General features: G+C 41.2%; 3 protein-coding genes across 4 annotated transcripts in view; 2 read left to right on the top strand and 1 right to left on the bottom strand.

The window, feature by feature from the left end:
- LOC115010949 (uncharacterized) overlaps window positions 1–11,647 on the top strand; it is a 13,617-nt gene extending 1,970 nt beyond the window's left edge. Inside the window, exons 2-6 of the mRNA XM_029435879.1 lie at window positions 7,158–7,390; window positions 8,670–8,856; window positions 8,995–9,090; window positions 9,307–9,814; window positions 10,704–11,647. Of these exons, the coding sequence (XP_029291739.1) occupies window positions 7,158–7,390; window positions 8,670–8,856; window positions 8,995–9,090; window positions 9,307–9,814; window positions 10,704–11,647 (1,968 nt within the window). The remainder of the gene's footprint in view (window positions 1–7,157; window positions 7,391–8,669; window positions 8,857–8,994; window positions 9,091–9,306; window positions 9,815–10,703) is intronic.
- On the bottom strand, window positions 11,486–27,327 carry snx21 (sorting nexin family member 21). Of its 2 annotated transcripts, XM_029435201.1 has the most exons (7): window positions 27,176–27,308; window positions 24,688–25,014; window positions 23,609–23,805; window positions 22,706–22,847; window positions 22,398–22,563; window positions 21,452–21,985; window positions 11,486–14,607 (listed from the first exon to the last, which is right to left on the bottom strand). In XM_029435201.1, the coding sequence occupies exons 2-6, from the start codon at window positions 24,986–24,988 to the stop codon at window positions 21,511–21,513; spliced, it is 1,281 nt and encodes a 426-aa protein (XP_029291061.1). In that variant the 5' UTR covers window positions 24,989–25,014; window positions 27,176–27,308; the 3' UTR covers window positions 11,486–14,607; window positions 21,452–21,510. The 2 variants fall into 2 exon arrangements, with proteins under 2 accessions (XP_029291061.1, XP_029291062.1); XM_029435202.1 differs by lacking the exon at window positions 11,486–14,607 and having other exon boundaries at window positions 19,411–21,985; window positions 27,176–27,327.
- A 3,016-nt stretch (window positions 27,328–30,343) lies between these two features.
- LOC115010570 (deoxyribonuclease-1-like 1) lies at window positions 30,344–51,547 on the top strand. The gene is made up of 10 exons (XM_029435230.1): window positions 30,344–30,530; window positions 37,702–37,876; window positions 38,958–39,046; window positions 44,683–44,772; window positions 45,776–45,873; window positions 46,380–46,492; window positions 46,985–47,142; window positions 47,463–47,559; window positions 50,421–50,572; window positions 50,838–51,547. The coding sequence occupies exons 2-9, from the start codon at window positions 37,709–37,711 to the stop codon at window positions 50,550–50,552; spliced, it is 945 nt and encodes a 314-aa protein (XP_029291090.1). The 5' UTR covers window positions 30,344–30,530; window positions 37,702–37,708; the 3' UTR covers window positions 50,553–50,572; window positions 50,838–51,547.
- Window positions 51,548–61,064: the final 9,517 nt, after the last annotated feature.

Below are 61,064 nucleotides of genomic sequence, written 5' to 3'. Positions count from 1 at the left end.
ATGATTCTTTTCAAACAAAGGCAGCGCATACCAGATCCACTTCTTCCGTTCTTACCTTTCACAATAAAAGCCCTACGCTTTAAATATTTGCAGGCGAGTATTTGAACTTTTGTGTTATTGATTCCTAACGCTCCCGAAGTGTAAAGGCCTTCAGGCAAAACATTAAGTGAGTACATACTGTATCTTTGTTACAAGTCTTAAAGAATCTAATAATTAACCTAATATATATTTTGGAGTTTATTGTCATAATGTGGTTCCAATGAAAATCCTGTTCCTGTCTTTGTTCTGAACGCAGAGCTGGTGTTGATCTACTTATTTGATTCTTCTGAGGACAATTTTCAATTCTTTAAAGCGACAACTAGCAGATTATGACTTCCAGTGGTGACTAATCTGCAGCAGAGCAAACATCACTTTTTAAAAGCAAAGGCAGAGAACAACTCTGTTATTCTGACAGCACAGGGACACATTATGTAGAGTGCTCCCGCTTCGCTTCCACAAATTAGTCTGTCACTTGGAGTTTTTCTTTGAAAGTGTTTGTCGTGGTTACTGAGCACTTCTCCTCGTTTCTCTCCGCTTGTTACAGCGAGAGGCAATATCTCAGTAATTGACGTCTGTGGACCTTTTTCCCTCGCAATGATCAGTGACGAGAGCTCGTAGCTTAGCCTTGTTTTCATTTAGCGCCACAGTTCCTGGATGAACGATTCGATGATCAAAAGGCTGGACTGGCTGCGGTTCGACGCAGTCTTTAGACATGCAGAACTGAACAATCTGCAACGACAGCACGACGGATGAGTTCCGGCACATGTTCATCTCTGAACGCTGGAACACACGATTGTCCAGATACGCATGTCAGAGGTGGTTTGGATCCTGAATGCATTGATGCTGCGGTGCACGTAAACAAACAACTTATCAGATAACTTCCTGTACACACACACACACACACGCACACGCACACGCACACGCACACGCACACACACACACACACACACACACACACACACACACAGTTCAGGAGAGCAGTGGACCTCTCCGGCAGGCCGACAGAGGACAGAGAGAGGACGGAGATCATAACTGGATCTGATGGCTGCTGAGGTGACTCGGTCTGTGAGACAAAGGAAGACAAGAGTCACATAAACACACAACACGAGACATGAAATACAGTCACTATATACATCAGTCTATATATTTATAACACTTCACTTAATATAGAGATGAGAGAGGAAGATAAACAGACTGACTGAGAAACATATTTATAGGTTTACTGCTTCACCTTTACATAAATATTCTAAATAAGTTATAACCTGATAAGAGTGAAGTCGGCTGACCCAGACAAATCATTAGCTCGCTAACTAACCAAGAAGACAAACGACTAAGGGGCAACCTCCGCGTCTGAAAAGTGAAGCCTTATGCAGAAGAGCCTTAAACCTAAATGAGTTATTTTACCTAATCCATCGTTTGCAAAAAGAAGTTGTGTATAGAAGTCTATAAGAAAATGACCCGACAGTAAACGTTCAGCTGCTGGTTTCAAGTCTTCTTCTACACATGATGTTCATTTAGTAGCTTATGGTCCCTTTTAGAGTAAAATAGATATAAAGCAGTTTGTGTTTTCAGTTCATGTGTCACAGTCTGGTTGCATTTTGGTTTCCTGTTTTATTTTGAAATATTCACTCCCCTTTGTGTCATGTCTAGCTGTACTTCCTGTCTGTGTGTTTTCCCTCACTTCCTGATTGTTAATGTGTTCCTCCTGTGTTCCTTCCTCGTTTGGTGTCTGCCCCAGTGTACCTTGTCGGATCGTCTTTCATATTATGTGTCTGTTACCTTCCTGTTACCTTCCTGTTACCTTCCGTGCTTCCTGCCGTGCTTCCCCGTGTCTACCTCTGGTTTGGTTTTGTGTTTCTTCAGTTTTATTTGTTACTTTATATTTTCTGATTATTCAGCTTTGTATATTAAAGGCTCGCTTTTTGTTAAAACATGGTCTGTTTTGCGGCAATTGGGTCCTCTCCTGTACCATACCTGGACATAACTGTGACATCATGAAAGTAATTGTAACATTTTGGTCGCCTACAAATGTCTTGTTCAGTATTTGGTCATCTCTGTCGTGTCACTTCTGGTTCCAAAAAACAAGATGTTAACGGACAAAAAAGCCAAACTCCAGTCTATGCACTCGTACTTCTAGCTTCTGCATTTGGTGGATTAATAATGCAGTATGTGCTTTTGACCATTCTTCTCTCTAATATTATCTTTTCCTTGAAAAATGTGAAAGAGGATTCATAAGGATTTAGGAAAAGACAACCGCGGTGCTAAGAGAATCCGACTGCACTTGTTTGTTTTTCAAGGCACTGTAATTATAACAGAGGAAATGAGAACAGTGACAAAATCAATGCAAGTGAGGATTCCTGTCCAAAACACGATCACACCTCTAAAGAAGCATGTTTCAATGTATCCATAGTAGTTCAACAGTAACAGCGGATGTTATTGACGGCCGAATGGTCACTTCAAATGTTGCAAGGAATTGTGGGACGGCATTATCTCCTTTTCTTGGGTAAAGTGTGTTCCAGTGTATCCTATGCTAAAGGAGACAACAAAGGAAACACTGAAGCACCTTTCCTTAACATTTAGAGAATTCCACCAGCTCTTATTATGGCTGCCACGTCGACACTTACAGGTCATTTACACCAGTTAAAATCCGCAGCCCAACGTCCGACGTTCTGACTCCCGCTCTGTGGATCTCAACTCCGAGCCCTTTGGTTCATACTGAAGTTGTAAAAAACTCACAAATGCAAAGAGTTCATGAGCAATAACAGAAAAACCCCCATTCTGAAAAATGTATAAAGAAACAGCAGTTTGATTGATATTCCTCGGAGATCACACAAAAGAAAACATGATATAGGGAAAAAAACATCTCCAATATCTCTCTTTTTTCTTACCAACCTTTGTTATGAACTTTCCCTTTTAAATAGTGAAAGTGTGCAGCCGAGGTGAGAGCTGAGTTTTTGTGTCTGAGAGCATCAACAGGGATCTTCCATCATGGCTGCTGAAGCCGAATGTAAATGTTTGAGCCGGGAAGAGAGTGGAGGACCACACTTGGTTTATTCGTCTGTGATGTGAGGCTGGCAGGATATACAGCAGCAGAGCAGGAGGCTGTTTCATTAGATCGTAAAGAGAATGACAGCTTGACATACATAGGTGGTGGTGCGAGGCTTCGTATCGCCTGTGGATGTACAGTACCCTTCACATCCTTGTAGAGCTGCTGGAAAAACCTAGATAGTGGCAACATATTGTTTTGTTTCTCGTGCAGCCGATAGTTAAGGACTGAATGATTGTGCCATGCACACATGAGTTTCGAAGACATATTTTTACTTACTTTTTTTAAACAATACTCCAAAAGTAAAGAAAACTAATTCACATAATTTCCAAAATCTGATCTTTATTAGACATTCATGACAAAGGTCATACATCACTTTCAGAAGAGTCTGCGATAATCAAACCTTACGTAATAACACAAATTAACTAGTTAAATGATCCTTCTGTGAGAATTCAAAGTGAGATGCAACAAAACAATGCAACCATTCACATGTTCAATCATCTGTGCTCAGGAATATATCATTCTCCACTTCACCCAAATCACTTCACGCAATCTTTTCTCTCCTGAACACTTCTGAATCTGTCGGACTCAGGCAGATGAAGAATATGAGTTTGAAAAAAGACCTTTGGCTCATAGAGATGTTACAGAGCCAACAGACATTACACTAAGATATTAATGCAGATATACCAGCCGACCACATCAGCCTCTTCACAACGGCTGAAACAATATAAATGTATTTATATGTTGAGTGAATCATCAGAGTTACAGCACGAGTGATTCTGTTCATGTGAAGCACTTACAGTAAAGTACATTTCAACACATGCAGGCAACAATCCCCAAACATAAATATTGTACGATTGCACAACTCAAGGTTTAGATCCATGCAAAGCTAACTCTCGGCATGAGTAACGAATGTGTTTAAAGGATTATCAGACGCTAAAACTGTACAACGGTTCGTCATAGTTGCAAACAGGACTTTACAGCAACTATTTTGTCATGAACATGGCGAGATAAACGGCAGAAAGTTGAGGCAGGTTTAATGCTTTGCCGGGTGACCCTGTGCTGCACAAACACACTGGCTCCATTCAAATGAACGAGAGGGCTGTTTATTCACGAAAGGCTGAAGTCTATGTAAACGCAGCCCAAGCATGTGGAAGTCGAGGCGTGAGATGGGCGTGTACGGTGTAAACCTGTAACCACAATCTTTCCCTAAGCTTCCCTAGATGCTTAACCCTGACCACAACCAAAGCAGTTTATTTAACAACAACCACACTCTTTCCCTAACCCTGAACACACCGCCATCTGTAGATGTTGAAAGAATGACATTTAAAAACAGTCAACAAATGTTTAAAAGAAACTTTGCCACTGAACTAAATGTCTGGTGTGTGTAACGTCAAAGATCATGAGTGTGTGATAGAGATGTACAGAGAGGCAGATCACAGCTCACTGAACTGATTCATCACTGGATGTGTTTGATACCATTTTTCATAAATGTTAAGACACACTGTCACAACATCTGTCTTGTATTTTGAATGGCAGTGGATACATTGTAGAGTATGTGGTGTTTAAATGCAATATATCTTTAAATACTTAAAACAGAATTTAGGCTGAAAGTCTTTTTTCTTCGATTTGATGGGAATATTTTTTTATCCGATAGTTTATTTTAAACTGCAGTGACTCAAAGTCACAGGATCGAATCCAACGTTCTGATACATCTTTGTAAAGCTTGCAGCATCTGACACTTGTGTTTCATTTGTCATGCTGACCGTGACTTTGTGCTGAGAACGAGGAGTGTCGCATTTAGCAGAGTTTTGCACTTTGAGTGAAAATTGAGTCAAAGGCTTCGTAAAAAAAAAAAGAAAAACTAACTGAGAACGGCAAAGAGAGATACATGAAGGGAGATAGAGAGAGATCAGTCTGTGTTACTGTCAAAGTGCAGTGGAGCGCAACACACTTCTCCAGGGTACAGCACATCACTCTCTTCTATGTGTGTGGCTGTGTGTGTGTGTTTGTAAGCATGTTTGTGCACGTATGACTTTGTGTGAAGCAGCTTTCCACATGTATGAACTAGTGTGTTTATGTACATGGGCACATCTTCCTGTATCTGTGTGTGTGTGTGTGTGTGTGTGTGTGTGTGTGCGCGTGCGCGTGCGCGTGCGTGTGCGTGCCCCAGGCCGTGCACTGAGAGTGTAAAGACTCCAGTATTACTGGTCCAGGGGTTACAGTGGGCTGCTGCTGAATCCTGACCTACATCATGCTGCTGTGGAGGCCGAGTTTTATTAACTTCACTGCATCTTAACTTTCACATGTGATGTTATAACATATACCACCACTATTATAGTTCTGTGGTCACTTACACTGAGCAGACATAATGACAGAATGTCCTTTAGGGCGGGAGCTGACACAACAGTGACACACATGAGACCTTCTCTCTCTTTTTTTTCTGAGATGATAAGTTAAAGGAATGTTATAAAATCCTAGGATGCTATTGCAGCCTAGTGTACTGTGTTTTCTTTTCAACCATAATATCTTAAAAGGGATACTTTGCCATTGTTCAGTGTTTGCAGTGAGTGCAGGTGAACAGCACAACACAATTCTTATTTGGTCAATCCGAATGAGCAATATACAGAAAGTTAATGAGTAAGTAAATATTATGCTATTTTGAAATACTGCACAAGTCGTCTCACACTATCTGTGGCTCAGGAGGTTGTTGTTGGACAACCTGCATGTCGAAGTCGAAGTGTCCTTGGGCATTCAGTGTTTAAATGTTGACTTGTAGGCCCAATTTACAACAACTTGGACTCTTTCGAGGTCCTGTAATTGGAATGAGCATACTGCAGTTGAAATGCTCGTAGTTCAAGCATGACTATCGTCTGTCCAAGCCCCTGCCTGCTCCAAGCCCCTGCCTGCTCCAAGCCCCTGCCTGCTCTAAGATGAGTTTCCGGCGGGGTTTGAAGCATTTACTTTGAAAGAAATTCAAAGAGAAGAGGTTACAGAATTATAGAAATATGCCACCAAAGAAACTTCGGGGAGATGCTGATACGAAACCACAGTTATGAAAAGTTAGGACCAAACTCGTTCCTGCTGTTTTTAAACCTTACACCAGGGGTGTCAAAGTCATTTTAGTTCCGGGGCCACATGCAGCCCATTTTTAAACTCAAGTGGGCCGGACCAGTAGCATCACAGCATGATAACCTATAAATAACATGTTTCCCTTCGTTTTAGTGCAAAAACAAATTGTTCACATTTAATGAACCATCTTTTTACAAAACATTTATGTATGAACAACCTCCAAAAGAAAAATAACTGCAATTTCAATTATATTAAGCCTCAGTTTATCATTTACACACGTGCATTACAACTTACAGATCACAGTGTGTCTACAAGGGCGCAAAACATTTAGTGTAAACATTTGAAAAAGCAGTTAATGTCTTCTCTGTCATTTTTACACTTTGAAAAGTCATCCCGCGGGCCGGAGTGGACCCTCTGGCGGGCCAGTTCTGGCCTACGGGCCGTATGTTTGACACCCCTGCCCTACACCTTAAAGAAGGGAGCTTTATTCAACTGTGAGTGTGACTACAATCAGAGTTCTCTGTCACGGAGTGAGAGGATGTAGGGGCCGGATTGGAATTGGGCCATCGTGTAAAAGTACTTTGAGTGGTCGAAAGACAAGACAGGAGCTGTATGAATGAAAGTCCAATTACCATGTACCATGTGTCATGGAGGGTCAAAGGTCTGCAGAGTTTAGCACTATAGCAGATGTTTCCACTAATTAACACACCTTCAGCCAGAATGAGAGGAACTATTCATTTAAATCAGCTTCTGTTTAGCTGGAACCGAAACCTGCAGAGTGCTCTTTCCTGATCCAAAAAATTAGAAACCAAAAATCTGGCTGACCTTGTTTTGGAAACTCCCACTGTGATAAAAACGCGTTTATGCTGCCTTTATCCTTCATCAATACTACAGATAATACTTGAATGTTACACCGTAGCAGCAAGATAATACTTATATCTTATAGTGTCCACGCTCTTTAAACCAGCCTGCTAACCTATGTAGTTTTTCCTCTCGTCAGGCCAAGACTCATGAACCTTCTCATCACCGACACCGCGAGGAGCTGCACTTTGTGGATGAGTATGGCCAGCCAATCACGATGCAAGTGGAGGCAAGAAGGGAGCACGGTCACCAGAGGCGGCGGTCTCGCTGCGCAAACGAGTGCAACGTTCCGACAGAAAGACACTGGGAGGCCCTGAGAGCCATGGGACTTATGGAAGGAGAGGGAGGCCAGGGAGATGGCTACAGTGCAGGGTAGGTACTGTTGGAAGGCTGCGTGAAGAGGGACAAGGCCTGGGATAAAGAGTTAAAGTTTTGGATTAGTTTGGGTTGGAGACTGAAGAACGGACTGTGGTTAACAGATGGGGACTGTGGGTTTTGGGAAAATGCTTGCAACTGGGAGAAGTAAAGGTAATGCACTTGTTAAGGCTTTAAAATGGGCTATCACTTGGGAGAGGCATAACAGAGTGAAATGGGGTGACAAGTTGGATAATTATAACATTCTGTGAATGGGATAAAGACTTGTGAAGGAGGGTACTGTAGTATGGAGTGAGGTAAACAGATGACTTCAGGGTAAAATCTTGGCGTGAAAGGTTCAGATCAGACTAAAAGTTTGCGAATAGGGTAAAGTTTGAGGACTGGGACAAAACTCTTTTGGCCTGGTAATCCCTGGAAATGAGGTATATGATCACAAACAGAGAAACAAGTTGGAAAAGGATTAGAACTGTGGACTGGGTGAAGGCTTGTAACGAAATTGAAAATTGATAATGGGTAATGGGCTAATAACCCTAACCCATGAATGTAGGTAAGAAGATGGAAGTGGCATAAACAAATGTCATCAGTGTAATTAGAGTAAGAATGAACAGGGTCAAAAACAAGTGTAAAGACGGGGAAAGGGGAAGAATGTTGGTATCAGGGTATTAATAAAAATATGTGGTAAAAACAAAACAAAAAATAAACAAACATTGGGGACTGGGTAGACATTTTGTAGAATTTGGAGTTAAGGGACTTCTACCTGGGTAAAAGCCCAGAAAGTGAATATAATAGGGAATTGGACAAACAGCTGGAACAGAGGTCAGAGGTTTGGACTGGGCAAAGGGTTGTCTCTGCGGTAAATGGTTGGGAGTAAGGTACAACATTAGAAATTGTATAAAACTTTGGGACTATGGTCAAAGTTTGGACTGCAGTAAAAGTGCATAGACCGAAGGGATCTACTTATGTCTATTGATGGTTCAAATGAGGGGACATTATTTCTCACTTGAGGCTACAGTTTGCAAGGTCAGCATGATGTTGCTTGAGTCTCTTGGCGCTCTTATACATATTTATGAGTTGACGGTTGTTCTGCTGAGACAGCTGTCAGTGCAACACATGCTATGATTATACATGAGGATGAAGACTAAATATTCATAGAGAAAGTTACACATCATGGATTGCACAACATATAACAATAAATACACCTCTCACTCCCTGCTTTGTACATTCTCTTTGACATCACCTCCTTATAAAACATGACCTGATCGCTTCCTCTACACAGGCCATACTATGGTCACATGACTGTGTCACCTGACCTGTACTCCGCCAATAGTCACATGATGATGTCGCCTGATATCTATGCACCCAATGGCTACCTACCCAGATCATCTAATGACCAGCACCCGGGTAACAGCTACCTGCCCAGCGTCTCCTACAGTTTAGATCACCTGGACAGACTGGAGTACCAGGTGATTTGTTGTATTCTATTCTATTCCATTCTGAATTGATGTTGTGTGTTCTCATTCATTCTACGGATTACTATTAAATGCTACACAAGTAATGATTTTAGACTCATTTCTATCCTGATCTTTTTTTTTCTATTCCAGGGTCCAGAAATGTTGCCCTACCAACCTAACTCAGAGAGTTGTCTGATTGGCTGCTACAACACAGAAGAGATGGAGCCAAATCATTTCCCCAGACAGGTAGCTTATTTCAGTGATTACTTCTCTGCAACACCTTTGTGCCCCTCAGTCATACCCTTCTTTCTCTCTTATGATAGAAATTGTGTTATTTGTGTAGTTTTTATAGTTCATTCTGTTAAGTTAAGCATGTACGCTGATTAGATTTTTCCTTTGTACTTGTCTAATAATGGACTTTTAAATCATTTCAATTCAAATGCTCTCTTACTTTCTCTTTAGTCTGACTATCAGCCTCCTTGGCGGACTGATCGTCTTCTTGGGTACCTTCCCCTCAGTGAGCTTGACAGCGGGCTGGGATGTGGCCCTGACAGCCCACACCACCATATGGCACTCTCCGAGGCCGAGACAGATGCCATGTCATCACTACCAGGTCACACCCCTTCCTCCCAAGGCTCCTCCTCTTCCTCCGAGTCCTTGATTTCCTCTGAACCCAGCGACTCAGGTTTCCACAGCGTCAGCACCGGGGAGCACAGGCTACTACATAAGATTCATGGAAGCCACGCTCACCGACAAACTCACCATCTCCTCTCAGGCCACTCCCCTCGAGAGCAGAGAGGACGCTGGGATTTGGAGTCCATCCCTGAGACGACTCCGATGACTCACTCTGGAGCACCACAGGCGTCCCGCTGCACTGTTGGTAACAGCACGACCACAACAGTTCACTTCCACAGAGCTGAGAGAAGTCCCACCTTACCTCGCCACCGCTCGCCGCCTTCCCCTTCCATTGGTTAGTAAAGCTCTAAAACAAATGTCCTTAAACTATTCATCTAATGCCATAGTCTACAGATTCTGAAGACAAGAAAATCATATAATTCATTCGTATATACTATTTGTATATTTCTGAATATTATGTCCGAATACATTCAAGCGATCAAAAACAGCAAAACTTATTTGAAACTCTAAGTGCATCACAAATCTTTCCTTAAGCAATCTGTTGTTTAAAATACCTCCGCCTGGTCAGCAACAAGAGCAACTTGGCTTTATTCTTTCGTTTCACTTCCTCAGGTTCATCCCTTCACAATATCTGATTAAACAGCACAGAAAGGCTAAGGAGAAGTGGAGTAAAGTAGGATTGCTTTTCAAAAACGTGAGCTGTTTGGGTATAATACAACACAAGTACAGTATTCAACACATTTGTATCAGTACCATAGCATCTTACTAGACCAGGCTGATGCACTCATGGTCACAGTATTCCTTCAAGGGGATGAAGGAACACGGTCAAAATTAGTGCAACAACCATCAAGGAGATGAGAAAAATTCAGGTTAGATGACAAACTGGATGTGTTGATGACATAAAATTCACATTTGGGATTAACATGAATGCAGTATTTATTGGAGGGAGAACATTCCAATAAATACCTTCAATCTGGGCAGTTGTGTGAAGCATCAATGTCTTTGCGGTCTTGTTTAACACCAAGAAGCTACAGCTCCCTTGTTGAGACCCCTTTGAGGAAACTGTCAGGTGTTAGGGCCAAAGGTGGCCCAACTTGGCACTCTTTTTAAGGTATTGAGTGAAAAGTGTTCCCTGACAGCAAGGGCTTCTTGCTATAATGGCTAAATGGAGATTTATGTATTCAGACATGTAATGTAAGCTGATTATTTATTTCCGTCCGCAGGTTGCCATACTGAGCCCTGCCAACGGAGGGCGCTGTGGTTGGAACAGCAGCAGGGAGGAGGCGGGATGACAGAGGCTCCAGTGCGGAGTAGAACAATAACAGATTTGAGTGAAGGACAGCGGCAGCGCAGGGCCAGTCACCCCAACATGGCAGATCCAAACACTCAGACAAACAGCATCCAGAACAGTCAACCTCGAACAGCCAGCAACACACTGGGGCCGAGGAGCAGGGCCAGTTATCCCAGTAACTGTCGCCCCGCCAGTCACCTCAGCATAGACAGAACCACTCTGACCAATCATCAGAACGCACTGAGAAACAGCAAAGGCATGAGCCGGAGCAGAGAGGACTCCCTCTCTAAGAGTCCTGGATCTGGTTCCAGTGGTGCGTCGGACTGGCGTGGGTTTCAGACTCTTGGGAATCGCACTGGCATCCCTAAAGGTCCCTCTGTTCCTTTTTACAGCACACTGGGAACCCCACAACATAAACCTCGCTCTCCACCCTCACCCCGCTCTAGACTGTCCAATCAGAAGTCAGTCAGGAACCAGCTCTTGAGAGCCCGAGCTTACCGATTGGCCAGGGAACGCAGTGAGGTCACAACAGATGAGGAGGTGCGAGGAGAAGGGGAGAGAGAAGGTGAGGATGAAGGGGACGATGGACGATGGGCGGGGCGATACTGGAACCGGACCGAAAGGAGACGCCACGTGGCGTTATCACGGCAACACAGAGAAAGAAGGGGAGGAGGGGAGGAGCATGCCGGGGGACTTCAGGGGTCGCTGTCGTCACAAACGGTGCTGGAACTGAGCCACATGAAGCAGAACCGACTGAGGAACAGCAAGCTGCTTGATGATTGGACAACTGTGGAGGAGCTGCTGACTCATGGGACACGAGTGGAAAGCGATAGTCAGCTATGTCCCAGCCCTCTGTTATCAGTTACAACTGTCTGATTGGGAAAAACCTTTGCCACACAATCCCACTGTGGGTTACTGGTGATTGTCTCCAATGTAACGCTCATTAAATTGCGTAGTGAAAAGTGTAAATGTATGCACTAAAATTACCAAATCCAAAAGACTAATTGATGACAGAGGTCATCAATTACATATAAATCACATTATTCTGAACCCTGTTTCTATTTGAAGGCGCAGGTGTGTATGTAAACACACCAATCCACAAGCTCACTTAACACAACTATTGTACTGAATCTAGGACCTTTTCAAAGGAAGCATTTCCACAAAGAGATGGTTGTAGCCATTTACAGTTTTGGCGGAAACAACTCGACACTTGGCAGTTAATGGCAGATGTTCAAAAATACATTGTGTTTACTGTCAATCCTCCAAGTCTGTGCAAGAGTGCCACATTGTCACAAAACAATGCTTATTTGCTCGGAGGGTTATGTGTTGGCTAGCAAACTTGCTAACTAGTTAGCTCATGTATTACTTAATCTGATCAGGCAGACTCATTAATATATCTTTTTCAAGAACATGTGAGAAAACCAAAAGCATACAAGAAACAACATACAGTATAAGAGCTTGTTTGCTAGAAATGGCTGCTGTCATATGTGCAGGTTGGTGAAAGCCTGAGGAAACCATACTATAAACAATAAGCCTAAAGATGATAAAAGTTGCGGAGAGCTGCATAGTTGGTGTTAACCTTCAGTGGGTTTGGCAATACTAGTGTTTAGTGAGCTTTACACGTTGCATTGTAACTATGCAATGTAAAATGTAAAGTATATTATATAAATACTCTGAAATGGATGCTCGCAGACATGAGCTGATAAAGACACGTAAGAATGCAACTAAATTTGACTTGCACCGCAATCGTCTTGAATCTGGATCTCAGTCATGTTATTTACTGTCTGAAAGAGCCTGAAAGTGTCTCTTCAAATGGGCTGAGAATTATGAGAACGTGGCCAAAATAACCAAAAACCTTATCCCTAGAAAAGGTTCAAATGAACAGAAATGTAGGGCAATCTTACTAACCCTGGAGAATCTGAACTGAGTTCAAAGCAACACTACTGTCTGACAAGAACAAGAACCTCGGATCCAACGATCGCTATAGAAATTAGTTTCTGCAGGTTTGTACAAGTGAAAGGACACTAAAGAGCTGCGTGAGCTACAGACTCTGCAGCGCTAACATACTCAAAGGACGGACAAGTCAGACTCTTCACACACCAGACCGCCTGTGACTGGTCTGAAATAACACACGATCAGTTGTGTTGCCTCCTTTTCTGGTTCTGCCTTTGTTTCCATCTCTGTGCCATAAAATGTCAAAGTCGACTCTCTGAAATGACAAAACTGTAAGCTTACTAGAGGATTTCTGCACCTTTATGATCAAACAACCTCTAAGTCCTCTGTTTCACCACACTGTTGTTTTTTAGGCACCACTTTCACTGTTTTTTACTGGGTGGTTTACCATTTTAATCTCACACAGACTTGGAGTGTAAATAAAGGAGATGCTGTAGAGAGGGCTCATGAGTCTCCTTGCAGCACTGTGTGCAATTGGGTTTCTATTCCTATTTGGTTCCCAGTATTCTGCTAAATTAAATGAACATAGCTGTTTAAAGAGGATTTCTACATCTGTTTAGCAAATGAAGGTTGGTCTGTTGTGCCGTAGTTTAACATTTTGGGAAAGACGCTTATCTGTATTCTTGCAGAGTTAGATGAGACGATTGAGTCTAATGTCTGTTTGTTAAATATGAAGCTGCAGCCATGAGACGTTAGCTTACTAAGCATAAATACTGGAAGCTGATGGCCTAGCTAGAACAGGAATAAATCCTCCAGCAGGCAATCTCTGGACTCATCAGCAATCGGTTTGAAGTGAAAAGCCCCTGGGGGCCACACCCAATATTTATGGGGTCTCGGTGTAGCCAGCAGATATCCGGATACCCAACACTTCGTCTTCCGTGTGCTGATCATTGTATACAGTCCGATTAGCAACTCAAAATGCGAGAATGGAGTTGGAAGACCCAGGACTCGGTGGAGAGATTATATCTCCTCACTGGGAACGCCTCAGGATCCTCCAGTCAGAGCTGGAGGATGTGGCCCGGAGAAGCGAAGTTTGGGGTTCCTTACTGGAGCGGCTGCCCCCGCGACCCGACCCCGGATAAGCGGTGTACGACGGATGGATGGATGGAGTTAAGAGACGAAGTCTATGTCCGGATTGTTTCACAAGTAGCCAGTTTACACTCAGTTACCTGTTTATTTTTTAGCAAATAAAAACCTAAATCATCGTCAGACGTTAGCCGATGACTTCACAGATTGCATTTCGGACTATGTGCTTTGCCTCTTTTGTTCTCCACACAGTCTGCTGACCTGCGTACAACCAAAGCCTGCTCAAACATGATTGGGCAACAAAGGCACTACGAACTGAAAAGGCTCCGATACCTAAATCTTGTCTCGTTGACGACTGATTCTGCATTCATATGAAGATGTCTGTTTTTAGAGATCATCAAGCAGGTAACTTTCAGTCAAACTAAATATTTTTACATTTTGATTTTTGAATAAACAAACGAGATATAACTTGCATTGAGCTTTACAGGAGGCAGATTGTAGTGTATGTACCTTTGGACAGAGCCAGGCTCTTTGTTTCCCACCGTGTAGAACCTTTATGATAAACTAAGAAAACAACAAATATGGGTGGTTGCTAATCAGGGTTAAATGTTATGATGTGATATTGTGTTGTATAATGAAACTGTTCAATGCAATTTTGTTAAATATAAGAAAATGTCCATTTATTTTCATATTCTGTCGAGGTTTAGAGGAAATGAAATTGTGAAGGCCGTTTTCAGGTCACGAAGTTGGACTCGTCAAATGAATATATTTAAGGGTTTCTTTTTAAATGATGTGTGTGTGTGTGTGTGTGTGTGTGTGTGTGTGTGTGTGTGTGTGTGTGTGTGTGTGTGTGTGTGCGCGTGTGTGTGTGTGTATGTGTGTGTGTGTATGTGCGTGCGTGGGTATGCAAGAGATAATTTAAAGTTTGATACTAACTTGTTAGTCGTGTTTAGCCAAAGATATTGTATAACTTTGGTTTGTAGACAATCTAGAACAACTATCACTGTATATAAAAATGTAAAAGTATATTTTATAATTATATTCATTTTTGTTATACTTTATCCTTTATTTTGCCTTCAGTAGATTACTTCTGCTTTTCACCAACATCCTGCTATGCTTGTGTATGTACGTAGATGTTAGTGTAAAATCCACTATTAGCATAAGCAAGCGTTATTATTACAGTCTAAACCTAGCATGCTAACTCCTGTTTAGCACAGAACAAGTGTTTCAATGAGGCCTAAAGTGTCATAAGTGCTGAAGTCATTGACCTGTGTTTTTTCACAGATGGGCTTTTATTTTGAAAAACTATTTCAGAAGAAGTGCTCGAAAACCACATTTAATGTGATTTGTTAAATTGTGTGGACGGAGCCAAATAACTATGTTGTTGCTGGTTAAAGTGTGTGTTCATTAACGACTGAATTTAATTGACAAAAATTGGATTAAAAAATGTAAATAATTTTGTGAAGCATGCATCTAGCTAACCACCATCTGTCGACCTGAGGTCAAACCCAAGTCTTCTCCAAAATCCCTCCACACGGAAGAGAATTCTTAAAAGGAAAACACGTCTTGAGAAACATCATTGCTGTGATTCCTCAAATATTTCTTGAAATGTTGCCACGTGTTTTTTCTGTTATTTATTTTTGACATGAGGAAATGAGGGGAAATGTGTTCATTCTCTATCTTTTTGAAAGTCAGATGAAAATCAGTCCGATGTTTGCTTTCAGTACGGAGCTGGAGTGAGGACACGGTCAGCCTAGCTTAACATAAAGTCTGGAATCGAGGAAAAGGGCTGGCTCTGTCCCAAGTTGAATAATACTTGTAGTGTCCCTGTACAGCTCACTGATTAACACAATATATCTTGTATATTTAATATACACAAACACATTCAAATGTGAGGGTTTAAGGAGGAACTATCTCTTGAATAACAGCAGTGTATTCATCCGCCCAGTACAGTGTGCAGTGTCTCTGGCGTGGGTTGCCAGATTGGTTTTGGTCTCTGTACAGGCACGATGGTACCAAACCTGGCAACCTCACTGTGACGACAAATTCTGACAAAAATAGTTCCTGAATGATCCTCCTTAAAAATAGGCTTCAGTCTTTATGCTAAGCTAGGCTAACGGCGTCCTAACTCCAGCTTTGTATTGAACAGAGGCGTGAGAATAATATTCAGTTTTGTGCCTCACTCTTGGAGGAATGTTGAATAATTCCTGAAAAGAGTTCACGTTTGAGGCTTTGAAGTTAAATAAAAAATGTTTTGGCGTAGAGATAAATATCAGAAAGTAAGAATGAAAGCTATTTTCTTTATTAAGTAAATGTTAGGACCACTTTAAGGCACTTGAGAATATGTTCTTCAGGTGAATGTGGTCCTAAGGTTTCTGTCTCTTTCAGGGCTGTGTGCAATAATCGGAGGTGTAGTTTCCAAACGTCTGCAGTCTGTTGTCAGCTCTGAGTCTGTCTGCACGTCTCGTGCTCAGGTCTGTGTCTGTACGATGTCAGGGAGGGAAATAATGTGTGTGTGTGTGACGAGCTCATGATGGAAGGGTTGTGTGACTGTTGTCACGGCAACATGGGTTTTTGTATTTACTGTTTGTGTTTCCATGCACCCTGTGACCTCACAAATGTAATGAACTTTGAACCATGATGTCCATGAAACTGTCCGAGAGGTTTCTGATGGAGGTTTGATCTCATCACCCAGAAATCATGTAAGACAATGTCAGTAAACTGTGCAAATTATAACATCCTGGTTGTGAGTTTAACTTTTTGTGAAATGGAACTTAAAGGTGAAGTTATAGCCCTGATGTTGAAATAACAGTTATATAACAATTATAGTTTATATTTTGCCTCAACTATCAATTATATATAATAATTTATATATAATATATAATATATAATAATATAATATATATATATATATATATATATATATATATTATATATTATATATAATATATAATATATAATAATATAATATATATATATATATATATATATATATATATATATATATATATATATATATATATATATATATAATATATAATATATAATATAATAATAATATAATATAATAATAATAATATATATATAATATATATATATATAATTACTATCAAAAATAATCTAAGGAACTTTTAATTACATTTTATTTTAAAGTCATTCATTTCTTAATGATTTCCTTGGAAATATCCTGAATTCTTTTTATTTTGTACGATTTATTAAAGAATACCAGGTAAATATCCATTAATCATCCATAAATGATCGAATACTTTATTCTCCATAGAGGTAAATCTTTACAGACACAATTCATCAAATCAAAGTGTACCAATTCAACTATTTTTGTGCCGAATAACAATTTTTATTCACAGGAAATGATGAACCTCTAAATCATAACAATAATGAAGTGTTACTGAGATTCCTTTCTTTTTTGTTTTCGTTTGTACCAAAACACCAGAAGTACAAGTCAAGTAAAGTCATTATTATCAAATTAAATGAACAGCATATAAATACATGGACTGTTTCATTAAAGCAGGATTTCTTATCATCTCAACCCTGAAATGTGGAAACACAGCGAGCTAGTGGGGACGAGATTTAGAATAAGACGACAGCTGGGTCTGAAGATCTTTCCTAATGCAGACACACGTGCAGAATAAACATAAAGAGCACGACCCTCAACCACACGAGGTCCGTCAGATGGTCTCCCCTCACAGAGAGCGCAGTGGTTAAAGTCAAATATTTAGTATGTTTAGTGACAGGAAGTGGTGTAAGCTGCGGTGTAAATAATAAAAGCTGTGTCAGTTTCCGCGTCCTGTGATTGATCATGCTGGCTTCACTGTTTCCATCAAACTGCTTTTTATGGCTATTTTGAATTTGTGCATAAAAGAATCTGAGTTTAAAAGTTGTTGTGTGGATAAAAGCAGCAACAGACTTCGTGAATAAATGATGACGTACAAAGTGAAGCGCTGAAAACATCCAACTGTGACGACAGAGTTCCTGCAGCTGAACGAAATTTAAGATCAATTTTAAAAGATGTTACAAATTATCTTTGAGATTTTACAATGAAATCTTACTTTCCATGTTTTAGCATTGTGAAAGATTATTTAAGACATTTTAGAACCAATCAAGGGTTTATTATTTTATTATTCAGATGAATGAATTCAATGCCTTTAAGACCAGGGAGGAGGAGGATGAGGAGGCCGAAACCTTCCTCATATTTGACTGCAGCTCTTTTAATGGCCTCATCTCTTCTGCAAGAAAATGTGCACAACACTTGTGTGGAACAAGACAACTGTGCTTTTCCTACTGATCAAAAAGCCTCATAGCACACGGCCTACTTATGGATCACCTGAACGCACCATTAGAGGAGTTTTGGGATACGGAGGATGAAAATTATCTTCCTTATGGAACCGTTATCACATTTTCGGAAAAGGTTAATTCTACAGGACACAGAAATAAAAATAAAATTGTCTGTACTTTGGTGAGACAGCATAGAAGTTAAAATGTCAATTCCTTCAGGTTTGCAAAAAAAAAGAAGATTGAATGATGTGTAAAATCCTGAAGCTGTCGTGGTCGTTTCATCACAAACTCTCCACAAACACTGACGGCCATGTTGGCCCTTCAGTCCTGTTCCGTGACCGTTGCTATAGCAACAGGTGTCTCTACGGCAGCTGATCTCTCAGCCTCGTCACCATGGTGATGTTTTGTGAAGGATGATGGGACTTATTTACAGCTACACTCGTCAGCTGAGCAGAGAAAGCAGCAGCAGTGACATTTAAAGCACCTGGACTGCCTCTGCTCTCAGATCCCTCCGCACAGCCGTCGTGGTGGTGAACTCAACCAGTGGGGGGGGGGGGGGGACAGGATCTATTTTATAATCTATTTTCATGCTGCAATAAAACTCCACAGAGAATCTTGTTCTTCTACATCTGACCTGAGGAATCTGAATAAACTGCGTCATCGCTTCCACATGGGCTGAAGCAGCGCGCCCTCTGCTGGGGAACACGTGGAGCTGCAGCGCTCTCTTGCAAGTTCTGTAAAATAAAACTCTTTGAAATGTCTGTGAGAGCGATGCAGCAGTTTGTGGTCTGATGAGGGTTATTATAGTACGAGGGCACACTACTAGAATAATAACTTGGAATAAAAACGTCTCTTCTGTTTCTATAAGGTGACAAAGTTAAACAAAGTTAAACTCATCCTTGAGTCAGTTAAAGTGAAGAATGTGACTGTCCCCGAGTGTAGGAAAAGTAAATCCCACAATTGTGCGAGCACTTTAAAAAAAGGTAGTGAATGTAAATGACTTAATGTAGGATTGGCCAAAAACCTTTTTATTCTAAATCTTTGGCGCAATTGTTGCCACTGGATCCGCTTTAAAGGCCGTACTGTGATTTCTCGGGACAGTTTTGACCTTTGCACACCTCCATTTCATTCCACCAGGCAACTTCAATTGAGATTAGATCCAAGGGACCATGAGCGGAAGTCGAATCAACCTGGATAACTGGGGGGGTACTGAAAGATCTTCATCTCAATAAAAACTCATTGTAAAAAGTTAAAGAAACATCTAGCTGAGAACGTCCTGATCAAGAAGAAGAACTAATGTCTAACAGTTTCCACTGCTCCAATCTGCAAAACGACAAGATTTACAAGAAATAATGAAATAGAAATCCTGAATTTGTAACAAATTTATTCCATAAAAGATACTTGAGAATACACTTGTACATCGCTCTATGGAGCAGTTCCGCAAAATCCATACTGTAAAAATATCCCACACAGACGGACGGGCTGCATCTCTGCTGGAGGAAGACACACTTCAAGTGTTGCTTTCACAGACCAGAGCCGATTGTTCCAGCCGAACACACAAAACAGATCTTTACAAAGTCAAATATTCTTTCGACTGAACAGGTGAATGTGGAGTTTGCAGAACAACGCTTCAGTTTAGACACAGGGACCAGAAATGGTCCACGTAAAGCTGCTTTGACATGAAGGCTCATTTAACAGACATATATTCAGCAGGGTCCAAAGTGTCGGGAATATTCTTCTGGGGAAATATATATAAGAACAACTTTTAAAAACAGAGTCGTGGACCCTTCTTTTAATATAAATAAATATAAAGTTTAAATGCCAACTAGAAAATACAACTTGTATTTGTATTATTTATTTATTTTTAGATTTTATAATGGTTTCTCTCGGACATGTTTATCAGTGGAGCGCCGCAGGAAGCTTTGCACTGCAGTTAAACGTGAATCTGACAGTTGTGCACTTCGTCCGTGCAAAACATCTTGTAAAATGACGCTCACTACCAGACTGCTGGTCGGGAAAATGGAAATGTCATCTGGATGCGGAGAAGAAGCAGGACATGCGCTGCTGTGAAGAAGGCGCTGTAGTAATGCTGGATACGACATGATTAGGACTTGTAACCGTGCAGATGTTGTAACGTTATAGTGCTTGCAGCAGCTCCACAGTCCATTTAACAGATTCAACATGTGCATCTGTCATGCTCGCTCAATCTATCGCTTTATAATTGTCCCTCGTTAATGTGCTAATGCCTTCATCTCGTCCCTTATTAATCACTCCTTTCAGCTCATGTGAATCAAGTCTTCAGATCCGTTTCTATCCCCCGTGCAGTCGAGACCCCTGAACCCACAGGTCTCACATAAAAACATGTGTGTGTTGAAGTAATGAGGAACATGTGAGTGATGACTTAATGACTTAACATTTTAAATTGTCCACTTTCACCGTCCAAGATGCTGATTTATAGTTATGTTTTAAAGTGCAATAGAATAATTGTGCTCCTCAAATCTTAAATCACAAAGTAAGATATTCAGAAACATTCTGAGAACAGTTTTATAAAAGTCCTTTTCAGATTCACAGAAGAGCGCTGAAGAGGAGACCTTGTTCTGCTCGCGTCCAGGACGCACAGGAGCGTGACCTGCTACAGTCCTGCTCGTGGTTTCACATTATTCCACTGAGCTACAGCTGGCGGTAACACACAGGGAATAAAGCTGCTTTGCTTCTTATAGACTTATTGTTATACTATAGAATCCTAAAACAGATTGTAATCTGTGCTGAAAGGCTTTCAGATTACTTAGATTAAGAAATGCTCCCTTTTTGAATTGTTGCAGACAACACTGACTTAAAAGCATATTATTATTATTATTATTATTATTTTATGTGAATACGGCTCCATCAGTGAAATCAGATCTACGTGCACTTTGGAATGAGCAGGAACCCTCCTGATCCAGAGCGTCCGTGATAAACGAACTGGCTTCGAGAGTAGGATTGAACACACGAGTGTTACGATACACTACACAAAGTTGTTTTTCTGGTAATGTTCGGACTTTTCTCAAAACTGACTTCTTTCAAATAACATCGCAACTATTTTTTTGGCAAAATAGTTCGACTTTATTTTTTATTTATTTTGTCGTATTGTTAGTTCTTGCTCGTAAACTAATTTCTTATAACTTTGCAAAATATGAGAAATATTATTTCCTCATGATTTAATTTCACTTCTTTATTTATTTTAAATCACAACTTTTCTCACCACATTACGGCTTTAGTGCAAAAATCTGAGCAAAGTTTGATACAAGAAATAACTAAATACATAATAATGTATTTAAAAACATATTTCTTTGACTTTTCTCTAAATCTCAGATGTTTTTTCAGAGGCGGCTGCAGAACTCATGTTGTAGCGCAGTGATTGTACTGCAGTGTGTGTGTGTGTGTGTGTGTGTGTGTGTGTGTGTGTGTGTGTGTGTGTGTGTGTGGTTCTAGCCCTCCCCCTCGCTCTCCTGCAGGTTGTGTTTGACCAAGAACTCTTTGATGGTTGGCTGATTGTCGAGCCCCGCCCTCTGATCCTCCAGGTGCTGCAGAAGCTCTTCCCAATGCCGCTTGTCTCTTCCCGTCTGCCACGACAGCCGAACCACCACCCGTAACAACGGCAACAGGAGGGGGTGTGGCCTGTCGATGTGCTGCGGTGATGAGTCGGGAGTCAGTGGGAGAGGCCTGTCCTCTGCATCAGTCTCAGCGGGTGTCAGGACACGGAGGGCGGCGTCACAGTGATCCCGAGCCTCCTCCAGCTGGTCCACGTCCTGGAAACAGCTCGACAGCCCCACCAAGGTGAAGAACCAATGGAAGGAGGCCGGGGGCGTGGCCTGGTTGTCATAGTAACTTGCCCAGCCCAGTTTGTGTTGCAGTCTCTTGGCGTTGAGCAGCGGACCCAAGGCCTCCTGGTAACGTCCCACCCTCAACGAAACAACACAAACTTAAACCCGAGTTCATGATACTTCATAAAAACGTCTGCCTCATTTATTTATCTATTCTCAGTCACTCAGGAGGCGTTCAGGCTTCCTGCCCAATCGAGGGCCATCACAGCATCAAAAGACAAGTTCCACTTGTCTGCTTTCATTTCATTTATTGTATATTACTTCTACCGTTTATCTGTCCACTACATTATCAATAACAGCTTTCATCATACTGTGCAAGAAACTTAAAAGAGCAGAATGTGAAGGAACTGCCGAAGCATATCAGCCAGAAGCACATTTAAATACACGGCGCTTTCCTGCCACAGCCGTCGCGATAACAGCAGGCACATTTTGCGGTCTTGTGACTGCTCGAGTTTATATAAACATAAAAGGCATTTCATTGAGTCATTTACCTGATGAGCAGCTGTGCGGCCTGCAGGTCAGTCAGGTAGAAGAACTGTCGGACGCACAGCGCCCCCTGCAGGGCAGACAGGGAACACAGGTGAGACAGGTACTGTTCAAACGCTCGGCTCCGCTTGGCGATCGTCTCCGCCGTGAAGTTCCTGCGCAGCTTCTTCCCTGCAGAGATCAAAACAGGAAGGTGTCACGTGTTCGGTGTGTTATCGCTGATTTCTAACCGCTGCAGAAAACCTTTCCATCTATGTTGTCACTGACTCATCCGTGGCGTCACGCTAAGATAGATGACTCGACGCCTACTTACGTGGGAAGCAGACACGCTCCATCTGATCTCCATGGTTACGGCGCAGCGTGGCGTGGAGCCGCTGGAAGTCGGAGTATCGGCGGGTGATGATGGCCGGAGTCTTATCGCTGCCGCCAGACTGGATCACGTGGATGGTGTACAGCTGGAGGGAGACAGTGACAGACGAGCTGAATCTCCTCTCTGCATATTCAGGAAGTTTCTGGGCTGTAAGTTCATATTGCTGAATATGCTGCTTCTTGATCACTTAAACATTTCCCTTGCATGTATTTAGAGAGCCCGCCTTGAAAAGTGCAGATTGATAGAAGTCTGCTGAAGTGGTGCATTCATGTTCAATCGTAAAAAGTACCTCTTTAAATCAGTTCACAGCCGTTTGTATCTGTGACTTAATTGTCAGACGACACTCCGGCTCGTCTCACATCGATCATTGAGGACCAGGATTGAGTTGATATCAGTTTTTGTGGGACTTCAATCTGCTGTCAAGTATCCAACACAATATCATATCCTCCAATAAACACACAATCCTCGTCTTTATAGTGCAAATATAATTCAAAAACTATGCGGTTATGTGCATATTCAAAACTAAATACGCTAAATAAGTTTATCTCAAGCTGCTCCTCTAGAAGGAGCAGGAGAAGGAGAAGGTTTTGAGGGATTGACACCAGACCTGACATTTCCCACTATTATTTATGATGACTGAAATATTCTCAGCTGTTAAATACTTGAAGCTGCTGCAAATATCTGAAGGAGCATCACATGTGGCTGTATCCACTACTTATAATAACTACAATATACTACTTATAACATGATCATGAGCAGCTTTAATAGAGGTAAGGTGCTTCAGTGTACAGCAACACGACAGGACTGCACTCCTCCAGCTGACCCCACCCTGGTGTTTGAACTCACCACATATTTAGAGGAGGCCTCCTGCACCACGCTGGCGTCGGTCACCTCAAACAGCAAGTTGTCCGTCAGCTGCCTCCCAGCCGAGGAGGGGCTTCCTCCACCGAGTCCTCGCAGGGACCTCCAGCTGTCCTGAAGCTGTCGAGTCAACAGGAAGGACGCGGAGGGGCCCACCGGAGACACGGCCACAGGACTGGCGTCTACACGAGACAGGTGAGAGGAGGGTCAGGGGACCAGGTGGTATTTAATGCAATAATCTACGCAAGTCTAATGTGGCTCTAATCTACGATACACAAGACATCCAACACACACACACACACACACACACACACACTTTGTTATTTAACCGTCAGTGGTCTTCAGTGTGTTAATGTCACCTTTTAGTATCGGCTCAGATCATCTGGAACCTCAGCTGAGGTGCAACTAAACAAAGTACCAGGTACTATCCACAACTTCCCAATAGAAAACCAAAAGACATGTCAATGCTTGCATTAGAGTCTATGCATGACAGCTAACACAGTATAATGTGTCTGTATGCAGTTGTCTGACCAAGTGCACATCCCTCTTTGTAGAACAGCGTAACATGGAGAGTGCACTCTTGTCCATCTCCATTAGCGTCACATCCCCTTCATGGCCTCGCATCCGAATGCCGCAAACAGCTCCTTGTCTGTCAGCTGACCCCCATAACACACCGCACACGTCATGCAAACAGAAGTGCTCCTGGTAAAGTCGCTGGGATGTTGCTGCTTTATTGGAGAGTTGACTTGCGTTGAAGCTGGGACACATTAACACGCATCTAGACGCCGTCACTGTACAGGCTCAGAGAAAACAACCGGTAATGGCCTTAACCCATTCTTTAAATCCACTAATACAACTTCTGACACTGCTAAATGTCTGTGTACGTGTTCGGCTGCTGATGTGTGACAGCAGGACGTTGAGCTCCACGGTGCGCCACACAAGGCGAAGGTAGTTTTATATAGAAATGTGCGAGTGCCTGGAACAATCAGAAAAAAGTAACTGAAGTTGAAAAAGAGTCTGAAAACACTTTTGCATGTGTTAAAATAAGCAGAATACCTCCTCACCTGTGCTGCTAAGCCCCTCCTCCATTGACTCTCCCAGGAAGTCGGAGTCACTGTCCAGCCCCGACCCCTCGCCCTCGGCTCCATCCTCTGCTCCTTCTCCTCCTCCTCCTCCGTCGAAGCACAGCGTCCCCCCGAGCCGTTCAGTCACACACTCCTCCTCCTCCAGCTCCGCCTCCCAGCTGTCCTCTTTAAACTCCTCCTCCTCGTCTTCCTGTCCACCGGCTGCTTCCTGCTCGGGTCCGGCCCCCTGACCATCTTTAAACAACGAGCGCTTCAGACGGTCGAGCAGCCGGGACGCCATGAGGCCGCTTGGCCACCACAGGGGGGCTAAAGAAACAACAGTTATAGGCTCATTAATCATCAAATGCCATCACAGATAATGTTTACAGTAATATTTGCATGTCCCTGATATGAAATATTTGTTGTGTTTCTTGCTAGCTGTTTCTGTGGAAGCAAGACGCCGTCTCTGTATGTTGATATCTACAGACTACTGTGAAGCCAGCCAGCCGGAGACGCCTCGGCTTGACACGGCTCCAAGGTGGAACTGCTATTAAGTGAGATGACTGCTGGTGACGAGGAAGCAACAAGTTTGGACAGCAACACAGAAACTTTCTTCCAGAAATCCACAACCCCGTCGACACTCCTCAGACAAAGTATTCACTTTTTGTCACTTCTGTTTAGCTGTGAGAGGTGTGCCTTTCCAAATCATGTCCGATTAATAGAATTTACCAGAGGTGGCATCCAATCAGGTGCAGAAACATCAAGATGATCAGGAGTAATGGGAGGCGCCTGAGTTCAATATTAAGTGTTGTGGTAAAGTGTGGGGTGTGGTTACGGCACCTCAGCTGGAGGTCAGACAGCTGGACAGAATCAGGTAATCACACAATATAAGCGTGGTGGTAACCTGGTTCTTGTCTCTTGCAGTAGACCGAGTCCAAGGAGACAGGTGGAGCGGACCGTGTGCGAGAGAGACAGAGAGAGGGGAACGTGTGTCTGTGTGCAAGACCTGGAGCAGCTGTATGTCAATTAAACATGTTCTTTCCACACAGAACCTACTCTTCTTCCATCATTGTGACCTGACTGGGGCAGGAGTCCCTCACGGGCTGCAACGTAACAAAATGTGAAGGCGTTTTGAATACTTTCTGAATGCACTGTACACTATTACCAGAGTATAGTGAAAAATAGTTCCTTCATATGGCAAGGCAGGCAAAAGTGTTTATAGATGTGACGGCCGCACTCAAAGTTGGGATGAAAATCCTGCGGTCATGGGAAAAGGAAAAGTAATAATAATGGTTTGAATATGGGGATAATTGCGCACACACACACACACACACACACACACACACTGTAGCTTACTGAAACCGATAGAGTTTAGTATAAGTGCATGTCGCTGATGTCTTGGAATAATCAGAGGTCGAGCTTGCAAGTGTCAGAGAGACTATGCCTCCATTATTATGTCCGAATGTTGACAGTAAAGCTCAATCACATATTTCCTGGCACAATCCAGGTCACTTAAAATCTACTGGGTCACATTTCAGCTCTACAGACGCACTGATGGCAGCAGGCTGAGTGGACTCCAGTTACAGAGCTGGTAACCTCTCTGAATGGAAATCATGTCACACATTAATAATGCAGCGGCTTGCTAAGTCAGCCTGCAGCCGGGAAAACAAAACACACAGCCAAGCTTCAGCCTGCAGAGCTTCAGCAGGATCCTTCAGTCACAGATTCAGCATAGTCAACACAGCAGGTGACTCGCTTCGGGAAGACCAAAACCTGGAGGTCATCAACAAAGTGCATCTTCCCTCCAGCTCTGAGACACAACAGTTCACAGTTAGGTTGGTTCTGTCATGTTTATTCTAGCCCCTGATACTTATGTATATCTGTTTAGGGTTTACCTCCTTGTTTTTAGCTGGTGGAAGAAGTAAAATAAAAGTAGCAGTACCCCAGTGTAGAAATACTCTGTTACAAGTAAAATAACATTGATTCTGCAAACACATGAGAAAATAAACTAACATTGTTTAACCCTTGGGTCTATTTTATATTTTACTTGGATGGAAACAAAGAGAAGTGAGAGTTACGAGACGTCCATGAAGGTAAACACCCAAATAATAAAAGCAATAACTTTAACTACACTGGTATTCATTATAAATATGAATGAATGTGCTGTGGACACAGCAGTGTAAAGTTAGCCAACAAGCTAACAACTTGTCTTAAATATTAAACGTTACCGACGTTAGCTAAAGTTAGCACCCCGGTGTTTGGACAACTCAGCCGGCTCCTGTTAAACCATGTCACCACGGTAAATGTAAAGTTCAAGTCTCACTATAAGCTCCCAGTTTAAAGTTAGACAGCCCTGCTTCTGGGACCGTGTCACAGCCGTTAGTTAGCTCACATCTCTGTCAGTAGCAAACAAGCTAACAAGTTTGTTTACAGTCGTGGTGCTGTTGGGGATTTATTTATTCAGCACGCTGAGGTTTGGATAACTCACCCCGGGCTTGAAGCTGGCTGTCTCCGCTCCTGTTAGTCCATGTCAGCGGGTAAATGTAACGTTTGAAGCTCCGGTTGAGGACCTCCGGGGCTGCTCCTGTGGGTGTTAGTGGGGTCCACACACAGCTGACTGTATCCTGATTACTGAAACTATCCCCGGCTCCCGCAGGAGGAGGCGGGACCCGGTGGATGTCGGACAGTAACCATATATGGTCATGCAATGTTCCAGAATGGACGATAGGGGGCAGTGAGGACCTGCCTCCACTGGAGCAGAGGTTCCCCCTTAAAAGATATTAAATATAAATGTTTCAGAATGAACCTTAAAGGCCCTGTAGTATGAAGTGTTTAATTGTATTGTATTTAGTTTTATCTTATTCTATTTTATATGTATATATTTTATTTGTTCCTTTATTTTACTTGCACCATTATGTTTCTTGGACTATTGTATTGCACTATCTTTATTTATTTTTTATGTATATATACTGTAAATGCATTGTTGGAGGAGTTTGAGATTTAAGATTTTCATTGCCAACAACGACGCTGTAGCTTTGGTGCATATCACAATAAAGCAGGGACAGGGACAACAGGGTAAAAGGTAAACATAAACATTGGACTCCTGCAGTATGTACAGTTGTGTTCAGGGTCTGAGGGGTCTGCTCGTTTCCGGTGATCCCAACCACAGAGTGATGGACGTGCAGAGAGCAGACTGATAATTGCAGTATCAGCAGCACCTGAGGCAAGTAGGCTATACATCATATTATTAGATTATTATTTTTTAACGCCTTAATATGAAGTAGCATTTTACTGGTGCAGTTGTTGGATTCTGATTGTATATACAGTTAGGTCCATAATATTTGGACCTTGACACAATTCTCATCATTTTGTCTCTGTACACGACCACAATGGACTTGAAATTAAACAATCAATATGTGCTTTAAGTGCAGACTTCCAGCTTTAATTTAATACATCCAGATCAGATGAACGGTGGAGGAACTACAACACATTGTATACGTGGTGTCCCCTTTTTAAGGGACCAAAAGTAATTGGACAATTGGCTGCTCAGCTGTTCCATGGCCAGGTGTGTGTTGTTTCCTCGTTAGTTCATGTACAAGGTGCAGATAAAAGGTCTAGAGTTCATTTCAAGTGTGGTATTTGCTTTTGGAATGTGTTGAGGTCAACTCTCAATATGAAGTCTAAAGAGCTGTCACTATCAGTGAAGCAAGACATCGTTAGGCTGAACCATCAAAACAAACCCAACAGAGAAATAACAAAAACATTAGGTGTGGCCAAATCAGCTGTTTGGGACATTCTTAAAAAGAAAGAACGCACTGGTGAGCTCAGCAACACCAAAACATCTTGAAGACCACGGAAGACGACTGTGGTGGATGAAGAATTCTTCTCCTGGTGAAGAAACAGCCCTTCACAACAGTTCAGATCATAAACTCTCTCCAGGAGGTCCAGTGGGTGTATCTGTGTCAAAGTGAACAATGAAGAGAAGACTTCACCAGAGTAAATACAGAGGGTTCCCCACACCATGTCAACCATTGGTGAGCCTCAACAACAGCAAGACCAGATTAGAGTTTGCTAAAACGCATCTAAAAAAGCCTGTAAAGTTCTGGAACAACATCCTGTGGACAGATGAGACAAAGATCAACTTGTACCAGAATGATGGGAAGAGAAGAGTATGGAGAAGGAACTGCTCATGATCCAGAGCACACCACCTCATCAGTGAAGCGTGGTGGTGGTCGTGTTATGGCGTGGGCATGTATGGCTGCCAATGGAACTGGTTCTTGTATTTATGGATGATGTGACTGCTGACAGAAGCAGAAGGATGAACTCTGAAGTGTTTCGGGCGATATTATCTGCTCATATTCAGCCAAATGCTTCAGAACTCATTGGACGGCGCTTCACAGTGCAGATGGACAATGACCCAAAGCGTACTGCGAAAGCAACCAAAGAGTTCTTTAAGGCAAAGAAGTGGAATGTTCTGCAATGGACAAGTCAGTCACCTGACCTGAATCCAAGTGAGCATTTCACCTGCTGAAGACAGAACTGAAGGGAAACTGCCCAAAGAGCAAGCAGGAAGTGAAGACAGCTGCAGTGGAGGCCCGGCAGAGCATCACCAGGGACCGAACCAGCAGTCTGGCTGATGTCTCTGGGTTCCAGACTTCAGGCTGTCGTTGACTGCAAAGGATTCTCAACCAAATATTAAAAGTGACAATTTGATTTATGATTATGTTACTTTGTCCAATTACTTTTGGTCCTTTAAAAGGGGACACCACGTATACAATGTGTTGTAGTTCCTCCACCGTTCATCTGATCTGGATGTAAATACCCTCAAACTAAAGCTGGAAGTCTGCACTTAAAGCACATATTGAGTGTTTAATGTCAAGTCCATCGTGGTCGTGTACAGAGCCAACATGATGAACATTGCGTCAATGTCCAAATATTTATGGCTATATTTATAACTGTACTTTCAATATATGAAACATTTGCATATTTAAACCATCACATAATAAAGTGATTTTGGATCAATAGCAGTTAATGGTTTGCCCTGTTTGAAGCTAATGTTCTTGCTGTTGGGAGTTTGTTTCCTCATCACTGTTTGCACTTAAACAAAAGCGTCAGCTAAATGAAATGTAAATATTAAACTCAAACACTCTGATGTTGTTGTAACGCAACCTAATTTCACTGGAGGTTGATGCTTATTTTTTCACAAATGCATCTATAATCTGATGTGAAAGGAGTGAACCATGTTGATTTAACCAATGTATTTAAATTGTTATTGTCTATCATATGTACAGTAAAATATAACCCCTGAAATGAACACAAAAATACTTTACTTAACTTCAATATTAAATTGGTTTAGTGAATTTTTGTGCCAATAACACCAAATATAACTTACTGCAATGTTATGGAAAAGACGGCTTAGCTTCATGATCAGGAAATCTGGTGTTTTTTTGTTGGACAAGTTCAAACTTGATTTCAACGGCTGTGGGGAAAATATTGAGCAACAAGTGTCATCCTGTTCTTCCACCTACACAAAAGCGTCATTATGTGATATTACATGATGGGAAACATTTATAATTTCCTTTGTATTGAAGTCTGTTTCCTACTTGATGTCTCCAAATCCTGACTTCTCTCCTGACTTCTCTCCATGCCACCGTTATGAGGAGCAAACATCCTGTCTTTCCCACAGGTCCTGAATGCAGCAGGAGGGCGTGGTCCACCTGAGAACCAGGAAGGTGTTGCAGAAGAGTGTGAGGTGACACAGCAGCAGGTTTAGAGCCTCCACCCTGCAGCAGCAGCAGAACACTTACACACACACACAGTCGACCTTCCGCTCACCTGAACAGGTAAGAGAACCAGCAGCAGCAGAACTCTGTACTGGGACTGGACCAGCAACAGCAGCTGGCTCTGCTCAGTGTGTGTGTGTGTGTGTGTGTGTGTGTGTGTGTGTGTGTGTGTGTGTGTGTGTGTGTGTGTGTGTGTGTGTGTGTGTGTGTGTGTGTGTGTGTGTGTGTGAAGTGTGTGAGTGACTTCAAAAGTTCTTTAAGAGTTTGTTTCGGAGCCGAGAGGGTGTGTCAGTGTGTGACTCAGGTTAAAGTGTGTTTGTGTTTGTGCTGTTTCACCTTGTGTTGAGTTTTGAGTTGTGAGTTCTTGTAATGTTCTTAAGGTTTATAATCCTGTAAACTCTTCTTTTACATTTATATATATTTAACACGCTCTTACATGATCACACATGTATTCTTTTTAGTTTGTTTCAACGCTTCATTATAAACTTTAAACTGTATTTATTTATATAGCGTCTTTCGCGCAAAGCTGCAACAATAAACACAACACAGTAATAGAGTTTAGATAAAAGATTAATATATATTTAGTGAATTACGATTAAGAGAATGTTTAGGTAAAAAGATTTGTTTAAAGGTTAAGCTATAGATGTCTTGTGCATTACTTTACACGTTTCTTCTAAATTCAAACTGACATATTTAGTATTTATTTGCAAAACGAAGTTTAAAATAAAGTTATTTAGAGTTGCAATTAACCGTTCATTTCATTTGCATTAATGTACAGATTGTTTTCTCTGTTAACTGTTTCCTATAACCCGAGGTGCTTTCATAAAACTGCTTCTCTTGTCAAATCAACATTTCAACTTTATACATAAAATCATAAAAATAAAGAAGCTGTGACTTTGGGAATATTTTGTATTGCCTTTTAAATTTGGAGATTCTTTTTCTGTTGACGAATCTATTCAGCTGTTAAGTTTCTTTGGGTTTAAACAATGTTTGAACGATCAATATGAGCAGCATTTAATAATCTGACTCTGGAAAATATCTTATAATTTTGGAGATACTAAAAGGTTAATTTGAGACGGGTTTCATAGGCACGCTGTTTAAATATCAAAGATGTACTATAAAGTGATTTGTGATGTCGGTCGGTGTTAAAGATTAACTTGCTTCCGTGTTAATTTGTGACTTTGTCCTCAACAACCGACAGTTTCAGAGCAAAGAGACGCTTCAGAAAAGCTTTAAGTCCTAGTCTCTGCTCTTTGCCAGCATGCTGCTTCTTAATGTGAGGTGTTTTCCAGTACAGGAAGTTGTGGTGTGTACGAGTTAGTGACCGAAAGACACTTTTAAGACCTAAAGCCAAATGTAATTGTCACGGTGTGACTTTGTCAGGAGTTACTAAAGAATAAGTGAATGTGTTGTGGATTGAAGACGTGTATAAGTGATATTAAAGCTGTGGGACTTGCATATAAATAAACATCTGTTACATTGGATCCCTAACCAAACCAGTGCGCACAATGCTGATTGAGCGTGTCGCTGTCAGGAGAAGCTCTCTGTACGTCACAGTTGTGTTGTCTGGCGTCTGTGGCCACTTTCCTACGCACATATGCCTCCCCCAGGAGCGCTCTCTTCAATCCTTCCCTGTGTTTTGACTTTAATCCTTTACTCTTTGTCTAAAACTTTCACCTTACTGCTAGCTGCTGCTCCGTCGCTCCGATCTCCCATATGGTAGTTACTCGCACTAGAAACGACACATGTATTCTGAGCTGCCTCTTTAGGCTCATGATATTCTTGCTTTGTGCACAAAGCGATCTGCATTGTTCACAGTTTGTGTCGGATAATGATCCAGAATATCTTCTCCTTGAGAACCGTCGACTTTGCACGACGTAAACATAACTAAAGATGACTTCAGTATATTTCCAATGTTGAGATCGGGACACAAAGAGGAGCAACAGGCTTTAGTAGCTTCTCTTCAAAACGTTTCTCCATCTTTGTCCAAATCACAAGTCAGTTCTCAGACTTCGTTTCCGCTGACTGACATCCACTCAGGATCATCGTCCGCCCCCCCTCACTGTGGATCTAAGGGCCATACATATTTATAATGTCATATTTTGTGGTCTGTTTTAAGGGATAGGTGAGTCAAAGTGGAGGGTCACAGGTCAGGGCTTCATTCAACAGACTTTTAATCTTAAAATCCTGCTCGGTTAAACGTGTCTTTACTTCACTGTGTTGATACAATGGCAGGTGACTTGAGCAGTGATAGTAAAATGATATTTCACATTTTATAATGTAATTAGGGCTGCAACCAACAATTAGTTTAATTATCGATTAGTCTGCGGATTTATAAAAAACACCACAAACCACGACTTTTATTATTCATATTTTTATCCTCATTACTGAGCAGCTGTATTGGATTGTATCCTCTTGCTCGGGGTTATTGTTTGTACCCTGACTTTATACAGCACATGTTCAAATGATAACCGTGAGCATGAAGCAGCTCCTGCAGACTTGCTGTCAAACCCATTTAAAGTTACACTCTTGTGGTTTATTGTAAGTAATGTAGTAAGACAAAGCTTTCCAAGGTAGTTAAACTGGGCAGTACAATGACAAGCTGCAAACGAGCTCTACGATCCTATCGGGACCGCAAAGCCATCCAAGTGGAAGATCTCAACCGAGCACAGCCAGTTTAGTGCCTTTCAGGACAAAGGGACATAAAACATCTATAGAAAATAGTTTGTCCCTGTTGCTGTAAAATATCTTTATCAATAAGGAGAACCACTTTTTGAAGCCAGTTTGCAACCTCTGCACACAGCGTTTTATTTCTGTTTATTTAACTCTGACTCGGCCTTTACCATCGAGTACCTGCTGCTCCTTTTAGTGTAGCGTCTATTGTGTTTTTATGTAAATGTCATTTACTGCGTCCTGTCTGTTGGACCATTTTTAAAGGCAGATTTTGCACCTGGAAAAACAAAGATGCTTTTCTGACTTTTGCATGCAAAGAGTAGACAAAGTATTTTGTAAACGTGTGTGTGTGTGTGTGTGTGTGTGTGTGTGTGTGTGTGTGTGTGTGTGTGTGTGTGTGTGTGGCAGTCACACTGCTGTGTTGAGGGAGTGTTTGAACAGAAGTCACTCTACTGGTCCCACCACCTCCTGGGAGGGGCAGCGAGGCCTCAAACTGTCGTGTGTGTGTGTGCATCTGTAAATTCCCGTTCCACCTCGAATGAGACACTGTAGGTTATTCTATGTGTAGTGGACGCAGAAGCTAAAAGCAGATTTCCCAAGCTCAGTGCGACTATAATAATAATATGACCACTAACGTAATCATCTAACCATCTCTCTCCCCCTCCCTCTCCTTCCCTCTCCCTCCCTCCATGTCTGAACATGCTCACCCTCCCCATCAGACCAGTCCAACCACTAAACCTGTCACACATTCACACTCTGTTTCTTTGACTATAAAAATGAGAAATGCGGTTAAAGTTTAACAGAAAAGATGACGTTAAAGATCTAAAATCACACACCAGCGTTCCTGCCGTGATTCTTGGTTGTAAACTCCTCCCTGCAGTCGTGTGGAGTTTGTTTCACTTTTGTTTTAATTTGAGTTCTTTTCTAGATTCAATCACTTTACAAGTACTTTTCCACTCACTCACCGCTTCCTGTTTGTGCATCATGGGAAGGGTCACTGAGGACTGATTCACCATGTTGTCACATTTGGTTTCACTTCACAAAAAACTGACATTTGATGAATATACAGTCTAATGTGTTGCAGCCGACCTGTTGCTTAATATGTAGATGTGTGTAAAAACAAAAGCCCCCCAACTCCCCTGTAAGTTGTTCATTATATTGACGGGTCAACAGAATGTCATGCAGTTTGACTGAGTTTTCCTTTACATAAAATGCAACATATCAGACATAACGATACAATCTTATTTCCACCCTAATATTTACACAATTTTATCAACATTTATCAAGACTGATGTTTGACATTAAGACACTTAAGAAACTTGTAAAATGAGAGTTTGTGACCTGGCGGCACTGTGAGAGGAGCCAACACTATGCAGCTCTCACAGGTTGGAGAAACGTTCTCATTGTACAGCTAAACGACACACCATAGTATGTTTCTGAAAACATTTGAGGCAATAAATAGATATTGCATTAACAGAATCTTGATTCATGTTTGATCATCGCTTTCTAGTTTGATCAGAGTTCTCGGGCAGTGATTGACTGCGTTAGAGAATCCTCGTCTCTGATTGGTTGTTTTCCTTCTTGCCATCCAGTAGAATCAGTTTGAGCAAATATGACAAGTTACCAACTACAGTGGTGTGAAAAAGTATTTCATTTATTGAAGGCAAAAAGCTCCAACCCTTCCCCCGGCCCTATGTGAAAAAGTAATTGCCCCCTTAGTTACTAAATCAACCAATTGGCCAAATGTAATTAATAATTGGGTTCAACTTCACTCGACACCCTCCGGCATGATTACTGCCTGCCTTTAGCTAAACATCACTGAAATAGAACCGGTCTGTCGATGTGAAGTTGGCTAAGAAGTCTCAAAAAGATGCACATGATGCCGAGATCTAAAGAAATTCAAGAACAGATGAGAAACAAAGTTATTGACATCTATCAGTCTGGAAAGGGTTAAAAAGCCATTTCTAAAGCTCTGGGACTCCAGCGAACCACAGTGAGAGCCATTATTCACAAATAGAGAAAGCTTGGAACAGTGGTGAACCTTCCCAGGAGGCCGGCCTTCGTTCCTCCAAGAGCGCATCGACGACTCATCCAGGAGGTCACAGAAGAACCCAGACTAACATCTAGGGAGCTGCAGGCCTCACTTGCCTCCAGTTAAGGTCAGTGTTCATGATTCCACAATAAGAACGAGACTGGGAGAAAATGGCATCCATGGGAGAGTTGCAAGGCGAAAACCACTGCTGACCAAAAAGAACACAAAAGCTCGTCTCACATTTGCAAAGAAAACATCTTGATGACCCCCAAGACTTTTGGAATAATATTCTGTGTACTGATGAGTCAAAGGTAGGACTTTTTGAAAGACACGGGTCCTGTTACATCTGGCGTAAAGCTAACTCAGCCTTGCACAATAAGAGCATCATACCAACAGTCCAACACAGCGGTGGTAGTGTAATGGTCTGGGGCTGCTTTGCTGCTTCCTGGGTGACTTGCCATAATTGATGGAACCATGAATTCTGCGCTCTACCAAAAAATCCTGAAGGAGAATGTCCGGCCATCAGTTTGTGACCTAAAGCTCAGGCACAGTTGGGTTCTGCAGCAGGACAATGATCCGAAGCACACGAGCAAGTCCACCTCTGAACGGCTCAAAGGAAACAAAATGAAGGTTTTGGAGTGGCCTCGTCAAAGTCCTGATTTGTATCCGATTTGAGATGCTGTGGCCTTAAACAGGCAGTTCATGCTCGAGAACCCTCCAATGTGGCTGAATTAAATCAGTTCTGAAGAGAAGAGTGGGCCAAAACTCCTCCACAGCGATGGAAAAGACTCATTGCCAGTTATCCCAAACGTTTGATTGCAGTTGTTGCAGCCCAAGCGTTGCACAACCCGTTATTGGGTTTAGGGAGGCAATTACTTTTTCACATGGGTGATATAGGTTTTGAATAACTCTTAAATAAATGAAATAATCATTTAAAAGCTGCATTCTGTATTTACGCATGTTGTCTTTGTCTTATATTAAAATTAGTTGGATCATCTGAAACATTAAATGTGACAAATAAGCAAAAATAGAAGAAATAAGGAAGGGGGCAAATAGTTTTTCACAGCAATGTACAGCTTTAAATATATCCACATTTCTAATCAAATTCAACCCAGGAGCTCATGAATACATGAAGAGTAGAGGCTGATGAGTTTGTTAATTGTACTAATATCTCTAAATGACTGTCAGATTCTGTGATTGGTGTTAAAGTACAAAGACAATGGTAGGGGACACACCAGTATTCATATGTTTTCTGTGTAAAGATCTTAATATGTTATGTAACTCAAGTAAATATTTCTGCCATGAAAAAACACTAAAGTACAAGTACCTCAAATGTGTACTTAAGTAAGTGCTTGAGTAAATGTTACATTACACAACTGTTTTTGTTGTGGTAAATCTATAAAGATTATTATTATTATTATTATTATCACCCAACAGCTTATTTTATTTGTTTGTTTATCTGTCAGGGACAATGCAAAAAACATTGTTACAGGTTACAATACCTTACATTAACTTATCTAAACTGTCATGTTATTATCACCAAACATACATCGGATAAATTCAGAGCTTAACAAATGGTGACTCGTACATGATCATACAAAAATGACAATATTTCCATCATGTTATATGTTATGAAGTGAATGAGTGTATGTTCCCTGTATGTCAATATGTGCACATTGTTTATCAGTATGTTTGTCCGTGTGCATGCATAAAGTCTTCATGAGTATCTATGTAGCTTTGCCTAAACTCTATAAAGCTTTTCCGCATCATTCATCTCATGGTGTTTCAACTTTACGACTTTGTTTCACTCTCAGCTGCAGAACACAACAAATGAATGCTAGTGTTGCGTGGCGTCAGTTTGCTAACAAATTCACTTTATATGCTGAGAATATGTCCGAGTTGTGTTTACAGCTTGTCTCGCTGCCTGCAAGTAGCCAAAACAAAATCCAGTGATGCAGATTTAAATGAGCAGTTACTGCAGCAGAAGTTTAGACCTGCAGATCGGACATTTTTGATGCCACGTCCAAGAAAGTCATGGATGCAATCATTTTCATTTTTACACAACCAGTTTGCAGTTTTCTTTTTTGTTTTAATGCTCAACTGTTTGCACGTACAGGTATAACATAGTTAGTTATCATTTCTTTCTTTTTCTAAACTTTGATTCTGACTTAATGTGATGCTTTTTCAGGCATTCAAAATCAGAAAAGCAAGTCTTAGTGTTCTAGTCCGCTGAAGTAATCCAGAGTAAACCTTTAAATCAAGTCAGTTTTATTTATACATCCCAATATCACAAATTTGCCTGAAGGGGCTTTACAGTCTGCAGAGCGTACGACGCCCTCTGTCCTCAGAGCCTCGATTATTCAGATAAGGTGAACCCAGAAAAAGCTTTTATAACACGCTTTATTAATCTCAACAACAAAGACAGAACTCATCCTACCTACATTGTATTTTCATTGTTTTATTTTGGACTCTCTGAAACCACATCAATGCTTCACATCATGACATGTGTCTTTCTTTTCTGCACAGTTCAACCATGAGGTGGCGCTCTCCTCATCTTCCTCTCCTCCTCCTCGTCTTGTCTTACCTCGCCCTGTTGGTCGAGGGAGCAAAATCTTCCGGATTCAAGATCTGCGCCTACAATGTGCCGAAATTCAACTTCGCAAAAGCATCAAATTATAGAGTGCTACACACTCTGACACGGGTAGGACACACACACACACACACGTGCACACATACACACGTATGTAGGAGCTTGTTTTATTACATTACATTCAGCCTTGGAGGTCTTTATGAGATGATCTGTATGAAGTCACTTGGTTAAAAAGCTCTGAGAGGGAACAGATAAAGGTTTATGATGCAGAGAGCCTCATGTCTAGCCTCTGTTTCAATGTATTTTCTCATAAAATATTTATGTTGGTCTTTCTCAAAAGCTGAAACATGTTCCTGATCTCCTTCTGTCCTGCACTATAAAATAACTATATAGTTATGACAAGGATTATAAAACAATATGTAAGGAGCTCTTTTCTCAACTGCTGTTTCCAATTATGAACTTTAGTAAAAATAATTTGTAACCTGCACGTTTATGAATCTCCCCAAAAAAATATTGCAATTGAGTTATTTATTAATTTAAGTGGTATTCACAAAAACAATGATAAATATTAACTGTGATGAATGATCTACGATATTTACAGATAATTTCAAATCTCATGGAGCTTTCATTGAAACAAAATGAAAACAAAACGTCTGTCTGTCCCTCTGTCTGTCCCTCTGTCTGTCCCTCTGTCTGTCTGTCCCTCTGTCTGTCCCTCTGTCTGTCCGTCCCTCTGTCTGTCTGTCCCTCTGTCTGTCCCTCCCTCTGTCTGTCCCTCTGTCTGTCCCTCTGTCTGTCCCTCTGTCTGTCCGTCCCTCTGTCTGTCTGTCCCTCTGTCTGTCCCTCTGTCTGTCCCTCCGTCTGTCTGTCTGTCTGTCCCTCTGTCCGTCCCTCTGTCTGTCTGTCTGTCCCTCTGTCTGTCTGTCCCTCTGTCTGTCTGTCCCTCTGTCTGTCCGTCCCTCTGTCTGTCCCTCTTCTGTCCCTCTGTCCCTCTGTCTCTCTCTGTCCCTCTGTCTGTCTGTCTGTCTGTCCGTCTGTCTGTCTGTCCCTCTGTCTGTCTGTCTGTCCCTCTGTCTTGTCCCTCTGTCTGTCCTGTCTGTCTGTCTGTCTGTCTGTCTGTCTCTCTCTGTCCCTCTGTCTGTCTGTCTGTCTGTCTGTCTGTCTGTCTGTCTGTCTGTCTGTCTGTCCGCAGATCGTGTCCCGCTGTGATATCTGTCTCCTGCAGGGCGTGATGGATACTGACGGTAAAGCCATCAAACGTCTGCTGGCTTCCCTGAACAGGTACAGAGAAAACTACTGAAGCAGGTCACACTCACTCTACTGCTTTGCTCTGACTGTAGTAAGAAGCACAAAGTCTTTAAAAAATATTTTCACTGGGAAATATTGGATTTTTTTTAACTAGCAACCAAAAATACTTGTGTTGAACACAAAAGGTTGTACCACTATACTTTAGTATATGTATATAGTTCCTAATGACTCTATTAATGGTAACAAACCATTTACTGATTCTTTATATAGTTATAAACCATTATAATATATAGTTATATATAATTATAACCCATTATAATATATAGTTATAAACCATTATAATATATAGTTATATATAATTATAAACTATTATAATATATAGTTATAAACCATTATAATATATAGTCATATATAATTATAAACTATTATAATATATAGTTATAAACCATTATAATATATAGTTATAAACCATTATAATATATAGTTATATATAATAAACTATTATAATATATAGTTATAAACCATTATAATATATAGTTATATATAATTATAAACTATTATAATATATAGTTATATATAATTATAAACCATTATAATATATAGTTATAAACCATTATAATATATAGTTATATATAATTATAAACTATTATAATATATAATTATAAACCATTATAATATATAGTTATATATAATTATAAACTATTATAATATATAATTATAAACTATTATAATATATAATTATAAACTATTATAATATATAGTTATAAACCATTATAATATATAGTTATATATAATTATAAACCATTATAATATATACTTATAAACCATTATAATATATAGTTATATATAATTATAAACTATTATAATCTATAGTTATAAACCATTATAATATATAGTTATATATAATTATAAACTATTATAATATATAGTTATAAACCATTATAATATATAGTTATAAACCATTATAATATATAGTTATATATAATTATAAACCATTATAATATATAGTTATAAACTATTATAATATATCGTTATAAACTATTATAATGTATAGTTATAAACTATTATAATATATAGTTATAAACCATTATAATATATAGTTATAAACTATTATAATATATAGTTATATATAATTATAAACCATTATAATATATAGTTATAAACTATTATAATATATAGTTATAAACTATTATAATGTATAGTTATAAACCATTATTATATATAGTTATAAACTATTATAATATATAGTTATAAACTATTATAATATATAGTTATATTGTTATAAACTATTCTAATATATAGGTATAAACTATTCTAATATATAGTTATAAACCATTATTATATATAGTTATAAACTATTATAATATATAGTTATAAACTATTATAATATATAGTTATAAACTATTATAATATATAGTTATAAACTATAATATATAGTTATATTGTTATAAACTATTCTAATATATAGTTATAAACCATTATTATATATAGTTATAAACCATTATAATATATATAGGTATACAGTAATAAACTATTATAATACATAGTTTTAAAGTTATAAACCATTACAATATATAGTTATAAACTATTTCAACTTTGTGAAAACATAAGCGTTTTTTTGTTCAATGTCTTTTGGTATTAGATTGGTTTTTTTAACTGAAGTGAGACGAGGTTCAGAGAACAGATAAAAGCACAAAATATTTGTTATATATACTAAAATTCTCTTTTATTCAACAACAAAAGCTGTTAAAAGGGATTTTGCTTACAGCATCAAATGTTAAGTCTCTCTCTTGTTTGACTATTTGAATGTTGACAAAACGTCACCTACTAAACTGAAGGATTTAAGAATGCACTCGGACAGTAATACTAACACATCTGTACCCGCTCATGTGTGTTAATACAATATGGTGATCGTTATGTGTCTGCTGTCTGCCTTCAACAGGCCAACTGACAGGTACAGTGGATCTTATGAGCATGTGGAACATCATCTAATCATTATTAATCAGTCACCTTTATTTACCCTCTTTACTAATCATAATCCTGTAATAATAGGTAACACTTTATTTTGGATAATCACTGTAACTCTGCATCATGTGAGCTGACTGTCAACCAGATCTCTTTCAACTGGAGAAAAAACCTCAATATCAGCAGCTTTATCAACACAAATATGTTCTGACACACTGACTAATCATGATTTAAAGCTTCCTTTATGTGCCTGTTTAACCTTAAGGTTAAAGGAACAGCTCTGTGGGTCCACTACAGCGATACGTAACATAACTAGCCTAGCTTAGCACAAAATATTAGTGGAACTGCATGCCTATAGCTTAATCAATTAACACATCCATCTTCCAAACAACTCTGATTTGCATGTAGAATCTTATTTATTGAACATTGTAGATGTAGAAAAGGGGAAATTGTGGTTTTAGCAGCAGTTAGCTTTGGTGCTATTTGTTGAATGCTGGGTGCAGTGACTGCAGACAACATCTCAACTGTCCTGAAATAACAACAGCTTGTTGATTTGAACTCTACTGTCGACTAAACCCAGCTGACTACAGGATGGACTGCTTGTAACATTTTGATGGAGCTAGGCTAGCAATTTCCCTCTGCGTTCAGTCTTTGTGCTAAGCTAGGCTAAACACGCCGCGGACCTACAGTACATTATCTCTATTCTGTAGTTCTGCTGTTGGTTGTGTAAGAGGTTCAGTCTCTAGAGGGTTGTATGTTGAAACTTCCCTTGTTGAGTCAACTGAGCAGACTTACCAAAATAAAGTGTTACACCTGATTAAATCAAAGGGTTAAATTGGGATTTAATAAAGAAAAATGCATGTTATTGCGGCATGATTGAGCCAACAAGCATTATTCAATAAATACTGTATACAGTAGAGTAATAAAACATGTCAAAAATCTCAGAGAGGTCATCATTTGCAACCTCTATCTGCCCTGTCAAAAGGTCCTATTCACAAAATATATCGTGCTTATGATATTACAGTGCAAACGTTTGTATAATAAACACATTTGATAAATAGTTAATACTAATAGTTTAGTATTTATAAAAATGACATATAAAAGAGATTTTTTCATTTGTTTTTCATGACACGACTGACACTGAATCCCATTATAAATGAGTTTGATCGTAGAATGACGATGCCTTCACCTGGCAATACTGTCATTGTAACTGCGTGTTACTCTTAGTTCTGATCTTTGTGAATTCAACTCTTTTTTTGCATAGAAAGGGGCCAATTTTGTATCCATATTACCTCCATTTAAATATGTGCAAATAGCACAGGACACTCTATTTACTTGGCAGTGCAGTTAGGGGTGCAATAAAGCCTTTGTGGATGCTTACAGTTTTTTTTGTTCGTCTTATTTCTGCAGGTTTAGCGGTCGCAAAAGCTGCACAATCCGTTTGTGAATTTACCCTTATGGCTTCATGCTGAACATACAACATTTTGGTCTTTTTTACATTTAGATTTACGTATTCCAAAGCTGCGATTTTCATTGGCTCCAACGAAAACCATTGATTTAAGTGTCACCAGCGAAACAATGAGAATGTGTGTCATATTTCTTGTGACTAACGCAAGTGCACATAGAGAAGTCGTGGACCAAATACTAAGCCTTGTGGGACACCACTTCCAGGAAAATCGGATGAAGTGCTCAATTCAAGTAATTGAGTAACAAATTTGATTTAAAAACTTCCAGTGTTCCATGTAATAAACTACTAACAACAGTTAATATACTATTAAATACCCGGGTGAATGGAGTTTGCTGAGATGTAAACCTGTGCTGAGATTGATCAAAAAGACTCTTACTGGACAGATGGGGAGATTATAATGTCCCCTAAAAGTTTTTAGTGTTTGTGGATAAACAGTTTTGAATACAGGTGTAATATGATGTGTTATAAACAGGATGTACTTTTACTGGAATATAGTTTTCAACACAAGTAATCTTTAATGCCCATAATTCCATTTGAGTATGTTTTTATTCGTCCCTAAAGTATCATCTACTATAAACTACACACAAAAAATGTGAGACAATATATTTAATGATGTATGCCAATTTATGGCTCCACCTTTTTAGAAATGGGACAAGTTACCCCAAAGTATATTACTGGAACAAGGCTTTGCTTTGCTCAGCAGGCAGCTGCTTCCTTTCTGGTGATGGCTAATGGGGAACAATCTGATTTTGCTCATTTTGTCTACATTTACATCTGCAATTTGTTGGTAAATAATTTATTTACACTGTCTGGTGGTTGGTTCAAGTCTGCTTATATATTTTACTTAACACATGCATGTCTATTGGTGTCCCTGGGACCATTCTGAGAGTATAAAACACTGATCCATATTCTATAAAAAGCATGATTCCTATATATTGGATTATATTGTAAACCGTCTAAAGCGAGGTTGATGTGCATGTGTGGATCTGTGGGAAACGTCTTGTCAAACAACTCATTTGCAACGGCTAATATTAGAGTTAACTCGGGACTATACCATGTGGTGGAAGAAATACTCAGATCCTTTACTTTGGTATCCTTTAGTTAAAGCAATACAACAATGCAACAATGCAACAAATGCGCCATTACAAGTTCTGCATTTAAAATCCTACAGGGAGTATAAATTCAGAAGTATTATCAGCTAAATGTACTGAAAGTATTCATCACTATAAAATGTCTCCTGTGACTGATGCATTGTATGACATAATTATATTGTTAATACTGTCAATCAATGACATCAATGTTAGAGCAGCGTTTACTGTTGGAGCTGCTCCAGATAGAGCTAGTTTTAAATGATTTATTCACAGTTAGCTAGTTTAGTCCAGTGGTTCCCAACCTGGGGGTCCGGCCCCACCAAAGGACCACCAGATAAATCTGAGGGGTCTTGAGATTGTTAATGGGAGAAGAAGAAACTACTGCAAAAAGTTTTATGGGACTTTTCGTTTAATCAAATATTGGAGTATTATTTATTTAAATGAACCATGTGAGAAGTTTTGGTGGCACTGAAACATGACAAAAGGCCCCAACTAAACAATAAGTGTTCCCCATTACAGCCAAGACCAAGTCCAAGAGGTCACAAACCAAAAGTTTGGGAACAATCTAACACTTTATAATCTTATCAAATTGGGTTTTTTCCAAATCTTAATGTTTACCTTCAAAGTGACGTATATGTAGTGCAGTAAAAAGTGCAATATTTCCCTCTGAAATGTAGTTGCTTTCCACCACAGGGCTGTCCAAACATCATGGGTTGATGACCCTGCGTTAAATATCAGCTGATCTTAAATCAGGATTTCGGTTTGTTTAGATTTCAAGTGTCAGACACCTGCCTGTGGCTGTTATCACCTGAATGGTTTAAGACCTTGAGATGTAAAGGAACTCGTCAGGAAAAGTTTGAATTGTTTATGTTCTGCCGTGTCCAAACATGCACACAAGCACAATCATACCTGTTTTGGGGGAATTTTGTTGAGTTTTAAATTCAGTATTATTTGTTTTGATACATTTTAGTTTATTATTCAAGTGAAATAGCATCAATCACCTGACTAAAACTCCCCAAACATCTGTGGGACTGTGTTCAGAGTGGAGGTTTTAGAGAACGTGAACAGTGTGATGTGTTCCTGTACTGTCTTTCTTCTTTATGTTTGTAATCAATAGTTTCTCTTTGTCTGTGTGTTGTGTTGAGGTATGAAAGTAACAACAACTACAAGTCAGTTTCCAGTAAGAGTCTGGGAACCTCTCCCACCGACATGGAGCAGTACGTTTTCATCTACAGGTAAGACACAGTCCTGTGATCCACCTCTGTACCTGCTAGGTTACATAAATACACACCTCTACATACCTGGATACTCTCTCAGCCCCAGCCCGGTCTCATTCCCAGGTCATCAAAAAACAAAGTTTTGTCCTCTGCGTCCGATACCGACGCACAAGGCATCCTTAAGCGTCTGTGAGATGCACCAGGCGTTCAACTAATTCTAATATAAACCCATCCAAGGCAATATTAAACGCTCAGAGCAACTGCTCCGGGAGTCGGGTGAGGTAGTATAAATATTTGTAGTATAGGTCGGGTTTGATGGATGGGTCAAACGAACACATAACTGTTGTCCCGTGTGAAACAAAAAGTGAACTTTGCCTTAATTACATTGACTTATGTACCAAGTTGATACCAAATTTCAGAAAAGTTGATGGTACTCGTTTACAGTACTGCATGTACCGTATTGTCTGGTAGTACCGTAAAGTCTCAAGGCTAACGTCCCGTGGTCGGTAGTTTTTGTGTTTTGGACGCAGTAAACTCGCTATTGATGCGTCCAGGCGTGTATGTGTAGGAGTGTATGTTGAAGTACATGGGATTTATTGTTTTCTTTTTGTCTTTTACCATAGTATCGAATTAATATTAACAATCGTGGAATTTCGCTGGTATCTGTATCGTCTACTACATTTCTGGTATCGTGACATCCCTGGTACCAAGGGTATGTTAAAAAGTGACACCCTAGGGTTCTGACCAAGCATTCGTATGTGACGAGATGTGAATGAGAACATGTTGGTGGGATGTATTACAGAACTAAAAATGACAAGACGATCCAACGACATGATATACAATCTTCCAGTGTGTCTGAGAGCCAGATCTGAGTCCGATAAGATATAAAAGGATATAAGGTTAAAGTATTGTAAGCATTTTTTGTTTATCAGTGAATAAACAAGAAATAGATTCTTCAGTCTTATTCCTCTGCTGCTGGTAAATCTAGTGAATCCGGCTTCTCCTCCTTCTCTCCAAAAAGGACCGGGACGGTAAATGTGACGGGGAAGCATCAGTACCAGAAGAAACAATCCTTCGTCAGAGAGCCGTTTGCTGTTGAGTTCCAAAGCACGAAAATTGGTCAGTGAAAACAAAACATTAAAATGTTTTATTTAAAACCAAACAAAGCTAGCGCATTGACGCCAGGAGAACTATAGAGACGAATCAGAACAGAAGAAATCAGCAGTTATTGGTAAATCAAACTGGAAGCTTAGCATCAAAATGTGAGCAGATTTAAATATCTTCGTGTTTCAGTATCAGGTGCACAATAACACCTCTAACAAGCTGGATTTAACAGCTGCTGCTTCAGCAAAGCTCTTCAAAAAACTCAATATTTAGAGCCACATTGCACCGCTGTGGTTCAATAATCATCGAGGGTCACTTTTGCTTTTCTGGACTGAAAAACAACTCAAAATCCAAGTTCAACAGTATCTCCTCCTGTCATGCAACATAAATAATACATTAATGAATGAAAAAGGAAACATCAGTATAACGACTGATTACTTTTTAACTGTAGTGTGCATGACTCTTACCCTTACTCCCTCCTTTCTGTTCTTGTTTTGCTCTTCCTTCCTTCTGTCCTGCAGCAATCAAGAAGTTTATTTTGGTTCCTTTGCACACGGATCCCGGTCAGGCTGTCAAGGAGATCGACCGGCTCTACGACGTCTTTCAGGAAGTCAGCAAGATATGGAACAATTCGGTGAGGAAATGGGATTTGATATGGATATTGAATATGAATTAAATTTTCATCTTTACGTCAATGTAGGTGAAGGTGCAGACGTTGGCTGTAGCTGTAAGCTAGAAACAAATACCTGCTTGGACTGATTTTAAAAAGAGAAATGTAGCTTACCGTGTAGGCAAGCTACTGGTATTCTCTTTTGAGCCCTGTGTTTTTAACCCATATTTGTTTCACTTTTTGGCAAATTGTCAACATTAAAAGAATGCTGATTTAGCTATCAGCTGCTCCTGTTTGCAGTGTACAGACACCGGATGACTTTGATACTGGAAAAAAACTTAAAAACATGATTATTCTCACTTCACGTGGGTCTGAGGGCCCAAACATCCAAAAATAAACTGACCAACAACGCTGCAATACACAGTAAATTTATGTTTATAAGGATTTAGTTGTAGTATTTTAGGAAGGTTTTAGGTTGGTTTTTTTTGCATGAAAATGTTGTGTTTGTGTGTGTAGAATGTGATGTTCCTGGGAGATTTCCATGCCAGCTGTGCCTACGTGACCCGAGCCAACAAGAAGAACATCCGACTGTTCACCGACCCACAATTTTCCTGGATGATCCGTGACAAAGTAGACACCACCGTCAGCGACGACACCAACTGTGCTTATGACAGGTGTGTGTGTGTGTGTGTGTGTGTGTGTGTGTGTGTGTGTGTGTGTGTGTGTGTGTGTGTGTGTGTGTGTGTGTGTGTGTGTGTGTGTGTGTGTGTGTGTGTGTGTGTGAGAAAATAAAACATGTGTGTTATTTAACAGAAGAAAAAACACTGAGTTAAAACAAGTACAGGTGAAGATAAAGTGCTCAGTGTTGCAGAGATGTGTTGGGAGAGGAAAACAAAGGGTTGTTTAATTTAGCATATTTTTTATGTTTTAATATTTAAGACATTTACCACCAGATTTCAGTTCACACTGTATTTATATTCTTTGTGTGTGTCAGGATCGTGGTACATGGGAAACCCTTGCTGAAGACAATCAGGCCGCTCTCTGCAAATGTCTTCAACTATGTCAAAGACTTCAAACTAACCAAGACTAAGGTATGTCTGCCTGTCTGCCTGTCTGCCTGCCTGTCTGTCTGCATGTCTGTCCGCCTGTCTGTTTGCATGTCTGTCTGTCTGCATGTCTGCCTGTCTGTCTGTCCGTCTGTCTTCGTTCCTTTCTTTCATACATGTTTGCTGTGGCTCTCTGATGGTGATGTCTGTCTCTCTGTCCCCGTGGCTCTCTGATGGTGATGTCTGTCTCTCTGTCCCCGTGGCTCTCTGATGGTGATGTCTGTCTCTCTGTCCTCGTGGCTCTCTGATGGTGATGTCGGTCTGTCTCTCTGTCCTTGTGGCTCTCTGATGGTGATGTCTGTCTCTCTGTCCTCGTGGCTCTCTGATGGTGATGTCTGTCTCTCTGTCCTCGTGGCTCTCTGATGGTGATGTCTGTCTCTCTGTCCCCGTGGCTCTCTGATGGTTATGTCGGTCTGTCTGTCCTCGTGGCTCTCTGATGGTGATGTCTGTCTCTCTGTCCTCGTGGCTCTCTGATGGTGATGTCTGTCTCTCTGTCCTCGTGGCTCTCTGATGGTTATGTCTGTCTGTCTGTCCTCGTGGCTCTCTGATGGTTATGTCTGTCCTCGTGGCTCTCTGATGGTGATGTCTGTCTGTCTCTCTGTCCTCGTGGCTCTCTGATGGTGATGTCGGTCTGTCTGTCCTCGTGGCTCTCTGATGGTTATGTCTGTCTCTCTGTCCTCGTGGCTCTCTGATGGTGATGTCTGTCTCTGTCCTCGTGGCTCTCTGATGGTGATGTCTGTCTGTCTCTTTGTCCTCGTGGCTCTCTGATGGTGATGTCTGTCTCTCTGTCCTCGTGGCTCTCTGATGGTGATGTCTGTCTCTCTGTCCTCGTGGCTCTCTGATGGTGATGTCTGTCTCTCTGTCCTCGTGGCTCTCTGATGGTGATGTCTGTCTCTCTGTCCTCGTGGCTCTCTGATGGTGATGTCGGTCTGTCTCTCTGTCCTTGTGGCTCTCTGATGGTGATGTCTGTCTCTCTGTCCTCGTGGCTCTCTGATGGTGATGTCGGTCTGTCTCTCTGTCCTTGTGGCTCTCTGATGGTGATGTCTGTCTGTCTGTCCTCGTGGCTCTCTGATGGTGATGTCTGTCTGTCTCTCTGTCCTTGTGGCTCTCTGATGGTGATGTCTGTCTCTCTGTCCTCGTGGCTCTCTGATGGTGATGTCTGTCTCTCTGTCCTCGTGGCTCTCTGATGGTGATGTCTGTCTGTCTGTCCTCGTGGCTCTCTGATTTTTATGTCTGTCTCTCTGTCCTCGTGGCTCTCTGATGGTGATGTCTGTCTGTCTCTGTCCCCGTGGCTCTCTGATAGTGATGTCTGTCTGTCTCTCTGTCCTTGTGGCTCTCTGATGGTGATGTCTGTCTCTCTGTCCTCGTGGCTCTCTGATGGTGATGTCTGTCTGTCTCTGTCCCCGTGGCTCTCTGATGGTGATGTCTGTCTGTCCTCCACTTTTGTTCAGACTGAAACATCTCATTAACTATCAGATGGATTTTGATGAAATGTGATTCAGTCCTTCATGTTTCTCTGAAGATGAATTGTAATAACTTTGGCAGGCTGTTCTCACACACTGTCCATACTGACTACTGCACTCAAATTGATTTATTGTCTGTGTAATTGTGAGCCAGGACCGGTGACGTAGTATAAAAACACCAAAGTCTGTGCAGGAAGCAGTTCCGTTTTTTGTTGCGTAACTACTTGTACTTAAGAAACATATTTATTTTAACCCAAATGTTGACTTATTTGTTACGTAAACCAGGCTAGTAGAGAAAACAGATGTTGCATTGTCATCAATCATAAAGCTCCGGGCTGAGCAGTGCAGCCTCTGCAGAAGTGCCAAAACCTGCAGTTTCTCATATGGCCACTTGAGGCTCCATGGAGGTTTTAGAGCAGGGGTTCTCAACAGGGGCAATATTTTAGAAAGGGGGGCGTTTGTGTGTACGACCCGCGAGGTAATTCATAAACGCATGCAAAAAATCTACTCCAAAAAAGTTAATACAAGTCTAGTCCGATATAGAATATAACCGGTGACTGACCAAGGTCGGGGTCCTTGAACACAACACGAGCGGAACATGTCCACATGTGGTCACGTCATGTCAAAAAACTTCAATATTAAAAAAGACCGTCATTGACATCAGTGAACGCAGCATGGCGAGTGTAAAAAGGAGAAAGGTGGATGCGGAATGTTCCAGGAGAAATGGACCAACGATTATTTCTTTGTGGAAGTGAAAGGCCAGTGTTTATGTGGACGCGCTTGTGGTCATGAAAAAGGCTCTCGAGCTGAAAGCATGAAACATGCCAAACTGCACGAGCTGAAAGGACGAGTAGAGTGCGTTTGGATAAAATTAACATGGTGTGTTTTTAGATTTTTATTTTTATTTTGCTGAGCGATAAAGTGCTGCTTGAAAAAAACAAAACAAGTGCTGCCCCCCTCAGCCGCAACAGCTGGCACTGGCCCAAAAAAGAACATTTTAATTCATTAACTTAAAGTTGTGCATTATTAGGGCTGTGGTCGCTTTGAGTGACAGGTGGGTGCCGCCACAGGCTGCTAGCTGCTAGCTGTCTGCTCTGCGGCATCACCTGGGCGCACAGACGATGCACATTTTTAGACGTTTTGGGAGTTAGACGGTGGCGTCACTGCCAAGATGGCGACTTTGAGCTTCTCTTCAGAAACCTATGGGTGACATCACGGAGACTGCGTCCATATTCTAGTTATTGCGTTATACTTTTAAGTTCTGTAAAATTTCACCTTTTCTTCATAGTATTCTGCATTTTTTTACATTTAAATGAAAAAATGCAAACAGGTGGATGGAGATGTTTTTTTTTGACTCTGTGCTCTCTTGCTTCTGTCTGCCAGGCGCTGGAGGTCAGCGACCACTTGCCTGTGGAGGTGGTACTAAACAGCGATGCATTTCTCCTTCAGGCCACGCCCCTCCTGATCCTCATCAGTGTCTCTGCCATCGTGCAGTTGTTCCTGTCCGCTCTGTGATCGCTTTCTTCAGTCTTGAGGTGTAACTGCTCTAAAACCTTTTTTCATCCAGATTCACCTTCACATCTATACTCTGATTTTTTTATTATATCAAGATAAATTATCATTTTAGCGGTGCTCGTATTTATTTAGCAATTTATTAATCTTGTTATCTCTAGATGTCAAACTTTGTGATATCTTGTATTCACAATTTACTGACTTTATCATCTCAAGATAACAAATACTATTCACCTCCTGTAGGTGTGCTTCTGTTCTCATTTTTCATTCCTGCTCTGTTTTCTTCAGAGAGGCTAAGAGGAAGGAAGGACACATTCAGGTACTTCCACAGTCAGTCCATTAGACAGTAGATGGCAGTCGAGACGCCCCCAGAGAAACAGACCGGAGTACCAGCAGGAAGTTAAACAATGTGCTGCTGAGGACGGGGGCAGCAGCAACACAGATTTTAGACTTTTAAATCAAAGATTGAGGGAAACCTATCACAATTTAGAAGATGGCAAATACTTTCATATAATTATAATTGTAAATTAATGAATGTTTAATAATTGTTTATGAAGAACAACCGCAGTAGTTCTGGTCCACATGGCCTCTTCGTTCTGGTTTCTGGCCTTCAGACGATTTATCAGGTTTTTTATCCAAAGTGCCGTTCAGCACCGTGAGTGCCCAGATATAATAATAGTAATACAATTTAACATAATGTAAACAGGATGGATGACAGCATGGTGTTTGTGCCCACACAGGCCAACAGACAGACAGAGGACTTTAGAGTCATTACACTTTCTGTATGTAAATACTGTATATTTAATTTTAATAACAAATAATACAACTATTTGGCTTTTCTACCAGGTGAATCATTAAACTGTTATTATTTTAGAGGTAAGATTTCCTCATTTTTTTCTGTCATTTTCTCATCTGTCTGTTTTCTCTGTAAATATTTGGAATATGCCAGGAAATTGTAAGAACTTTTTTTGTTTTTAATATTCAGTGAAGTTTTTTATGTTGACATTAAAATGTGATTTTTTTTAAGCCTGTTGACTTTTATTATATTACAATATTTGCAACTCGTCCTACTTCTTAAAAATGATCAGAACAGATTTTATTTTATAGCCATTGATTTCCTCATTTGTCTACAAAATGAAGATTTACTGACATTCTTGAAACTTTATTAATATAATAATAATAATAATAATAATAATAATAATAATAATAATAATAATAATAAGCAGCTTTATTTGTATAGCACCTTTCATACAAGAATTGCAGCCCAAAGTGCTTCACAGCAAAAAACATAACAATTAGTACAAGGACAGAATAAGAGCATTTACAGCACAATAATCACAGTGTTGATGTAAATGAGTTTGAAGTACCATTATAGAAATGGCCGAATTAAAATAGTATAAAATAGCAGATAGAATTGCAGAATTAAATAATAATATAGCAGAATTAAATAATATATAGCAGAATTAAAATTCTCTCTCAACCTTACTTTTAACTTTCTTACTTCCTCAACACTAAATGATGCTCCTTCAGGAAAACCAAGCTTGAAAATGTATGAAATCATTTAAATTAGTTTAAAGTGGCTAAGATAAAAATATATAAAATATCACTATTAAAAGGCTAAAGTAAAGAGATATGTTTTTAGTTTACTTTTGAAGATATTGAGAGAGCTTGCCTCCCTAATGTCTGCAGGTAAAGTGTTCCATAGCTTTGGTGCATAATTGAGGCTGCATCCCCAATTTTCTTTTGGATGTTTCTGGGAACATTTAATAAACCAGTAGTGGATGATCGTAATGTTCTTGGGGGCACATCATTTATTAGAGAGTTGGCAGTGTAACTTGGTGCGGTTCCGTTTAGGGCTTTGTATACAAGAAGGAGGACCTTAAAGTCAATTCTAAAAGTTACTGGAAGCCAGTGGCTAACACTGGACTGATGTGGTCTCTCCTCCTGGTTCTAGTCAGCAGCCTCGCTGCAGCGTTTTGGATGAGCTGAAGTCTCTCCGTTGTTTTTTTTGGAGGCCGGTAAAGAGTGCATTACAGTAATCGAGTCGGCTTGAGATAAAGCATGGATTAGTTTTTCAGCATCCTTTTGATTTATAAATTGTCTGATTTTAGCTATATTTCTAAGGTGGAAGAATGATGCTTTTGTCACCTTGTTTATGTGGGATTTAAAGCTTAGATCTGAGTCTATGATAACACCAAGACTTGTAACTTCAGGTTTAATCAAAGGAGTAAGTTTCCCCATGTCATTCAGCATCATCTCTCTTTTTGTTACAGGACCTACTAGTAGGATTTCAGTTTTGTTCTCATTTAATTTTAAGAAATTATTGCTCATCCATTTATTTATTGCTGACAGACAGGTGGTGATGGAGTTAATAGCTGTAGCATCATTTGGTTCAGCAGAGATGTACAGTTGTGTATCATCCGCGTAGCTATGGAAGCACACATTGTGTTCTCTAAAGATGTCCCCCAGTGGTAGCATGTATAGGGAGAACAGTAATGGACTGAGGCAGCTCCCTTGTGGAACTCCAAAGTGGGCATCATGCTTCTCTGACACATGATCTCCAAGCCTGACAAAATACTTTCTCCCTTTGATATATGTTCTGAACCAGTTTAATACACAGTCAGAAAGACCAACCAGTTTTTCCAGACGATTAATTAGGATGTCATGGTCGATCGTGTCAAATGCAGGTCTAGCAGGATAAGAATTGAGACCTTGTTTGTATCAGAGTTTAGTCTGAGGTTACTAATTATTTTAGTCAGAGCGGTTTCTGTACTGTGGCATGCTCTGAAGCCTGATTGAAATTCCTCCAGGGTGTTGTTTTCTTTAAGAAAGGAGTTTATTTGGACCGAGACAATTTTTTCTAGTATTTTGCTGATGAATGGAAGGTTAGATATTGGCCTATCAGCGTATTACTGTCTAGGTTAGGTTTCTTTAGCAAGGGTTTTATAACGGCTGTTTTGAAGACGTCTGGGAAGATGCCTGTTAGAGACGTGTTTATAATATGTAGGACGTGACTTGAAATGCTGTCGAATATCCGCTTAAAGAATGTTGTAGGTATTAGGTCAACACAAGAGGTGGAGGAGTTACATTCCATCACAGTTTCATGAAGCTCAGTTAATGTGATGCAAGTGAATGTTCCCATGGTTACATCACAATGTTTGCAGATGTTCTCTGTGTCTGCATCATAAGTGATGCTGGCTCTGATTTAAGTTGTTTTATTATTGAGGAACAATGCTAGTTCTTCACACTTTGATTCAGAGGACTGCGGAGGGGTGGGGGCAGTGTTCAGTAGTTGGTTAATAGTCGAGAATAGTATTCTAGAATTTCCAACATTCTCTGTGATAATCTTAGGAAAGTAATCCTTTCTTGCCAGCTGCATTGCTTTACCATCGGCAGCCATGGATTCTTTGTAGATGTCATAGTTAACTGTGAGCTTAGTTTTCCTCCAGCTTCGTTCAGCTGCTCTACAAGTCCTCTTAGTCTGAGTAACATTGCTGTTGTTTAACCATGGGAAGATTCTGTCAGTGGATTTATTTTTTACCTTTAATGGAGCAACAATATCCAGGGTAGATGACAAGGTGTTGTTTAGATTTTCAACCATGAGATTTAAGAAGCAGTCTGAGCATGGCTCAAATGATCTCATGAAGTTAGAGAATGTTTTCTCTGCTGTGTCATCTAGTATTCTTTTTTTTACCACTGTCTCTTTTGGTCTTTGTTAAGTAGTTGAGTAGGTTAGCATCAAAAAACACACAGTGATGGTCAGATATTGGTAATTCGATTACTGAGACCTTATCGATGTCCAGCCTTGTCGTTATCACTAAGTCTAGCGTGTTACCATGCTGATGAGTGGGTTCACTGATATTTTGTTTTAGATCATAGCTGTCTAGTAACTTTTCAAGTTCAATAGTCTTGGGATCATTCTTATTTACGTGAATATTTAGGTCTCCATGCAGGATTATTCTTTCACATCTAGTGATGCTGAGTGAAATCAGCTCTGAGAATTCCTCTAGAAATAGTGCTGAATATTTTGGTGGCCTGTACAATGTGATGATGAGCAAAGATAATTCTGCTTTAAGCTCAATATCAAAATATTCAAATGATGTAAATTCACCCAGGTCAATGTCATTACATACAAGCAACGCTGATAAGATAGCGGCAATCCCTCCACCTTTCCTATTTTGCCTGACTGCCTGATAGTATTTATAGTTTGGAGGACACGTCTCAGTCAGTGTTGCCACACCAGTAATGTTGTTTAACCAGGTCTCAACTAGAAACATACAGTGCAAGTTCTTTTGAACTATCATATCATTAATCAAAAAAGATTTGGTAGCCAGTGATCTGACATTCAGAAGAGCCACTTTCAGCTGCAGGGAGTCTGTGACAGGAGTCAAAGCCGGTCCTGGCTGTGTACTGATATATCTAAGATAACCAGACGCAGTGCGTGCTGAGCGCTGATTATTTAGTCTGGTAGTAGTCAAGACAGGAACGGCATGACCAGTTTGGGGGGGGTGATGTCCTTGAGTGTCCATGAGCAGGCTTTTGGCATAAGCCGAGTGGGAGGTGCGAGGGACGTCTGGGAGGGGGGAGAAGAATGGGGGATGATGGTGGGGTATGATGGTTTTGAGCGGGGGGTTATTTGAGGTGTCAGTTTAAGACCACCTTTCACCAATTTGTTCATCCTGTCGCTAAAAGGGAGGAAGGGAGAGGAAGATGAGGAAGAGGGGGAGGGGGGAGGGTGTCTCAGTGCTACTCCACAAAATTTCAACTTCATCTATGTCTGTCGGTGGAGTTGAGGGACTGGGGTCCTTGGTGTGCAGGCTTGTTGTGGCTGGTACTGCAGCAAGGTCACTCGCTGCAGTTGTTTGGACGTCATCATGGTGGTTATCTGGTGGTGTGGGGGATGGTGTCTCCTTGCATTTAGCCAAAGTCGGGTGGCTAATGGCGTGATCTATATTGGAAGCAAACAGTTTTTCTCCAGATCTGCTGAGAGAAAGTCAATTTCTTCCAAAAAGGCCTCTACGCTGCCAGAACAGATTGAAGTCAATAAAGTTCACTTTGTGCATGGGACAGGCAACTGATAGCCACCTGCGGAGTCCCAAAATTCTGCTAAAACGATTCACTCCTGACCTGGCTGGTGGGATGGGACCACTGATGTATGTTTCAATGTCTTTAGAGCCTACAACTTTTAGCAGTTCAGTAAAGTCACGTTTTAGTGTTTCCTTTTCTCCCCTTGAGATATCATTATTCCCCGCATGAATAATAACCTTGCTCACATATTTGTGGACAGACAGCATTTCTGGAAATGTTTCTGTTATATCACAGATCATTTCATCAGGGAAGCAGTATGTTTTGTTATCTTTCTTACCGTTAATGTTAATGCCTGATACAGTAGAGTCGCCGATAATTAGCGTTGCTGGCTCAGTGATCTGTGATCCTTTGTTTGGCGCACATCCTCGATCCACTGTTTGCTCAGTGATCCGCTGATCGTCCTCCGTCAGCTTCTGCGGTCCTCTGCGTCTCGTTCTGCCCAAACGGCGCGGGACTGACAGGCGAGCTGGGTCCTCCAGCTGCGATCCAGACTCGGTTTGTAGCGGTAGGAATCTGTTTTCCAGCTGTAGAGACATCAGTGGCGGCGGGGCATTCCTTGCCGTACTCACTGCTATAATCCACGGTTGAGCAGCGGGGGTTGATGTGAGCCGTTGCCGGTATGATGGCAGCGGGGGCCAGTCTCTTTCTGTCAAGTCGGGTTCTTCTAGTTTGTTAGGGGTGGTTTTAAGTCCTGCTCCACGCTTATTACAGACGTGACTGTTCTCCAGGACAAGCTGTAGCTTCACCTTTGGGGTCCATTGTATTGTTGTATCCTTCTCTTCTAGATGAAATATCTTTGCCTGAAGTACTGCAATCTTCTGTAGATGTCCACGGCAGTCTGTGCAAATTAAATTAATATTAGCAGAAAGATGCAAGCAGAGGTAAGCAGGGGCAAGAGCAAGCAGAGAAGCGTCCGCACAGCGAGAAAGCAGGAAGTAGGAGGAATGCTATGCATGGTGATCCGACCTCTCTCTCTCTCTCTCTCTCACTCTCCCCACCGATAAGTAAATCAGATAGACATGGCAGTTATGTGTTAGGGATTTATATCATAGTTAATCAATTCTGATAATCATGTTACATGTTGTTTGAATCAATTTAAGCTGTATGCCTTGCCCCTGCTATATTACTTAAAATAAAATGAATCTTTTGATTTAAACCGAGAATTGTGGACATTAAGAATGTGTGAGGTATTTTATAAAGGTTTGGAGCGATTAACATCTCAGTGGTTCTGTTAATGGTTGTCTCTAGCAAGTAGATTAAACATGTTCCTGTGGTCAATTCCTGACTACTAACTAAACCTAGTCAATACCAAGTGCACAGATCATAGAGGAGAGCTGTCAGACGACCGTGACCGGTGGTAGCCGCCAAATTCACATTGCTTTTCAATTTGGCGGGATTATTGGAGCAAGCGGGATAGACGGTTGTATACAGGCAGTAGACACTAGGCTAAGTCTCCTCGCTACCAACTTAAATATGCGCTGTATTCTAGTTAAGGCAGAACTTGATAGGATTAGGACTCGGACCCGTTAGTTGGAGAGTTGGTCGAGACTCGTCCCTGAGGGACCAGGGCGCAACCTACGCGGATCTAACACGTGGCGCCTAATGTGGTGCGTGACGTAAGCAATTAGTAAAGTCCAGAAGAACCCCGGCAGAGAGAAAACTGCCGGACGTGTAAAGAACGATCCAAAGAAGACGTGCAGGGGCAGGAGTCCGCCCGAGCGTCGAGAGAGGCCCCCTGTAAGGATTGCAGGCTTGCCAGGTCCGCAGAAGCTACAAGTAGCTAGCGGACAAGAGAGCTCCAGTCTAGGTCTCCGCAAGGAACCCGAGCGACGGAGCTGAATAGCAACCAGTCTGTTACTTATCCCTGACTCAGCGGCCGAAGAGAGGCTTTGAGTAAATGGCGACTCAATACAATGATAAAGACAAAAGAAGAAGAAGCTAAGATGAGTTTCCCAGCATCTGTTGCAGTAGGAGAAGCGGCAGAGGAAGGCGTTAACGGAGATAAAGACCAAGAAAACCCTGAGAGCGAAGGAACGATTGATCATCCAAGGACAGCAGTCCACGAAACAACCGAATTATCCTCTATGGAGAGGGCACAAATAATTGGGACAGAGTGATATGGCGACACCTAACCAAGGTTAATAAAGGACTCACTGAGGAGGGCTTAAAGATAAAGGTCAAGACAGCGTGTGAGGGACACGAAGCCTATCACTCAGAAGAACCATTCAGCAGAAACCAAGTACTGGTCATAGAGTCCCCCGGGATAGTCGGCGCAGCCAAAAAGATTGATGCGGACTGGCTGCGATGGTGGACCGAGATTGAGCGATCCTGGGAACACAGTAAAAGGATTAAAGTCCTTGTTAGCCCCTTGGCCAACCATGACGGCTTGGTAAAGATGGCTGCAGAGGTGGGCATAGAATGTGAACTGATACACGAAAGTACTAAGGCTGCTAGCCGATACAAGGAAAACCAACCCTTAAGAGTAACCCTAGCAAGTTTGGCGAAGGAGAGACTGACCTCTCCGGACGAAGATGAAGAAAGCCTGCTCGACCACAACTCAGAACGCACGGAAAGGTCGCACCACAGTGGGTACGACACAGGCCCCGGCGACTCGGACCCAGAGAAGGATAACAGCAAACAAAGGGAACCCGAGGCTGCCGGCACAGACAGTGAGCGGTCCGACAGAGGAGGAAACAGCAGCGGACCAGATTCGCAGTACGAGCGGTCGCCCGTGTACAGTGAGCTACCTACAGGGATGACCAGCGCTCTAACCCCAGCAACCCAAAAGCTCACAAAAGTCCTACTAAAGAAGCAGGAACAAAAACGAGGAGACGACGAGGTGGCAAGACGAGCTAAAGAGATTGCTGACCAAGGAAAGCCAGGATTCCCGCAAGCTCCTACTTCATGGTTGAGCCAGAAAGACAGGGAACAAGCTGGCACATCATCCACCCCAAAATCAGGGATTTGGCCAGAGAGCCACTCCGGCCAAACCAAAGTACCAAAGAAGAGGATCACACCTCAAGAAGGAAGAGAGCATTATTGAAGAAATAGCCCTAAAGCTAGCATTAGTACCCCAGAAGGCTACCAAATTTAAATATCAAAACGGATACAGACGGCCGATGTGTGAATAAAGAGATAAGAGTGGAATTCGAGAAGATGGCAGGAGAGGACTACCAGGATGAGCTGCATGACCAAAACCCTAAGAAGAAGGAAATATTCGTCACAAGTGGGGGAGATTCACCCCATTATGCCTTCATACATCTGAAGAGCGGAAAGTATCATAAGAAAAAGCAGACCCTAGAAGAATTCAAAATGGAGATGGTAAATACCCTTGAGCGAGGCCTGAATAAAGCAATAGAGATGGGGGCCAGATGAGTAGTAATAGACTTGGAAGCAGTGAGAGCAAAGGGAGTGCCATGGAGTACTGCCGAGCAAGCGGCGGTAGCCGTGGTCAAAATGAGCAGTACTATGTCTCATTGGTCGGATACCGTCAAAGAATATGTGATTGTGACCTCAAAGGAGCAAGAGAACATAAGGCTGAGGAAGGCAATGGGGCCGGGTCCAGCGAAAGGAAATCAGGAGATTGCAGCACCAAGACCGACAACACCATCCAGAACTACAACAAGTACCTCGATAAGGGCTGATAAAAGAACTCCAAAGCCCAGCGAAAAAGACAGAATAATAAACCCTGACCCATCGGGACCAGTCCCAGAAAACGACGGATACCAAGAGGACGAGATACTGGAGCCAAACTGGCACCAAGAAGATGATGGGGCCGTCTTCGATGCTGAAGAGGAGCAAGGGCCTGATTCAGAAACGAGCCTATACTCGATAGTGGACCCAGAGAAATCGTGACAAAAGATTTGCGGGTTGGAACAAGAAAAGGGTTAAAGAAACCAGTGGAAGTGTTCTGTGTGCGCCGAGTTACCGAGCGCCTAGCAAGAGACCCAACATACGGACCCGTGACCCACAAAGACCAGAGGCAAGTTTATGTCCCAGAAGTCGGACAAGTCGACTTTGATGTCCCGACAGAGTGGAACAATAATCTGGATGAGGTAATGATTTTAGAAGTTGCAGCCACTTATGGCGAATGGTCCAACATACTGATGATGCCCACCTCGTCAACTCTGGCGGCGCACAAACAACTGACCCAAAACCTACGAGTAGCATATACGTCAATAATGCACGACGTTATGCTCAGAAGACTGAAGAAAGTAGCATATCACTGTGCTAAAAGAACTATTGCAGAAAGAGAGAACGTCAGCGATGACGAGGTAAAGGAGCAGAAGAGTTCCCAATACGGACAAGGGCGTGAAAAGCCAAAACTAACCACTGGACCCTCTGTACCAGGAGTGATAATACAGACCGAGGAACAGCAAGCCTTTGAGGGATTTAAGAGAATAATGTTGTGGAAGTTTTCCTGCTTTACTCTGGAGAGATGTATATAAAGTCAATGGTGATAGAGACAGAGTTGTCTTTTTACATTTACATGAGATCTCAAAGGTCTCCCTGCAGCTGTTCAATAACACTGACAATTTATGTGTATGTGTGTGTGTCACTTCCCTGTTCTGAAGCTTTGGGTGGCGCGTGTTCCTCTCCTGTCAGGCTGTGTTCACCGACCTCTCCAGTGTCTGTTTGGCATCAGTTTCCAGCTGTGTAGTCACGACTGAATTCCTGTTGTTCGCGTCCCTGTTGTCGGTTGTGAGTTTCTGGACAGTCTCTGCTCCAGTGACCTTGTTTGTTGCAAATGAAACAGGCACCGTTATTCTGTGGTGATCTTTTCTTCATTACTGTTCTCTGGTGGCGGCGGGATACGATGTCTTCCTTCCGCTTCTTGTGGTGTAGCCTTGCTGTAGCGGCAGCCTGTGGTACTGGTGGAGGATCTGTTTGTGCAGGTTGCGCAGGTTGCGCAGGAGGGAGAGGTGGGAACGGACTGCGAATCCAAGAGGGAATCACGCCAGCCTTTGACAGAGGGATACAAAGAAGCTGAGACTGAGAAGGACTGAGAGGGACATATGGTGGGGGAAGCGCAGGGGTAGAGTATGACACATGATCAAACATCTGACTTTTTACATCTTTCTTCTCTTTCTTATCTTCCACATTTATTTTCTTTAAAGCAGCAGCTAAATGCCGTCTTTCCCTACACTCGGCTTCATCCACCCAGTACTTCAAACACTTTCTGTGACATTCTATCTTTTCTAAATCCTTAACTTTAATTTTCTTTTTCTTTCTAATACCATCTTCTCCTTCTTGCAACTTCTCTTTTAGGTCCTTTATTTTTAATTTGCTTAAAGAACCACCCTTTGGAAACTCGAACATTTCCGTCCAAATTGATAAATTTGACAAACTCTCTCTCACCATATTTCTTTTTTCCTCATGACATTTACGATCGGACCCTCAGGAGCCTCTAACTCCCTACACTGTTTA

This window comes from Cottoperca gobio, chromosome 7 (assembly GCF_900634415.1).
Source record: "Cottoperca gobio chromosome 7, fCotGob3.1, whole genome shotgun sequence".
In the NCBI taxonomy this organism is placed as follows: domain Eukaryota; kingdom Metazoa; phylum Chordata; class Actinopteri; order Perciformes; family Bovichtidae; genus Cottoperca; species Cottoperca gobio.
This window is presented reverse-complemented; position numbering and strand designations above follow the sequence as displayed.

What these genes read in the sequence shown, in the direction of transcription:
- snx21 (XM_029435202.1), bottom strand. Translation starts at nt 24,988, where the DNA reads ATGGCGTCCCGGCTGCTCGACCGTCTGAAGCGCTCGTTGTTTAAAGAT. An exon ending in GGAGGGGCTTAGCAGCACAG is followed by an intron (nt 23,806 to 24,687) that starts GTGAGGAGGTAT and finishes TGTCTCGTGTAG; the next exon opens with ACGCCAGTCCTGTGGCCGTG. An exon ending in AGGCCTCCTCTAAATATGTG is followed by an intron (nt 22,848 to 23,608) that starts GTGAGTTCAAAC and finishes GTCTCCCTCCAG; the next exon opens with CTGTACACCATCCACGTGAT.
- LOC115010570 (XM_029435230.1), top strand. Translation starts at nt 37,709, where the DNA reads ATGAGGTGGCGCTCTCCTCATCTTCCTCTCCTCCTCCTCGTCTTGTCT. An exon ending in CTGCTGGCTTCCCTGAACAG is followed by an intron (nt 39,047 to 44,682) that starts GTACAGAGAAAA and finishes TGTTGTGTTGAG; the next exon opens with GTATGAAAGTAACAACAACT. An exon ending in GCAAGATATGGAACAATTCG is followed by an intron (nt 46,493 to 46,984) that starts GTGAGGAAATGG and finishes TTGTGTGTGTAG; the next exon opens with AATGTGATGTTCCTGGGAGA.